This window comes from Rhinopithecus roxellana, chromosome 8 (genome assembly GCF_007565055.1).
Source record: "Rhinopithecus roxellana isolate Shanxi Qingling chromosome 8, ASM756505v1, whole genome shotgun sequence".
Taxonomy (NCBI): Eukaryota; Metazoa; Chordata; class Mammalia; order Primates; family Cercopithecidae; genus Rhinopithecus; species Rhinopithecus roxellana.
This window is the reverse complement of record NC_044556.1, coordinates 95,851,097-95,923,185: the sequence shown is the minus strand read 5'-3', so window position 1 is coordinate 95,923,185 and position 72,089 is coordinate 95,851,097. Positions and strand designations below refer to the sequence as shown.

Below are 72,089 nucleotides of genomic sequence, written 5' to 3'. Positions count from 1 at the left end.
TTAAAAAAATAAAAACTATTAGAATAGGCCAGGTGTGGTGGCTCACTTCTGTAATCCCAGGACTTTGGGAGGCCAAAGCAGGCAGATCACTTGAGGTCAGGAGTTCGAGAGCAGACTTGCCAAAATGGTGAAACTCCGTTTCTACTAAAAATACAAAAATAAGCCAGGTGTGGTGGTGCATGCCTGTAGTCCCAGCTACTTGGTGGGGCTGAGGCACGAGAATTGCTTGAACCAGGGAGGTGGAAGTTGCAGTGAGCCAAGATACTACCACTCCACTTCAGCCTGGGTGACGAAGTGAGACTGTCTCATAAAAACACAAACAACAACAACAACGAAACAAGGCCGGGCATGGTGGCTCATGTCTGTAATCCCAGCACTTTGGGAGGCTGAGGCTGGCAGATCACCTGAGGTTGGGAATTCGAGACCAGCCTGACCAACATGGAGAAACCCCGTCTCTACTAAAAATACACACACAAAAAAAACTAGCTGGGCATGGTGGCGCATGCCTGTAATGCCAGCTACATGGGAGGCTGAGGCAGGAGAATCGCTTGAACCTGGGAGGTGGCGGTTGCGGTGAGCCAAAATCATGCCACTGCACTCCAGCCTGGGCAACAAGAGTGAGATGCCATCTCCAAAACAGACAAACAAACAACACTATTAAAATAAATAAGAACACTGTCCATGAATGTTCATAGCATTGTTCATAAGAGCCAAAAAAGTGGAGACAACCCAAATGTCCATCAACTGATGAATGAATAAATAAAATGTGGTGTATCCATAGGACAGAATATTACTCAGCAATAAAAAGAAATGAAGCACTGATACTTGCTGCAACATGGATGAACCTTGAAAACATGCTAATTGAAGAAGCATGCTAATTGAAACATGCTAATTGAAAGAGTGGAATTTTATGATTCCATTACATGAAACGTCCATAACAGGCAAATATATACATATAGAAGGTAGATTAGTTGTTGCCTAGGGCCACGGGGGTAGGGTAATTGAGAGTGGCAGGTAATGGATATTGGTTTTGGGGGGAGGTAATAAAAATGTGCTGAACTTGATGGTGGAGATGGTTGCACAACTCCGTGAACATACTGAAAACTTTTCTTTTTCAACTTTTGTTTTAGATACAGGGGGTACATGTGCAGTTTGTTACATGGGAATATTGCATGATGCTGAGATTTGGAGTATGGATCCCGTCACCCAGGTAGTGAACATAGTACCCGATAGGTAGTTCTAAAATTATATTTCAATAAAGTTGTTAAAAGAAGACAATAAGTAATCTCAATTTGCTCAGACAGGTAAAAGTATTGGAAATGAATAAACAATTAGATGTTGTGGTTATGCAAATTTTAAAATCCCAAGGAATAATTAAACCAACTATTGGAACAAATAAGAGTTTGGACACATTGTTAGACACAAAAACAATATAGAAAAGTCAACATTGTCCTCATGTGAAAATGTCAATAAGAAAGTAAAGTTTTGAAAAAGATACTATTCTCCCCAATAACAGCACTTATGGGACCAAGGAATAAACGTATCAAAAAGAGCAAGATCTCAAGCCAGACACAATAGCGCGTATCTGTAACTGAGGCGGGAGAATCGCTTGGGCCTAGGAATTCAAGTCCAGCCTGAACAACACAGCAAGACTCTAACTCTTGAAAAAAAAAAAAATGAGCAAGATCTAAAAACAAAATTATAAAGCTTCACTGAAAGACACAAAAGCCACAAAAGAAGACCTAAAGAAAATGAAGAAATATACCATGTCCATAAATGGGAAAGCTTCATACCATAAAGATGGCACTTCTCCAAATGCTAATTCAGTATAATTAAAGTAATAAAATGTTAAAGGCTAACAAGTTGGTTCTAAATTTCAAGGAAGAGAAAAGGAAAGAACCTCAAGACCATTTTGAAGAAAACAAGATGGGAATAGCTGCCCTCTCATTTATTAAAATTCATTATAAATGTATAGTAATTAACAAGTGTTGTATTTGTGCAGGGACACACAAACAGACCAATGGAATAGAAAAGAGAGAGCCTAGAAATAAACCCATGATTCTTATGAGAACTTAATATAATAGAGATGGTGTTGCAAATTGATAGGAAATTTCAAAATAAGCTTCAGATTGATTCCATACCTAAATGGGAAAGAGTAAGCCTTTTAAGACTTCTAAAACTTTTTAGACAAAAACACAAGATAATAAATATATGATTCAGGGTATGGAAGAAGTTCTTAAATAAGACAACAAAAACACAAAAGATGTAAGAAATTTGATGGCATCAAAATTTCTCTATAAAAAGACAACATACTCTCAACCATAGACCAGGAGAAGCTATGTGTAAAGAACTACAAAAAGGAGAGAAGGGGGAATCAGTAGTTTGGGGAAAGACAATTTAACAGAAAAATGTCAAGAATATAAGGGCAAGTAATATATAGACAAAATCTGGGTGGCAAAAGTTTTCATTGTAAAGATATTCACTATTAGATTAAACCTCATCACACTGCCAATACTTGATAGTCTTAGCTCACAAAAATGCGATTTCATATAGGTAAAATTAGTAGCAGTAGGAGATTTAAAAATTAACAGATACCATTGGCCAACTGTGGTGGCTCGTGTCCATAATTCCAACACTTTGCGAGGCCAAGGTAGGAGGGTCACTTGAAGCCATGAGTTCAAGATTAGCCTAGGCAAATGGTGAGACCTCATCTCTACAAAAAATAAGAAAATTAGCCAGGCACAGTGGCCAGTGTCTGCAGTCCCAGCTACTAGGGAGGTAGAGGCAGAAGGATGGCTTGAGCCCAGAAGTCTGAGACTGCAGTGAGCTATGATCATACCACTGCACTCCAGCCTGGGCAAAAGAGAGAGAAACCATTAAAAATCCATTAGATTGACTACCAGGACTCACAAAATTATGTGGAAACATAAACTATTAGACAGTTGTAGAAGAAAGCTTAGATTGGTAAAGCACTTTGGCAATATCTAATAAAGCGGAACATACATATACCCCTAAGACCAAGCAACTTCATAATCTTCCTAGAGAAATTCTTATATAGGCACACAAGGAGATAAGCCAAAGATACTGTATTACCCAGAGTCCTCCAGAGAAACAGAACCAGAACCAACAGAGAGAGAGTGAGAGAGAGAGAGAGAGAGAGAGAGAGTGTGTGTGTGTGTGTGTGTGTGCGCGCGCGTGTTTAATTATAAGGAATTGGCTCACAGGATTACAGAGGTTGAAGTAAGTCCCAAGATAGGCAGGTGGCAGGCTGGAGACCCAGGAGAATCAATGTTCAAGTCCAAAGGCCTGAGGACCAGAAGAGCTGATGTTATTAATACTTGTAAGTTCCAGTCTAAAAGCCAGTAGGCTCCAGACCCAAGAGCTAGTGTTTCAGTCTGACTCTTTTTTTTTTCCAGGCGGAGTTTTGCTCTTGTTGCCCAGGCTGGAGTGCAATGGCGCCATCTCAGCTCACTGCAACCTCTGCCTCCCGGGTTCAGGTGATTCTCCTGCCTCAGCCTCCTGAAGTAGCTGGGATTACAGGTGCCTGCCACCATGCCCAGCTAATTTTTGTATTTGTAGTAGAGACGGGGTTTCACCATGTTGGCCAGGCTGGTCTTGAACTCCTGACCTCAGGTGATACACCCACCTCAGCCTCCCAAAATGTGGGGATTACAGGCGTGAGCCACCGCGCCCAGCCAGTCTGAGTCTTTTTTTTTTTTTTTTTTTTTTTTTTTTTTTTTGAGACGGAGTCTCGCTCTGTCGCCCAGGCTGGAGTGCAGTGGCCGGATCTCAGCTCACTGCAAGCTCCGCCTCCTGGGTTCACGCCATTCTCCTGCCTCAGCCTCCTGAGTAGCTGGGACTACAGGCGCCCGCCAGGTCGCCCGGCTAGATTTTTGTATTTTTAGTAGAGACGGGGTTTCACCATGTTAGCCAGGATGGTCTTGATCTCCTGACCTCGTGATCCGCCCGTCTCGGCCTCCCAAAGTGCTGGGATTACAGGCTTGAGCCACCGCGCCCGGCCTTTTTTTTTTTTTTTTGAGACGGAGTCTTGCTCTGCCGCCCAGGCTGGAGTGCAGTGGCCGGCTCTCAGCTCACTGCAAGCTCCGCCTCCCGGGTTCACGCCATTCTCCTGTCTCAGCCTCCCGAGTAGCTGGGACTACAGGCGCCCGCTTCGTCGCCCGGCTAGTTTTTTTTTGTAGTTTTTAGTAGAGACGGGGTTTCACCGTATTAGCCAGGATGGTCTCGATCTCCTGACCTCGTGATCCGCCCGTCTCGGCCTCCCAAAGTGCTGGGATTACAGGCTTGAGCCACCGCGCCCGGCCCAGTCTGAGTCTTAAGGCCAGAAAAGACCAATGTCTCAAGCAGCCAGGGAAGAGGACTTCCCTCTTACTTAGCTTTTGTGTTCTATTCAGGTCTTCGATTGATGAGCAGAGGCCTACCCACATTAGGACGGGCAATCTGCTACATTCAGTCTGTCAATCCAAATGCTAATCTCATCTGGAAACATCCTCACAGGCACACCCAGAGTAATGTTTGGTCAAAAGCTTGAGTGCCCATGATCCAGTCAAGTGGACACATAAAATTAACCATCACAGATACTCACTTCAGTATTGCTTGTAATATCAAAAACTTGGGCCAGGCATGGTGGCTCACGCCTGTAATCCTAGCAATTTGGAAGGCTAAGGCGGGCGGATTACCTGAGGTCAGGAATTCAAGACCAGCCTGGCCAACATGGTGAAACCCCATCTCTACTAAAAATACAAAAAAAAAAAAAAAAAAAGAAAAAATTAGCCGAGCATGGTGGCAGGTGCCTGTAATCCCAGCTACTTGGGAGGCTGAAGCAGGAGAATCACTTGAACCTAGGGGACAGAGGTTGCAGTGAGTCAAGATCACACCACTTCATTCCAGCCTGGGTGAAAGAGCGAGACTCTGTCTCAAAAAAAAAAAAAAAAAAAAAAAAAAAATCAAAAACTTGGAAATAATCTAATTGTCTATTTATTCTACAAATACGCACTAGGCATTCATTATGTGCCAGGGACCATTCAATATGTTTGGGATACACCAGTGAGTAAAAAAGACAGACATTCTTCTCCTTGGCGAGGTTACATATTAATAAAAGAAGACAAACAATAAGCCTAATACCTATGTAGGGTATACATTACTTACGTAATACAGGAAAGCTACTTTCCATAACTTCAAGGATACCATTCATATTATATTCTATGTCAATGCCACCCTCTGCAAATGTGTAAGGCAATAGTGGGGTGGGGAGTGGGTGGCAAGTGACAATTTAAGTTAGAAGATCAAAGTAGGCATTATTAAGTAGGTGACAGAGCGCAAACTTAGATGAAGGAATTATTGTGCAGATACCTGGAGGAAAGAGCAAACCAGGCGGAAGAACCAGACTGTGTAAAGATCCAAAAGCTCGAGGCTGGTGAGACTGTGAAGAGAGCCATGGGGAGAGGGTTAGAATAAGATGAAGTGGAACAAGGGGTAGGCCACTGTAAGGACTTGAGGGCTTTTTAGTCTGAATGAATGAGTAGCCATTACAGAGGTTTAAACAGTGGAGCAAAGTGATCTGATTCCATGTTGAAGGGACCACTCTGGCTACACTTACAGGGAAGCAAGGATGGAAGCAGGAAGCCACTACAGTAATTCAAGTGAGAAATGGTGATGGCTTGGGCCAGAATGATAACAACAATGTTGGGTTCTAGATATATTTTGAATATAGAGCCTATAAAAATCCTGACAGATTGGATGTGGAATGTGAGTTAAAGAGAAGACTCAAGGATAACTCATATTATGCCTGATCAACTGGAAGGATGAAGTTGCCATCAACTGAGAAGTGTGTAACCCATGGAGCAGAGGTTTTTTAAAATTTTTATTTATTTATTTTTGAGACAGAGTCTTGCTCTGTCACCCACACTGGAGTGCAGTGGTGGGATCTTGGCTCACTGCAACCTCTGCCTCCCGGGTTCAAGCTATTCTCCTGCCTCAGCTTCCTGAGAAGTTGGGATTACAGGCATGCACCACCACGTCCAGATAATTTTTGTATTTTTATTAGAGACAGGGTTTCACCATGTTGGCCAGGTTGGTCTCAAGCTCTCGACATCAGGTGATCCACCCACCTCAGCCTCCCAAAGTGGTGGAATTACAGGTATGAGCCACTGTGCCCAGCCATGGAGCAGGTTGGAGGGGAGAAGACAAGCTGAGTTCTGAACATGTTTACTTTACAGGTATATTACACATTCACATGAAAATGCTGAATTGGGAATTAGGCATCTTGAGTTCCAAATTGGAAATTAGGCATCTTGAAGAGATATCTGAGCTAGAGTTGTTCAGTGTGTAGATAGTATTTTTTTTTTTTTAAATAGAGATGGGGTCTATGTTGCCTAGGCCAGATTACAATGGCTACTTACAAGCAAGATCATAGTGCACTACAGGCTCCAACTCCTGAGCTCAAGGGATCTTCCTGCCTCAACTTCCCAAGTACTGGGACTACAGGTACACCACCACTCCCAACTAGATAGTATTTAAATCCATGAGACTGTAAAGACCACTATAGGGGGTTTGATGTAGCTAGAGATGAGATTCAAGGATTGAGCCTTGTTAGAAGGTTAAGGACATGAGAAGGAACCGGTAAAGGAGACTGAGGAGCAGCCAGTGAGACAGGAGAAAGACCAAGAGTGTGGTGTCTGGAAGCAACTGGAAAAGTGTCGAGGAGGAAGGAAGGGCCACCCATGTCAAATGCTGCTGACAGGTGGAGTAAGATAAGGACAACAGGTTAAACACTGGACTAAACAATAAAAGACATCTTGAGAAGAGCAGTTCTGACAAAATGTAAGAGACAAAAGTCTGAGCAAGTTCAAGAGAGCATGAGAGGGGAATCGGATCTGGAAAGTACATACATCTCCTTCAGGCTTTGTTGCAAAGGGGAGCAAGGAAATAAAAGACAGTTGATGGTGAAAGGGGAAGATAAAAGGGCTTTAAGATAGGCAAAATCAAAGTGTTTATATGCTAGCAGGGAGCTGCAATGGAGAGAAAAAAAATGATCATTCAGGATAGAAGTGAGAATTGCTACAGCAGTCCTTGAATAGATGAGTAGGACCTAATTCACAGTGGAGAGGTTGGCTTTAGAGAAAAGCACGAATACTGGTAGGCAAGAAGGCAGAGTATGTGAGTGCAAGTGAGGTCAGTAGATGCGATGAGATTGTGGAAATTCTCCCCCTTATTACTTGGATTCTCTTAGCCATTAGTCACAAAGAAGGGTGGGGAGGAGGAATGGGAGTTAGATGAAACAGGAGACGATGTGCAATATGTAACAGTCATCAATGAGAGAAGAAGAATGAATGGACTAAGGAAACACAGGATGATTGTCAGGCAGTATTCGAGACCCACAAGAAATTCATGGTCATAAAGTTAAAATGGGACCAGTCAGTATGGCTACTTTTCCTTTATTTTCTTCAGTGTCAAAGGGGCAGGGAGTAGCTGGAGGATGGATTTAATCTGGGCTGTAGTTTTGCCAGTGTGTATGATGAAGTAAGAGGGGAGCAAGGGAGTTGAAGAGGTATGAAAGGAGTGGTAATGACTGTAATGGAACTGAAGCTGGGATATAAAAGAGACTGCAGAGGGGTTAATGAGCAGGTGAAAGATAATAGGATCGACAGAGTTAAGGTCCCAGTGGGGTCTAAGGACTGTTGAAGCTGGGATACTGGAAAGGGGTAAACTTGAAAGATGAGAAGTGATAAACAGAATGGATGCATAAAATTGAGAACATGAATTGGTAATGTCAGGGTAATGGTAAGGTCTTGAGTATAATCATGAGGGTGAGTAGCAGGAGCTACACTCATCAAGAAAGAAGAGTGTGGCCAGGCGCTGTGGCTCATGCCTGTAATCCCAGCACTTTGGGAGGTGGAGGAAGGTGGATCACTTGAGGTCAGGAGTTCGGGATCAGCTTGGCCAACATGGTGAAACCCCATCTCTACTAAAAATACAAAAATTAGTTGGACGTGGTGGCTCATGCCTGTAATCCCAGCTACTTGGGAGGCTGAGGTAGGAGAATTGTTTGAACCAGGGAGGTGGAGGTTGCAGTGGACCGGGATCATGCCACTGCACTCCAGCCTGGGTGACAGAAAGGAGGGAGAGTAGTCTGGGGTACATCAGATTACAGGAGAAGGGAAACTGCTAAACTGGTCTATCAGTTTATGTGAGTAAGTGATAAACCGATAAAATGATTTATCAATTAAATTGAAAAACTGGTTTACCAATAAACCAGTTTATCAATTAAATGAATTAACTAGAATTGTCAGCTAAAATGGATTAACTAGAATTACACACATTGATGCATATAAATCTCAAAAACACTAATATTGAATGAAAAAATCAACTGCAAAAAGATACATACACTGACATTATTTATATGTAAAATTTTAAAACCAAACAAAACATAAACTGTTAATGGGTAGATAGTAAAAACATGAAAATGTGTATCAGAAAAATATATATTTGAATTTCTAGTTGGTAGTTGCCTCTGGAGATGGCAGGGTTGGAGTCAGATTCCGTAACATTTTAACTGTTTAAAAATAGCCTGAAATAAATGTAGTTTTAAGAAGTTTAAAGCAACTAGTTGTGGATACTTAGGAAACAAAGTTTCCTGTGTATTCTCACTGTAAGCTCATGACCATGAAATTCTTGTGGGTCTCTTACAAGGCTTCATATGATCTAACTCAAGATCAGGAAGTGATTCCAGCAGCTATTCTCACTGTTTACTAAAGATAAAGTTTCTGGGCTGGGCGGGGTGGCTCACGCCTGTAATCCCAGCCCTTTGGGAGGCCAAGGGGGTGGCTCACAAAGTCAGGAGATAGAGACCATCCTGGCTAACACGGTGAAACCTCATCTCAACTAAAAATACAAAAAATTGGCCAGGCGTGGTGGCACGTGCCTGAAGTCCCAGCTACTTGGGAGGCTGAGACAGGAGAATTGCTTGAACCCGGGAGGCAGAGGTTGCAGTGAGCAGAGATCCCGCCACTGCACTCCAGCGACACAGCAAGACTCCATCTAAAAAAAAAAAAAAGACAAACTTTCTGGCTTCTCTGGTCTACCTTCCACAAACCTGCATCTTTTTACATCTCAAATCCTCCTCAGAAAAGATTGAAGCAAGATGAATAATAACACCAATATTATCTTTGGTTTTAAGCTCTTTACATCAGAGAAAACCTAACAAATGTGCCACCTCTATTTTCAGGCTTGCTCACTGCTTCCCGTTTGAAAGAAAGGGACCCAACAAACACTATCGTCAATTTGTATGGATTTTTCTAGAGATATTCTGTGTTTTTTAACAACATACATATTTTTAATTTTTTTCACACAGTTGTGACATATACAAAATTTGATTTTTTTTTAGTTAAAATAGCTTGGATATCTTTTCATAACCATACATGTAGAGCTCTTTTTTTTTTTTGAGATGGAGTTTTGCATTTGTTGCCCAGGCTCAAGTGCAATGGCGTGATCTCGGTTCACTGCAACCTCCACCTCCCAGGTTCAAGCGATTCTCCTGCCTCAACCACCCGAGAAGCTGGGATTACAGGCCCGTGCCACCGCACCCTGCTGATTTTTATATTTTTAGTAGAGATGGGGTTTCACTATGTTGGCCAGGCTGGTCTCGAACTCCTGACCTCAGGTGATCCACCCACCTCGGTCTTCCAAAGTGCTGGGATTACAGGCGTGAGCCACCGTGCCCAGCCTGTCTCATTCTTTTTAAACGCTTTACAGTATTTAATTTATAGTTATGCCATAAATTATCTAACTTGTTCTCCATGGAAGGACATTTATATTTCAAACTTTCTGATACTTGAAACAATGCTGTAATGAGTATTTTTTGAATATGTAAATTCACAGATGTATGAATACACTTGGTAGATATTGCCAAAATCCCTCCATATAGGGATCAACATTGATTTCCACTTTTCACAGCAGCATACGAGTGGCCATTTCTCCCAGGTCAACAGAGTGTTCTTGAACTTCAAACTGTACCCCATCTGATAAAGTGGTAAAATAGTTTAAATCTGTAATTATGAGAGAGGTCAGCCATCTTTTCCTATGCTTAAGAACCCTTTGTATTTTATATCTGAAAACTCTCTCTCAATCAGCATTCAGTCAGGAAAACAGAAGGCACTCAAGTATTACACTCAGGAAAGGATTGAACCCAGGTGCTTCCAAAACACTGGAAGGGCTGGAGGAAAGGAAGGTCAGGGAAAGCTGCCAGTGAGTGCAGGAAATCAAGAAGTCACAGGAATGGCAGGAAATCACAGCTGATGATCTCAGCTGCCTGCAGCACTGAGGCAGGTGATTAACAAAATGCACAAGGTCCTGCAGAACCTCACGTATGCGTCCGAACAAGCCTATATACGCCTGCCCGCTGGCTGAAGGAATAAAGGCTTGTTTCTCTTTTGCCTTCCAAATAGTACACGTGCCTCTCATTAGCAGAATGAAAAGAAACCCTCTTAGCAAGAAAATCAAGGAAGTGTGGTTTCCAGGCTTCCAGCTCCTACAATAGAGTTTGGAAAGCAAGTCTGAAGTTGAGTATCAATGGGCAATGCCCAGCACATTAGTTACTTGGTAACTTTTTGGTTACTTGGGATTCATACACATCCTGCTAGCAAGGTTTAAACTTCCAAACATCACCTAATGTGATGCAATCAGGGCATGATAACCTTTTTGCTGAAGGAGACAAAGTCCTGTCAGTTCCTATCTCCATCTCTGATATTCATTCCTTTTAGTGCAATACAACTTGCCTTTGCCATACTATAACTTGAAGGCTAAATTAAAAGGTTAACCAACACTAAACACCCTATATAAAAATAACAGAGTAAAAGGGAGGGAGGAAAAGACACAAATGGCCTATATATATATCAAAGCAAGGAGAAAATAAGCATTGTGACTAATGTCCTTATTGCTGCATCTAGTCCTGAGGTGATAGTTGATATTTATGATTTCCTTCTACTACCCATCCTATGTTCCCTTTCTCTGTATTCAGAACTTCAGTTAATTGAGGTTTTTTTTTTTTTTTTTTTTTTTTTTTTTTTTTTTACCTGGTGGGTGACCCAAATCTTCGTTCCTGAAGAGGCAGTGGCATTAGGATTCTGCCTGTTTGGTGTTGCTAGTCTTTTACCCATTTTACCTCCATACATGGAAGTACTAAGAAGTGTCCCAGAGAAACTCCTGTGTGTGTGCATGTATGTGTGAGATATCAGGTAGACAAAGGCAGCTTTAGAGGCTTTTGTGGGCATTATGGATATGGAAAAAAGTTTTGTATTTTGGGTTCTGTGTTTTTATGTCACCCAGATATTGTTCTGTCATGTTTCATAAGCAACATTTAGGATTTGGAAAATGCAACTGCTTATATTATTCAAAAGATCATTGACAATGGTTACAAACAAGACCTTCCCAGAAAAAAAGTAGACCAGTAAGGATGACTTTTATCTTAAAATCTGAAGATACAACTAAAAATTAACTATAGATATTCCTTTTATTCTGCAAAGGCAAAAAAAAAAAAGATTTTTCTTGAGACACACAAATTATATATACATAGAAAACAATCAGAATCGGTAATCTCTGAATTAAAATCAGTGTGACTCTACAAAAGGAGAACTTTAGGGGAATAGGGTGCACAACTATGGAACACTCATTCAAGAGAACTTCATTTAGTGTCTGCCGAGATGGGCGGATCACGAGGTCAGGAGATCGAGACCATCCTGGCTAACATGGTGAAACCCTGTCTCTACTAAAAAATACAAAAAACTAGCCGGGTGAGGTGGTGGGCGCCTGTAGCCCCAGCTTCTTGGGAGGCTGAGGCTGGAGAATGGGGTAACCCAGGAGGAGGAGCTTGCAGTGAGCTGAGATCTGGCCACTACACTCCAGCCTGGACGACAGAGCAAGACTCCTTCTCAAAAAAAAAAAAAAAACAAAAACAAAAAAAAAAACATACAAAAGAAAATCCAAATGCTACATAAGTCCTGAGAACTGCTTCATCTAGTTAAAATCCTAATAGATTTGGAAAGCCTTTGATGGTGCATGGGACCTTAAGAAAACATCTATGTGATGATGGCTAACACTAAATGTCAACTTGATTGGATCGAAAGTTACAAAGTATTGATCTTGGGTGTGTCTGTGAGGGTGTTGCCAAAGGAGAGTAACATTTGAGTCAGTGGGTTGGGAAAGGCAGATCCACCCTTAATCCGGATGGGCACAATCTAATCAGCGGCTAGCTTGGCTAGAATATAAGCAGGCAGAAAAATGTGAAAAGAGAGACTGGCCTAGCCTCCCAGCCTACATCTTTCTGCCGTACTGGATACTTCCCACCCTCGAAGTACTGGACTCCAAGTTCTTCAGTTTTGGAACTCGGATTGGCTCTCCTTGCTCCTCAGCCTGCAGACGGCCTATTGTGCGACCTTGTGATCATGTGAGTTAATACTTAATAAACTCCTCTCTCTCTCTCTCTCCTCTCTCTCCTCTCTCTCTCCTCTCTCTCTCCTCTCTCTCCTCTCTCTCCTCCCTCTCTCTCTCTCTCTCTCTCTCTCTCTCTCTCTCTCCCTCTCTCTCCTCTCTCCTCTCTCTCTCTCTCTCTCTCTCTCTCTCTCTATATATATATTCCATTAGTTCTGTCCCTCTAGAGAACCCTAATACAATCCATACCAGGTGATTCTTAGTTTTAGGTCAAAAATCCATTTGAGAAAGATATGAAAGCCATGAATGTTTCTCTCTAGAGAAACACTCTTTAATGCCAGGCATGCTTGCTCACGCCTGTAATCCCAGCACTTTGGGAGGCTGAGGTGGGTGGATCACCTGAGGTCGGGAGTTCAAGACCAGCCTGCACAACATGGTGAAACCCCACATCTACTAAAAATATAAAATTAGCTGGGCGTGGTGGCGTATGCCTGCAATCCCAGCTACTTGGGAAGCTGAGGCACGAGAATGGCGTGAACCCGGGAGGCAGAGATTGCAGTGAGCTGAGACAGCGTCATTGTACTCCAGCCTGGGCGATAAGAACGAAACTCCGTCTTAAAAAAAGAAAAAAAAAAGTAAGACACACTAACATAATATCAGAATTTCACTCACATAATTTATACAACACAATTGAGTTCTTCCAAATATCACCATGGAGGTGTCATGATTATCCAAGGGTACAACATGAAACATTTTTGTATTCCTCTTATGACAAGGGTTCTTAATCTGGGTTTCAGCAACATAGTTTTAGAGTATCCATAGATGAATTGCAGAGGATCTATGAATCTCCTTACATTATATGCAAAATATAATTACATATGATTATGCATTTTATATAATTGTGGATATAGTCTATCGAATGAGGTATATTCCTGGGAGGCTGAGGCAAGAGGATAACTTGAGCTTGGGGGTTTGAGACCAGCCTGGGCAAAAGAGTGAGACCTTGTCTCTACAAAAAAGAAAAGAAGGCTGGGTGTCGTGGCTTACACCTGTTACCCCAGCACTTTGGAAGGCCGAGACAGATGGATCAAGTGAGGTCAGGAGCTCGAGACTAGCCTGACCAATATGGTGAAAGCCCAACTCCACTAAAAATACAAAAATTAGGGTGTACTAGTGTGTGCCCGTAGTCCCAGCTACTCAGGAGGCTGAGACAGAAGAACTGCTTGAACCCAGGAGGTGGAGGTTGCAGTGAGCCCAGATCGCACCACTGCACTTTTTACTTCCGTATGGTTGGTAGTAACATTCCCACGTTCACTCCTGATTTTAGTAATTTGAGTCTTTTTTTCTTGATCAGTTTAGCCAAAGGTTAATTTTGTTGATCTTTATGAAGAACCAACTTTTGGTTTTGTTGCTATTCTCAATTATTTATTATTATTTTTGGATGGAGTCTCACTTTGTCACCCAGGTTGGAGTGCAGTGGTTCACTGCAACCTCTGCCTCCTGGGTTCAAGAGATTCTCCTGCCTCAGCCTCCCAAGTAGCTAGGAATACAGGCAAGTGCCACCACACCCAGCTAACTTTTGTATTTTATAGTAGAGACAGGGTTTCGCTATTTTGGCCAGACTGGTCTCGAACTCCTGACCTCAGATGATCCACCTGCCTCAGCCCCCTGAAGTGCTGGGATTACAGGCGTGAGCTGCCACGCCCAGCCCTCAATTGTTTTTCTCTTCTGTATTTCATGTTTCTGCTAACATCTTTATTACCTTTCTTCTGCTTGTTTTGTGGTTTAGTTTGCTCTTTTCTGATTTCTTAAGGTTGAAGTTTAGGTTATTAATTTGAAACCTTCTTTAAATGCAGGCATTTAAAGCTATAAAGTTCCATCTGAGCACAGCTCCACTGCATCCCATATGCTATTGTGTATCAACTTTTTCTTTCCATTCACCTCAAAGTATTTTCTAATTTCCCTGTGACTTTATCTTTGACCCACTGGTTACTTAGGAGTACACTGCTGAAGTTCCACCTATTAGCAAATTATACCACTTTCCTTCTATTGATTTATAGTTTCATTCCATTGTGGTAAAAGAACACGTTTTATATGATTTTAGTATTTTTAAATTGATTGAGACATGTTTTGTGGTCTGAAATTTTGCAAAGAATGTTTCATGTGCACTTGAGAAAAATATGTATTCTGCTGTTCGGTGGAGCATTCTGTATATATGTCTGTTCAATCCAACTGGTCTACGGAGTGGTTCAAGTTCCTTACTGATCTTCTGTCACGGTGTCCTAGCCATTGGAAGTGGGGTACTGAAGTCTAGAATGATTACTGTTGAATTGTCTATTTCTCTCCACTTAAATTTTGCTTTATGTATTCTGGGGCTGTTAGAAATGTGTGTACATGTATACACACACATACATAATTGTTACATATTCTTGATGGGTTGAGTCTTTTATTATATGTTGTTTCTAGCAAAAAAATAATTTTCTTAAAGTCTATTTTGTTGGATATTTTTCATATAGCCACGCTAGCTCTCTTGGTTATTGTTCGCATGGAATATCTTTTTCCATCCTTTTACTTTCAATCTACTTGTGTGTCTGAATCTAAAGTAAGTCTTATGTAGACAATAAAGGGATGGGATTAAATTTTAAAATCTGTTCTGCCAATCTAATTTAAATATCATCTTTGTTTGAGGCACCTTCAGAAAGCCCCATGGCTCTCATTGTATACTTTAAAAATCACTGATGGAGGCTGTGCATGGCGGCTCACACCTGGAATCCCAGCACTCTGGGAGGCTGAAGTGGGAGGATCACTTGAGGTCAGGTGTTTGAGAACAACCTGGCCAACATGATGAAAACCCCATCTTACTAAAAACAGAAAATTAGCCAGGCATGGTGGCACGTGCTTGTAATCCCAGCTACTCAGGAGGCTGAGGAAGGAAAATCGCTCGAATCCAGGAAGCAAGTGGAGGTTGCAGTGAGTCGAGATCACGCCACTGCACTCCAGCCTGGGCAATAGAGAGCGACTCGGTCTAAAAAAAAAAAAAAAAATTTCACGGATGTAATACGTGCCAGAAATTATTTATGAAAGAAATAACCCAATATTCTTTCAGAATTTTGTCAGCAACTTACCATATGACCTAGAACCAGTTTTTCTATTAAAGGTGAAAAATGTTACCACACGATGCCATCATAGAAAGCATTTTAAAAGTGAGACACTCACAGTTGGCGTAACACCCACAGTATTAGTGTGATGGGAACTGTGGAGATGTATCAGTAGCAACGGCACCAACTCACCTGCAGTGAGCTGACTGCCTACCCAAAGTCCCCTTCTCCTCTAATAGCAAAGCCCTGATTCAGTTTATCACGTTTGCCTTTCTCCCCTAGGAAAAATCCACTGGTGTATTATTATTATATACTCTTTTTCCAAGGACTGGTTTAGAGCAATGTAAATGTTATCCAATCCGGTCAATGAAATGTGAAGAGATGTCTTCCCTGAGAGCTTATGGAAAAGATTTTCTCTCTCTTAAAAGCACAAGAAGTCTCTACCCTCTTATGTTAAACAGTGTCAAGTCTTCATGATGCCTGGAAATGCAGCAACTATCCTGCAATCAACAATGGAGTTCATTTGAGAGCATAATGACAGAAGAAAGAATTCTGGGTCCCTGATGACGTCACTAAGCAACTGAGTCAACCTGGTTAGAAAACGTCCCTACCTCTAGCCTTTAAAGAAAGAATCCCCAATATTTAGCTATTCTACATTAGGTTTCTTGTTTTAACCAAAAATTCTACAACAGTTTTATTAAGTATTTCTCAGTATCATCAAACAATAAGCTTAATTGCTATATTGTAATATTTTATTCAAAAGACTTCCATTTTAACCATCTGTAAAACATTTAGCCATCCATTATTATTGGACTTTTAACATTATAAATTTCACTTCAAGTGGTAGAAGGAACAAAAAATATGTGATGGGACTTTCGGCAGTATATCTTAGAATAGATATTCTAATAAATATTTGTATTAAAGATGAAAAATATTACCGCACACAATGCCATCATAGTAAGCATTTTAAAGTGAGACACTTGGAGTATGTTTAGATTGTCTCCCATCCTGTAGTGAGTTGACTACAGGTGAGTTGGGAAACCAAAAAAGCCACCATTACTAACACAAACAAACAGAATTTACTAGGCATGTCTATATTTTATTTTCTTTAGGTGTTTTTCTGGAAAATTACATTTTCAAGGAATCAGCCCTTACAAACAGAGCTAATCTTTCAAAAAATAAAACCCAGTATCTAGATTCTCAAAACTTACAAAACCAACTGAAAATGTCTGGTTGTCATGCTGAAGTCAATTTCACATCACAAGTAATCATCTATAACTAATTTCAGTAGGCAAATTCCAATTCTAAATATTACTAATGATTACCATTGTTATTCTCAACTGTGTTGACAATTGTCTTATTGCTGAATTGTTCATAATACATTTTCTTTGGCAACTTTATTAACACCACGGGACAACTAAAGGTCTGGATTAACTTAGTATTTCAAAACTTCATTATAATTATTTAAATGTAAATGCTAGACTTAAATTATTTAAATTTAAATGCTAGATTTAAATTATTTAATTTTAATAAAATTTAAATTTAAATGCTAGAATAGGAAAGCCTCCAAACATGCCTAATATAACAAAAACAAAAATTGCTAAATAATCACTACTAAAAGCATTTCCATTGTATGTACAAGCATATAATTCAACTTAACTTTACCAACAAAAATATTATAATTCAGCTCCAATTCTCTATCAGGCCTTCTGTGATAAAAAACAAAAAAATAAATGGAGAAAGTAACATCTGGGCACCTGTCAAATTTTTATGGAAGGTTGTTTTGTATAAATTTTAAATGGCTTAAAATCAGATAGAATGTGAATTTTTCACTATAACACTTTATAAACTTGTACTTTATTTATTTTTTTTGGATGGAGTCTTGCTCTGTTGCCCAGGATGGAGTGCAGTGGTGCGATTTCGGCTCACTGCAACCTCTGCCTCTCGGGTTCAAGCGATTCTCCTGCCTCAGCCTGCCAAGTAGCTGGGATTACAGGCACATGCCACCACGCCCAGCTAATTTTTGTATTTTTAGTAGAGACGGGGTTTTGCCATGTTGGTCAGGCTGGTCGTGAAATCCTGACCTCGTGATCTGCCTGCCTTGGCCTCCCAAAGTGCGGGGATTATAGGTGTGAGCCACCACGCCCAGCCTAAACTTGTATTTAAATTATATATTGATAGCTTATTCATTTTTAATTCTTGTTCCATGGAATAAGCCTATTTTTGAGGCTTGGCACAATATTAACAAGAAATTTAAACAGGAAGCTCAAGACCAGAAGTTTAACTAAAAAATCTTTTCTATATATAATAAAATCACCAACTTAAATTACAAATTGCTTCCACTAAAAATTATCACTCCAAACTTCAGAAAAAGTAAATTAAGATAGGTTATGGCAAAAAGTGCACTGTGAAGCATGTTCACATTACAAAGATAAATGATAAAGGTTAACCAGCAAAAATTCAAAAAGGCATATATGCAAACATCTGTATGCAAACTTTCATGAATAAGATATAAGAAATGATTCATTTGGCTGATTTTATGTACAGCTTGTATACAATTTAAAACAAGTACAACTGGATATGTTTCTACGTAAAAGCCACAATAAAGTTAAATGAAATACTAAATAAGTCTTACAAATTGGTCTCTTAGGAGTTCTCAAAAGAATTAGTAACTGAATAATGTTATTCTAAGAAATACCCTCTTCTTGATCTATCATTTCTGTTTTAACTGAAAACACATCTGCCAACATATGTTTTGGAATTTCTGACCCTCTGACTTTCAAGGCATAACAAGCATTCTCCACTTTGGCCAAACTTTGTTTCAAGGTATACAGCTTCTTAGAGACCTCGTAAGGTCCAGTGTTGCCAATGAATGAAAACCCATCATAAACTTGACGTAAAAACTGGCTCACTTCAAAGGGGGTGTCAATGTCCCCATTCCCCACACTGTTAATACACATCCGCATCAATTCTCCAGTTAAGTCAGCCACTCCCAGAAGGTAATCGACAGGTGTGACTCTCAGTCTCCAAGTACCAAACTGCTCATCCTGTGTATCAGAGGAAGGCTGGTTTAAAAAAAAAAAAAACAAAAGACTGTGAAAAAGAGTGAATATAGCATGTATCACATTTATTACAGAAGTACAAAATCAATAGCAAATCAGTCATACTAATTTTTTCTAAATAAAATAAATCTATTTTGCTTAATAACCATTTGGGATGTTACAGGAGGAATCTGTGCCCTGGGTAGTGAATTGAACCACACGACTTCAAGATACTTTTGAAATGTATCATTATGAAACCAACTATTTCCAACTCCACTTGACGTACAAAATAAAAATATTCTTAAATAAGGCTTAATAACTTTATTGCAGGACAATTACTTGCTTAAATGGAAAATCATACGGCCCTCCAAGTGCGTGATCCATTAATGTTTTCCTAAGTTGCTCAGTCTTTTTCTGGCCTCTTATCTTTCCCTACTCAGCACTGACCATCACAATTTATTATTCTCTCACTGCATCCTCAATTCCCTTAGACTGCTGTATTTTCTACTGCACCTACCCAGCAAAAACAGAATCCTCAATCAACACTAAAATCTACTCATTAGTCCTTTATTCAGGTGGGTGAGTACCACTCACCGAGTTAAAAAATGGTAATCACAACTGCAGAGTTTGTACCGCTACAAATTACTCTCCAATCCTTTTACTTATCATTAGATGGCTCTCTCTCCAGCCTCTTCAAACACGATTTCAAACCTTTCACCCTCAGTGCTCTACTCAAATCCCAAACCTCTTCACTTTCAGTAGACAAGCTTGCCCGACTTCACTGACCTGGTCTCATTTGCCAGCTTACCTAGCACAATTTCTCACAACTGCCTTTATCCCTACCAAAAAAAAAAAATTTATATCCACACCCATCTTTACCTTCTATCCTCCAGTCTCAGATGATGAGTTGTCCCTCCTCTTGTTTGAGGTTAACTCTTCCAAATGACCTTGACCCATCTCCTCCCACCTCTTCCAGGACCTTGCTTCATAAGGTGTATGCCCTTGGGCAAGTTATTTCATCTCTCTAAACCTCAGTTTCCTCATCTGTAAAATGGGATAACAGTACCTACCTCAGAGGTTTATTTTAAGGATTAAATGAGATAACATTTACCAAGTTCTTGGCATAATGCCCAACACAAAGTAAATATTCAACAAATGCTAGCTGCTATCATGATTACTATCATCATGAAATCTCTCTCCACATCAATTTCCCTCTATTGAATTCTTTCTGGTAGAGACAATGCCTAAATTGCTATTAAAAGACTGTATGTATAAAAGGGTAGTTGAAGTTGCAGTTACATCAAAGGACATTTTAGGTAGTGGGAACTACAAAGGTGTGCAGGTAAGATTTGTGCATTTGAGGAACTAATAATTCTTTTGATTAAAGTTTAAAGGAAGTTACATAAATGTAAGCTGAGAAGAGGGAGATAGCTTTGTTAAGATCACACTCTTTGCTATGTATCTAATATATGACTCCTAACACTGAACTCTGCAGAGACCATCTGGTGCAACGTCCTCATCGTTTAGCATAAGAAATCAGGCCAGAGAAACATCACAGGTAATATGATGTTGAGCTATGGGAATATGATAGCTAGTTAGTGGCACTATTGTTTCCAATCTATTTTTCTGCACATTTGAAATTTTTCACAAAGTTTTTAAAATAAAAATTAAATAGTTTTGACAACATTCTCAACAGGCAAGTCAGAGCAAAATACCTTTCCCAATCAAATTCCCAAAATTTTCAGCACCACGCATCTTTAGCACTAAAACTTATTTATGAACATAGTCTTAATTTGAAACGTGTGTATGAATATCATAGCCCCATAATCTTAAAATAATCTAGTACCTAAGTCCTGAAAACAGTACTCTGACTCTCAATTTTCTGGCCTTTTCCCCAATATTTTCATTTTGATACAGAGAGAACTTTAAAGGAAAGTGTGGTAACTTCCCTAATATTATGTGAGAAGCAGGGTCAAATAGGCCTACTTTACTTCTTTGTGTAATTCAGTCTACACTATACGAATAAAAAATATGAAGAAATTTTACTTCTCAAAATAAATTTCCTCCTTAATACACTTTATATAATTTAAAAAGTTAATACATGGCTTCCTTAAAGTAAGTTATACCTGTCATGCCAAATTAGTCTCATTTGTTTTAATATTTTAGCTGATATTCAAGAAAATATTATTTCTACAGTGTCTTCCATCTCCTGCCTACCTATCCTGAATATATGGTGTTTTTAAAAGTAATTTTAAAAAGACAAAAAAGAAGAAAATTTAAAAATTTTATTTAATTTGATCTTTAAGTGTACTGGTATCTCTGAAAGTATCAAATAGTCAATACAGCTTACCTTATTGCCTGAATGTTATATCTTGAAACCCAGAAGGAAAAAAATAGTATTTGTTTAAAAGTCAAACTGCAAAGTTTTTTTTCTTAATTCAGAAAAGCTACATAAATCTCAGATAAAAGCATTATTGAGAAAATAATTAACAGCTCTCACTATATAAAAACTACTTTATAACAGGAAACTACTGAGCACTCCCGTGTCAGGTGCTATATACAATGTATATTACGTGTCAGGTGCTGCTGTATATTGCCTAATTAATAACCTTTAAGTCAAATCCTTTAAAACAACCCTTTGAGGTAGGTACCTGATGCAAGGGATCCCTGTAGCACACTGTGAGAGGTGCTGGGAGAGCAGACAAGGGCACAGGCTTGGATTCAAAACCTAACTTCAAATCTTAGCTCTGCTACACTTTTTAGTTGTGTGGCTTCTGGTAAGTTACTTAACCTCTCTAAAAGCCTGTTTCTTTCTGTGTAAAATTAGAGTAATAATGCTTACCACACACGGTTAATACAAGGATTAAATAAGATAGTGCTTATAAAGGGCAGGTGAAAAGTAGTAAAACCAAAAGAGGACTTAGAGTAAGCACTCCATACTGCTTTAGGTAAAGAGCATTACTTTCCCAATATGCCCAGAGTTGTTCTTGTTCTATCCACTAACTGAAATATTTAAAAGAGACCATTTCCTAGTTGAGACTCTACAAAACCACACTTTAGAAAGAACATTCTCATCTCAGTCTTAGCATAAGCCAATAAATCTACTAGAATCATCATACTGTTACACAAATTATATCATAAATGTGAAATAAACTTTAAATTCTCACAGTTTTATTTTCTTTCCCATTGTCGTCAGTCGTAAATATCAATTGTTTATTAATTTCATCCATACTAATTAATGATCGTGTTTTGATGAAGTGTTGAAAAGAGACAGCTTCCACATATTCCTGTAGTCCTGAAAACACGACAAAGAAAATTAACTAAGAATAAGCACTTAATTAGTAAGAATGTCATAATAAAAAACTTCAAATTGATCAGCATCTAGCTCAAAAAAAAAGCTTAATGGATGCCTACTATAATGCCAGTACTAGACTAGATACTTGGAATAGAAAGAATGGCATGGAGGCCGGGCGCGGTGGCTCACGTCCGTAATCCCAGCACTTTGAAAGGCCAAGGTGGGTGGATCACTTCAGGTCAGGAGTTCGAGACCAACCTGACCAACATAGCAAAACCCCATCTCTACTAAAAATACAAAAATTAGCTAGGTGTGGTGACGGGCACCTGTAATCTCAGTACTAGGGAGGCTGAGGCAGGAGAATCACTTGAACCTGGGAGGCGAAGGCTGCAGGCTGCAGTGAGCTGAGATCATGCCACTGCACTCCAGTTTGCAACGAGAGCAAAACTCCATCTCAAAAAAAAAAGAATGGCACAGATGGTGGGAACTGGCACTGAACAGAGCAAACATTCCTGTGACAGCTCATATATAAATGTATTCAGTTTCTTCTTTCTACATCCTAAGTCATTAGTCTTAAAATTCTACTTTTTCCTACAGAGAGAAATATCAAAGATTTTTAGGTTTTTTTTTTTTTTTTTTTTTTTGGAGACAGAGTTTTGCTCTTGTTGCCCAGGCTGGCACGATCTTGGCCTTGGCTGACTGCAACCTCCGCCTCCCGGGTTCAAGCTATTCTCCTGCTTCAGCCTCCGGAGAGTAGCTGGGACTACAGGTGCCCACCCCTACGCTTGGCTAATTTTTGTATTTTTCGTAGAAACGAAATTTCACGATGTAGGCCAGGCTGGTCTCGAACTCCTGACCTCAGGTGATTCGCCCACCTCAGGCCTCCCAAAGTGCTGGGATTACAGGCATGAGCCACTGTGCCCAGCCAGAAAAAAAAATTTTTTAAGAGTTTAAGTAATAAGGATTTAAGAAAAGTCTATTCTTGCTGGGCGCGGTTGGCTCACGCCTATAATTCCAGAACTTTGGGAGGCCGAGGTGGGTGGATCACCTGAGGTCAGGAGTTCGAGACCATCCTGGCCAACATGGCAAAACCTCGTCTCTACTAAAAACACAAAAAAAATTAGCCAGGTGTGGTGGCAGGAGTCTGTAATCCCAGCTACAGCTACTCGGGAGGCTGAGGCAGGAGAATCGCTTGAACCTGGAAGCCGGAGCTTGCAGTGAGCCGAGATCGTGCCACTGCACTCCAGCCTGGGGTACAAGAGCGAGACTTCGTCTCAAAAAAAAAAAAAAAAAAAAGAAAGGCCTATTCCATAAATTTTGATAGACTTTAATAAAAATTATACAAATTAATTTTTGTTGCATTTTGCTGGTTAATGAAGCAATGATTCAAACAAATGAGACACAAAATTAAGAATCATTTGGGATGGGCACGATGGCTCACGCCTGTAATCCCAGCACTTTGGGAGACTGAGGCGGATGGATCACAAGGTCAGGACATTGAGACCATCCTGGCTAACACAGTGAAACCCCCATCGCTACTAAAAATACAAAAAAACTAGTCAGGCATGGTGGCAGGCACCTGTAGTCCCAGCTATTCGGGAGGCTGAGGCAGGAGAATGGCGTGAACCCGGGAGGCGGAGCTTACAGTGAGCCAAGATAGCGCCACTGCACTCCAGCCTGGGCGACAGAGTGAGACTCTGTCTCATAAATAAATAAATAAATAAATAACATTTAAAAAAAAAAAACAATCATTTGGATCTTTCTTAAAGTTTTAATAGGCAAAATCACTTTAAGTAATGTAGGTAGAAGTGTCAAAATACTGTTTATCTCTTAATAGTTCAAAATGGATCTAAGACTGGGTAACTCCTTTCTGCTTTGGTAGTTTAAACAAAAAAGAGCTATGCAATACAGTTTTGTACAAGATAGAAACAACTCTTGAAAAGTAAATTTTGGTAAAGATCAAAATATAACTATAGTTTTAAAATTTTTTATATAAATGTAAAGGCCACACGTGCAATTTTGTTACATGTCTACTGTACTATACTTTTCCAAGTGTTTTAAGACAACTACATTCTATAGCCACAATTTGCAATATTATTTTATTATGTCTTAATCTAAAAGGTGATACAGGGAAAAAACATTTCTTAATTATAATTATTGTTAGGTTAAGAAACTTTGTCTTTTTAAGGGTTTGTTGTAAAAAGAGCAAGAGAATACATTTCTGATTATGCAAAGAAAACTCAGAACTTAACAGGATCATAATACTTAAGTTCTCTAACATTTTTTATGACAGAATCCTGCTACTTACAAATCTCCCCCATCTGACACTACACTTCTGGTCTGCCGGCAACAGTGTTGGGGAGGCTAATAGCTGTAGTATCATCACATCAAACGCCAGGCAAAGGTCAAGGATACCAGGGAAAATGGGTGACCCTGGTTTTGGTAGCACTACGAGGAAACTTAACTAAATGAAAATATCCTGACTCATTCTGAGCTGCAAATGATGCCCAAATATAGGTCAGAAGGGATAATTTGTTTAACAAACCATAATGTTCTGAGCAATTAAACATTAACAAGATTAAGTTTAACAAAAGAGATGATGTCATTTATATTTATAATTTAAAATATTTTTAATTAAATGTTTAATTTTTTGAATTATTAGTTTCATGAATAGGTGACACCATCCAGTTCCCCCCTCAAAGAAAATCGCTCATTTCCTTCTAAAGATACTTCATGCACAAAAAAGCAAACAGCAAAACGTAAAGATCAATAATCACATCTCTATGCTCTAATGTGGCTAGCCTCTTATGAGCTAAACAAGAAGACATGCACAAAGATTTACATATAAGGATGTTCGTCATTGCGACAAAAAAATTTTTTAAAGTTAGAAGACCAGTAATAGGTGTATCGCTTGCCAATTTTTGTCTTAGTTCCATTATTTCAGAAAAAAGAGGTGGATGCTTAAAGCATGTCTCCTATGCCAGCTGGCAATATATTAAGCTTTGTTGGTACAGGGTGCTAGGTCCTCAAAGAAGTGTAAAGGAAAGAGCTCTCTGCCTGGTTCTGCTGTGCCCCTCTTCACAGCCCTCTGAGTGTGGGGCAGCCAGCATTTCAAGGTGGCCAGCAGCAGGTAGTACCTGCCTGGGGACAGCTTCTTTTGTACTCCAGAGAATGCCTTTCCAGTAAACTGCCTCCTTGGGCAGGGAATTCCTTTCCATGGCACTTCCCATGGACAGCTTCCCAGAGGTTCATCAGCACAACAGCCCCAGCAAACGTCTCTGCCATCTGATGGGCCATGCCCACACTCTCCAGCATGGTCTGGACCTCATCCTGTGAAGGGTGAGGGTGGGGTTCTGCCAAATTTACTTCCTTGGGTGCTCTGCCTCCACCCTAGGGGTAGAGGCTGCTCACTCTATATGAGATTCCAGTACTCTTTAGAGTTCTCTTTTATAATCCCCTATACAGTTAATAAGTCTGTATGTTGTATTTAACTTTCCCTGTTCATATTACTAATTTCTGTTTCCTGTGTGGACCCTGATGAATACAATAGGGAATTAGGAAAATAAATAATGGTATTACTTCTTCAGCCCTATTACCTATAGAAGGTGTTCCATTTTCTGTGGCCAGTCACTGTATTAGGTTCAGGATCAAGATTCAGTACCAGCTGGGAGCCTCAGATGAATTTTCCCTTTAACGTACTAGGTGTTCCCACTTTATGTTCTATACTGAATGCTTATAGAAATACTGAAACATACTCAGATCTGTCCTATCCATAGACCCTATCTTTCCTCTCAACTATTGCTCCATCTCTCTCCTCCTCCTCAGAGCTAAGTTTCTTGAAGTAGCTGGCTATATCATTTCCTCAATAACTTCATCTCACACTTCTCAACCTACTTCAGTCTAGCTTGGGTACACCTCTAAACCAAAATAGTTCTTGCTAAGATGACCATAATAAATAAGACTAATGGATATTTTTTCCATCTTAATCTCAGGAGCATTCCCCTCTTTAAACAAGTTTTCCTTTGATTCCTTTGACAGCATCATCTCCCGATTTCCCACTTTTCTATCTCTCTAGCCATGTCTTCTTAAGTCTCTGCCTCTAGTAGTCCTAGGCTCCCTCCAGTTCATCTACACTTGGTTTCAAGTAACCTTGCTGTCCTTAAACTTCACATCTCTGGCCTACAGGCACACATATCCAAACTAATATCTGACACCCTTATCAAAGATACCTCAAAATCAACACTTCCAACAATGAACTCACTATCTTCCTTCCAAAGCTGGTTCTCTCAGTTTTGCCAATTCTAAGAACGTCCTGGTCTCTCCCCATCTATTCTTGACCTCTTCTCATCCATTCTCACACTGCAGACTGTTTGCCTTTTTAATACGTAATGATGACCACATCATTCCCCAGTTTAAAGCCCAAATAGCTTCCCATGGCGCCCAGAATACAGGGCAAAACCATTAAAGTAGCTTATAAGACCCTGCTTAATTTCACCCCCACTTACATTATCAGCCTCAATTCACGCTATAGTTGTCATAACTCACAAAGGCTTACATTTCCAAGATGGGTACATAAACATATGTCTGTATGCATGTTGAGCAAAAAATAGCACTGCTTTGAATGTCAGAATCAAACACAACTGGCAAGGTGCTTGCCTCATACATGGCAATAGGTAGGGAGGCAAACAGTATAAAAACTAAGACGGTGTCCGTTGAAGGCAGTACACACATATTTTCCTGAGCCTTGAATAATATTAAATTCAACAAACGGGATAAACAGCATTACATGGGAAGGGGGCTGTCATTCTCCCCACCCTGCCCAATGTAACACTGTTTATCCTATTTGTTAAATTTAGTATTATTTCATATGTAGCTGTTGATAAGACCACAAACACTTTAGCAACAACATACCACCAATATTCTGTATCATTCAGCAGCGCCTTGTTACAGAAGCAAGTAGCATTTCTGTTTGGCTGCCATATAGTTTAATTTCATTAAAGTACTTTTTTTTCATATTTCACTGGAAGAATAGTTCAAAATATTCCAAATTTTAAAAGTACCATAGAGATCATGGCATCTAGTACTTTTACAACTGAGGCCCAGACCTGGAATTTAGTTGTACCTAGTTGATTTTACTAATTACAAATTATTTTTAAAAATAAATTCACTAAAACCATTTTCCATGCTTTGAATTGACTCATGGACAAAACAACTTTTTACAACTAATGAAGGTGAATAAACTTTTTTTTCCATTGACAAACGCATATTGTACCATATAATTGTCTCCGTAATTGTCATCTTTGTTCAATAACATTCATTCAGAAGCAGCAGTTTTAAAAATACTACTTTGCTTTTTGATTGCCCATTGTTTTTCTTTCCCCTCTTCCGTTGTGGAACTACGAAATTTAAAATTATTCATCTTTTCTTATCCAAGGCTCTTTGGTTCCTCCCCTCAACTTAGCTCCATTTCTACTCTTGCATGGCCAAAAACTCCTTAAGGACTGTATTCAACAAACGGACATCTACCCTGGGACAGTATCCTTAATTATCACAGAGAACCTAGGAAAACAGGGATTTTAGTCTTTCCTTGAGCAGGAGCAAACTCTAAGACATGCTTTTACTCCAATCATCTCTGTAAGCCAAATACTGCAATACAGCAAGCAATATTTGTTCCCAAGAAAATGAATTATGGCATCTTGCTTAAAGAGCTGAAGTGGTTAGAATTTGTTTGATTTTTTAAATTAGCAGTTTCATTTTATTTTTTCTCTGGTTTTTTATTGTGGTAAAATAAACATAACATTTACTAGCTTAGCCATTTTTAAGTATACAGTGTAGTGGTATTAAATACGTTCATAATGTACAAACATTATTATCATTCGTCTCCAGAATTCTTTTATTAATCTTTCCAAAATGAAACTCCGGACCGAGCATTTCTTTTAATTTTTTTTTTTTTTTTTTTTTTGAGACGGAGTCTCGCTCTGTCACCCAGGCTGGAGTGCAGTGACCAGATCTCAGCTCACTACAAGCTCTGCCTCCCAGGTTCACGCCATTCTCCTGCCTCAGCCTCCCGAGTAGCTGGGACTACAGGCGCCGCCACCTCGCCCGGCTAGTTTTTTTGTATTTTTAGTAGAGACGGGGTTTCACCGTGTTAGCCAGGATGGTCTCGATCTCCTGACCTTGTGATCCACCCGTCTCGGCCTCCCAAAGTGCTGGGATTACAGGCTTGAGCCACCGCGCCCGGCTGGACCGAGCATTTCTTAATCTAACTCCCCATCCCTCCTCCCCTCAGCTCCTGCCAACCACCATTCTACTTTCTGGTCTCTACGATTTTGACTAGTCTAGGTACCTCATGTAAATGTAACAAATATGGTATTTGCCCTTTTGTGATTGGCTTATTTCACTTTGCATAATGTCTTCAAGCTTCATCCACGTTGTAACATATGTCAGAATTTCCTTCCTGTTTAAGGCTGAATATATTCTATTGTATGCATATATCACAATTTGTTTATTCACTCATCTATAGATAGACTATTGAGTCACTTCCACCTTTCGGCTTTTGTGAGTAATGCTGCTGTAAACATGACTATTCATACCTGTTCAAGTTCCCGCTTTCAATTATTTACAGGTATCACCCAGAAGCCCTCAACAAAACTTTTTAAAAATAAAATAATAATTTACTAAGTCTTGAATGTCTACCACATGTAAGAGTATGGATCTGGAACTTTACATCCATCTATTTACTGCTCACTAATGCTCACTATTGTGTGACTGTATTACTATCCTTAATGAACAAATTGATGCACAGAGAAGTTAAGAAATTCAGCCAAGTCACACAGTAAATAGTGAGTTTCTAGATTTCAAAAGCTCACACCCTTCCCACCTTACCTACTTCTTTACAGTCATCTCCATATAAAATATACCCATTTTTCTCAACATTTTTCCCCACTAAATTCCTGGTTCAGCTTTTCTCCATGTTTTGCTTAACCTTATTCTGTAGTCTTCCAAACACACTATATACTTTCATGATTCCATGCCCTTCTGTGACTATGAAGCCTTCTCTCACATCTTTCTCTACCTACAACAACAGTTTAAATGTTTTAATACACCCTAATCAAGGCGGCACTTGTCTCTTCATTCTCACAATATAAAACTTATACTTCAATTAAATGTTTCAGTCAGTTTTAGATTACAAACAGCTGTCTGATCACCTATTTTGCACCCTAGAACTCTGACGGTGGGGACAAGGCCCAGATGACTTTGCTCCTTGGCCCTCTCCCAAAGATAGCAACTCATATGTACAAGAGACTCAACTGTTTTCCGTAAATTCCTTCTAATAATCTGTTTCTCCTCACCAAAGTCTATGAAACTGTAAGTGCCTCAACAAAGAAAACTATTTTAAAATTAGGTATTCAATTATTCAGTTGTACTTAATTTATAATACTTACTAACAAGATCAGAGTTCAAACTGATGAAGAGCAGAATCTGAGGTCTTGATTTATTTTTTAATAGGGAAAAGAGAGAATATGGAATAAGAGTCCTCAAACTTAATCTTTGGTGTCAATCTCTATTAAATATGGGTAGGTGTCAGATATTTAATTTTCAAGTATATCTAGTCATTATTTCAAGTATATCTAGTCATTATATAAGTGTCCTTGAAATGTGTTAACAAAAGTTACTTCAGAGATGAGGTGGCCATTTCTGCTCCAAAGAAATTAGGTTTCATGGGCCGGGTGCGGTGGCTCACACCTGTAATCCCAGCACTTTGGGAGGCCAAGGCAGGTGGATCACCTGAGGTCGGGAGTTTGAGACCAGCCTGACCAACATAGAGAAACCCCGTCTCTACTAAAAATACAAAATTAGCCGGGCGCTGTGGTGCGTGCCTGTAAATCCCAGCTACTCGGGAGACTGAGGCAGGAGAAATCGCTTGAAACAGGGAAGGCGGAGGTTGTGGTGAACTCTTGCCATTGCACTCCAGCCTGGGCAACAAGAGCAAAACTCCGTCTCAAAAAATAAAAAATAAAAAAGAAAGAAATTAGGTTTCATGCTATAACGTTGAGAAAGTTCAAGGACATCTGGCCCAAAACACTGAAAAGCATTTTTGGTCACATGTAGGTAAGAGGATGTTTAAACAAGTTATGTTTCAACCTGATAAAAAGGACATCCGCTATTTTCAGTGAATAATCCCCAAGGTGAAAATTTTCAACGTACTGCCGTATTCCATCAAACAATGCCTTCCCCTTCTGTCTTTGCCTTGGATAAAATCCAATTAGAATTATTTACAGAATCAGCTGCCAGTAAGAGAGAAGTCTGTACGTCGCTTTTATGTAAATTGTTATTTTTTTCCTTGTTCTCCTATTAGAATATGTACCAGGGAAACCCAGTTAAAGACTTCTGATTATTTTTACATATTCCTTTAATATTTAAACAATATGCATCCAGTCCCACTCTCCACCAAAAACTATATATAAAGGCAAACAGATATGACACAGGTTTCACTATAAATTTGAACCTCACATGTCTCAACTTTGTTTCTTGGTTTTTAATGCTTTTTCAGAAATTGTTTAACATATGATTTGGCAATTCTGTTCCTAGGTATATACACCCAAAGGAGCTGAAAGCATATATTCACACAAAGACTTGTAGGCAAATACTAACAGCAGTTATTATTCACAAAGGCCAAAAAGTGGAAACAACCCAAAAGTCCACCAACTGATGACAGATTAACAAAATACAGTATATCCATAAAACAGACTAAAACTCAGTTATTAAAAAGGAATGAAATACAGATACATGCTATGACATAGATGAACTCGGAAAACATGCTCAAAGAAACCAGACACAAGAGGCCGTATATGGTTTGATTCAATTCATATGAGATATCCAGAATAGACAAATCCATAGAGACAGAAAGTAGATTAGTGGTGACCGGGGGCTAACCCTGGTATTAGAAGGGGGAATGGGGAATGACTGCCAATAGGTAAGAGGTTTCTTTTGAGTGTGATGAAAATGTTCTGGTATTAGACAGTGATAAGTACATAACCTTGTGAAAATAGTAAAAACAACTGAATTATTCAATTTAAAAGGTTAATTATGTGGTATGTAATGTCTCAATTTTTAAAAATTACACTTGGAACTATTTCTCTGAGTACCACATGAATTTTTAAAACAAGTTAGCATCACCAAATCAATCACTGAAATGTTAAAATGAAATCAGATTTATAATGGATTCACAGTCCACTCTGCTAAAAATCTACTTTCAAATACATGAAGTGTACATTGAAAATAAATATATCTATATGCCTCAGCTTTGTAAAGTATGTGTGCTTTTACTACCAACAGTAAACTCTAAATAGAATTCCACTAATTTGAATTTTGTCTGAGTAGGGTTTGTTTTGTTTTGTTTGAGACAATCAGGCTCTGTTGCCCAGGCTGGAGTGCAGTGGCACGACCTCAGCTCACTGCAACCTCCGCCACCTGGGTTCAAGCGATTCTCCTGCCTCAGCCTCCTGAGAAGCTGGGACTACAAGTGCCTGTTGCTGCACCCAGATAATCTTTGTAGACAGAGTTTCACCATGTTGTCTACGCTTGTCTCGAACTCACGACCTCAGGTGATTTGCCCACCTCGGCCTCCCAAAGTGCTGGGATTACAGGCGTGGGCCACCATGCCCAGAATGGGTCTTTTTTAAAAAAGAGACATGGTCTTGCTCTGTCACACAGGCTGGAGTGCAGTGACACAATTGTGGCTCACTGCAGCTTCAAACTCCTTGGCTCAAGCGATCCTCATGCCTTAGCCTCCCCAGTAACTAGGACTGCAGAGCAAGCAACTATGCCTAGCTAATGGCTTTTTTTTTTTTTTTTTTTTTTTTTTTTTTTTTTTTTTTTTTTACTTTTTTGCAGTGACAGGATTTTGCCAAGTTGCACAGACTAGTCGCAAGTGATCCTCCCACCATGACCTCCCAAAGTGCTGGGATTACAGGTATGAGCTACCACTTCCAGCCCTAAGCAGGGTTTTTACATTAGCACTGAAGAACGGGTATTGAGCAAATTGGTGCCACTGAGTTTTTATCCAAAATGAAAATAAATGTTAAAATTTAGTACAATATTACAGATTAATTTTGCTAAATTCAAGAAGGGTTAGGAACAAATATTTGTTAATGGTTATATGTCAAACAAAGTAAGAAATGCTTTCCATAAATGTATTTTATTAAATTTCCAAAAAATCCAGGAGGTAGCTATTAATGTTCTCATGCTAAAGAAAGAAAGCTGAAATTCAAATAGGTTGTACACTTTGTTCCAAGATTACAGAGCTATGGAATATTAAAACATAAAAGCCCAGGTCTGTCTGATGGCAATGTCTCTCTCTTTCTACTTCACCTCACTGAGCAAGTCTTTATCTCTTATAAGAAGACCTCACAGACTAGAAAAGTTAATACCAATCTGAGGATCTTCTAAAATTGACTTTCCTAATACCAAAGGACCACATTCTCTCCTATCTTGCTTAATTCTTATAATAATCATTTAAATAACTCATCTGCACTTTCAACTACTTTGTCCCTTGGAGTCATATTCCAGGTATTTTAATAGGAATATAAAGTGCTATACAAATAAATACAAACCCCAAACTTTAAATATATTTTTATTTTCTTAATATACTAAACTATATTTATTATAGAACTGCTTACCAATTATTCCTCAAATCATTCTGATAATTCTCAAATCATTTCTTAATTTTTAGATGCTGTTGGAAAGGGCTTTTGATTTGACTTCCCTTTTCTGAGCCATGATTTGATATGGAGAGTATCATCAAACTCGTCCTATGACCTCCTCCATTAAAATGACGGTTATCAGGTAACTAGGTTCCTGCCAATGTAGGGGATTCACACAGGCCTGCCCCCATTCTCAGCTTCCAATTCCCCCGACCGTTCCTTCAGTTTCTGTTCCTCTCTCATCACCCTCTCTCCCCCAACCAATGGGGGATGAAGGGAGTAGAAGAGGAAAACGAAGGAAGGAAGAAGAAAACAAAGGAAAGCTGTGCTCTCACTTGCCGGGATGCCTGCAGTCCTGTGATGGTTGTCAATAAGGCTCCCTTCCCCCAGACTTCTTCCCTTCTGTGCAGAGACAGCCACTTCTCTTTCCACCAGGGGGCCATGCCTCAGATAAAGCAATGCTTCCGAACCCACCTGAGATTATAAATGCAGCCTGAGAGAATATGGTCTGCATGAAATATCTGTTTATATCCCTGGTTCCCAGAAGAGTTATCAGACACTATTTGCTTTTCCCCTTAAGGCACCTCTTCTTGGGGGTTTACAAAGGAAGTCCACAGCTCAAATGCACAACACAAAACCACCCACCCCCGGCCTTAAAAGCAACTCCCCAGTCCCTCCACTCCAAAGTAACATTTGTAGCTCATCCTCTAGCTGCAGTGCACAAACCAAAAAGTATCTGTTATGGACTGAACTGAGCTGCCCCAAATACGCAGAGCATATGTTGAAGCCCTAACCTCTAGTACCTGAGAATGTGAGTGTATTTAGAGACAGGGTCTTTAAAGGGGTGATTAAGTTAAAATGAGGCCGCTGAGGTGTACCTTAATCGAACATGACTGGAGATATAAGGAAAGATTAGGACACACAGAGACAACAGAGATGTGTGTGCATGTGTGCACAAGGCCATGTGAAGACCCAGGGAAAAGACAGCCATCTGCATGTCACGGAAAGAGGCCTCAGGGGAAATCAAACTTGCCAACACCTTAATCTCAGACTTTAGGCCTCCAGAACTGCAAGACAATAAATTTCTATTTAAGCCACCAGTCTGTGGTATTTTATTACGGCAGGCCTAGTAAACTAATATAGTATCTTGGATTCAGTGCACCTTTGGCTTCTGAGATAAACCACATGCGCTGAAATTTGTATTATTAATTTTACTACTCATATCATAACAGTTGACAATATACTACTTACCAACAAGCACAGAAGTATGTATTTCTATTTTAACAACAAACATGGCCACAATAATGCATCAGGCTGCTTATCTTTTCCTACTTCTCCCATTGTCATCCTGCTGCCAAATAATGAGCACAACCCAAACGATGAATTAATCTAACTTTCTGCCTCATTCATTCCTATTGCTATACAGAAAGGATTATATTTACTGCTCAGGTAAATCTTCAAAAATGATTAACAATAACTATTAAATATTCCTGGTTAAGTACCCATCCCCATTACACTCAGAGTCATTCTTTTTTTTTTTTTTTTTTTGGCTGGGGGCGGGGACGGAGTCTTGCTCTGTCTCCCAGGCTGGAGCGCAGTGGCGCAATCTCGGCTCACTGCAACTTCCGCCTCCTGGGTTCAAGTGATTCTCCTGCCTCAGATGCACGCCACCATGCCCAGCTAATTTTTGTATTTTTAGTAGACACGGGGTTTCACCACGTTGGTCAGGCTGGTCTTGAACTCCTGACCTCATGATCCGCCTGCCTCAGCCTCCCAAAGTGCTGGGATTACAGGCGTGAGCCATCAGAGTCATTCTTAAATCTCCAGTCTCCATCAATTCCATACCATTTCCCCACCACATCCCCTTTTCTCAGCACATGACATGAAAATGGAAGTGACTGAGCAAGAATTTTCTCAATTCCCTACCTCTATACCCATCGTAACTGCCCATTTGGAAAGAGGGAGCTGTCCTGTCACATAAGGCTTAAGCTCTGGATCCCATCCTCAGGTCTTGATTACTCAGGGATATTACTCCCTTAAATATTATATTGTATTTTCTTTAGTTAAGGTTCCAAGTCTTTGGTTTTATTCTCACTCTACACTCTCCTTAGACAATCTTATCCATGTCTTTAAAATTAACTACAATTTATGAGCTCGTAACTCCAAGGCTGTAACTACAGATGCATCCTGAGTTCCCTAGACCTACAGATCAAATTGCCTCCTAGGCAGCAATCTGTACATCCTAAGATTTCCAATTAATTTTATCCAAAACCCATTCCACCTTCCTGTTTTCTCCGCTTAATAACATTCCTATTCATCCAGTTGGCCAAACCAGAAACCTAAAGTCATCCGCAGGACTATTCCCTTTCTTTATGCTTTTTAAAAATAAACTGTCTTCTAAAAACATGCCCGTTCCTCTCTATTCCCACTGCTAACACTAAACTTGAGGCCCTATTCATTTCACACCAAGAAGGACCACTACAGCTGCCTCACCTCTCTGCCTCTAGCTTCCCACTGAATAAAATATGATAATGGCAAAACAGAAAGCAGAGACTTGAAGTGAGGATGTCCTAGGTTTTTTTTTTTTAATTTTTTTTTATTATACTTTAAGTTCCAGGGTACATGTGCATAACGTGCAGGTTTGTTACATATGTATACTTGTGCCATGTTGGTGTGCTACACCCATCAACTCGTCAGCACCCATCCATTCATCATTTATATCAGGTATAACTCCCCAGTGCAATCCCTCCCCCCTCCCCCCTCCCCATGATAGGCCCCGGTGTGTGATGTTCCCCTTCCCCAGTCCAAGTGATCTCATTGTTCAGTTCCCACCTATGAGTGAGAACATGCGGTGTTTGGTTTTCTGTTCTTATGATAGTTTGCTAAGAATGATGGTTTCCAGCTGCATCCATGTCCCTACAAAGGACGCAAACTCAGAGGATGTCCTAGGTTCTGAAGCTAATTCAGTTTCTTGTGAGCAGTGTGAACTAAGTTTACTCATTTTACTGTGCTCCAATTTTCTCATCTGTCAAGTGCATGCATCTGTTTACATAGCAGGGTTTATATAGAATAATGTATCAGTGTCTGGTATAAGGGCGCTGTGTATCTGTTTACTAAACTATGAGAAGAATAAAATAAGAATTACTGCCATTAATTTTTGTTAGATAATATTTTATAATGTCTTTTTGTTCCTTCGTTTTGTTTTCCCTTTTATTACCTTACAATTAAAAGAGGATGCTATTCTTCTAAAATGTTATCCTAAGTCAATATGTACTACGATTCTCAAATACTTTTTGGTTTGCTAAGAAGTAATAGCAAATCGGCTGGGCACGGTGGCTCACGCCTGTAATCCCAACACTTTGGGAGGCCAATGTGGGTGGATCAGTTGAAGACGGGAGTTTGAGACCAGCCTGGTGAACATGGTGAAACCCCATGTCTACTAAAAATATAAAAATTAGCTGGGCATGGTGGCGTCTGCCTGTAATCCCAGCTACCTGGGAGTCTGAGACACAAGAATCACTTGAACCTGGGAGATGGAGGTTGCAGTGAGCCCAGATCACGCCTCTGCACTCCAGCCTGGGTGACAGAGAGAGACTTAAAAAAAAAAGAAGTACTAGCAAACTATATTAGCAGAACATTATTTGTATCCTACCAAGCCATGATAAATTAAGATAAAGTATGTCAAGGAATAAGGATCTCTCTGACTTGGTGCAGTATGTCCAAAACTGAGTAAAACTGAGTAAGACACTGTTTCTTCTTCTCCATGTTGCCTATTTAGCCCTATCCTTATCAACTGGCAGACAGACCTCAGGTCAAAAGATTAACCTTCTGAAACAAGATTTCAGAAAAGGAATGGGAATGCTCAGAGATGAAAAGAGAAATTAGACTAAAAGACCATCATATATTTGGACAGTCCAAGTAGTGTGTACCAGACATTTATCTAGAAAGAGTATTTACAAACGAAGTTGTCGTAACCCGGAAAATGCCTATACACAGATTTTCTCGTGGTCATAGTAGTCATCACAAAAGCTCACAGTGTGAAATATACACTTACTAAATTGTGATTGATACAAGTCACCAAAAAATGCCTAACATCTGACATTTACATGCAACCCTAAACTGTTTCTATTTTACATAATTACATTACATAAATTAGGTAATTTGGCTCAGTGCAGTGGCTCACGCCTGTAATCCCAGCACTTTGGGAGGTCAAGGTGGGTGTATTATAAGGTCAGCAGTTCAAGACCAGCCTGGCCAAGATGGTGAAACCCCATTTCTCCTAAAAATACAAAAATGAGCAGGGCATGGTGGTGTGTGCCTGTAATCCCAGCTACTCGGGAAGCTGAAGCAGAGAATTGCTTGAACCCGGGAGGCGGAGGTTGCAGTGAGCCTAGATTGCACCACTGCACTCTAGCCTGGACAACAGAGCCAGACTCTGTCTCAAAAAAAAAAAAAAAAATGCATAATTGATGTAATTACATGTATAGGTAAAATTAAGGATGATGAGAGTCTTTAACAAGATGCAGAATCTTCAAGAAAAAGCCTTTGACTTTAGATAAACAGTTTAAAGCACTAGATACTAGCTATCAGAGATAGATGATAGTCTAGCAGAAAGTCTATCAGAGTAGATAAAACAAGTCAGATTCCAATTTCAATACTATCACTCACCTTATTTACAAAATTAGGTAGTACAACTAGAAGTCTTCTCACCAGTTATAATATCACTTTCAAACAGACAAATGAATGCTTTCAAACAAAAGAAAAATCTATTCAGAAAAAAGTTTTAAATCAATCAACAGGCATATACCTGAATTTTCTATTACACCAAAAGAACATCAAATTACCGTATCAGGCAGAGAAAAAGTAACTATTCATCAAACATATTTTGTTTTCCTTGGCTTGCACAGAGACCATATTTCCCATTCTTCCTTAAAGCTGGTGTGGCCATGTGACTAGCCAACAAAATGTAGGCAGAAGTGCTCTATGCCACTTCCAGGGCTGGTGCATAAAATCCTCAGGCACCATCCCCAACTCCTCCCTTTTCCACAATCTGTCAGCTATATGTTGATGCCCTGGCTGATCTTGGAAATCATGTACTGGTAACAGCAGAGCCCCACAGAGCACGGATCTGTGAATAACTAAGTGGGCAGAGCACACTCATACCACCATCATAAAGCCTGGTCTTCAAGAGAGAAAGATACAATTTCTATTTTGTTAAGCCACTGCAACGTCACAGTTTATTAATCTGCTTCTGCACTTAGCTTTACCCTAACTAACCAACATCTCTGGTACTTCTCTCTTAATCTCACTCATTAACAGACAAATTCAATTTTTAGCTATATTATTCCATCCACTACACTCTTCCTACTGCTACTCCAAAAGCTTACAGAGATTTGTATCATAGTTCATTTTTCCAGTGAGCACTCACCATTTTGCAATATGCTGAACCTACATCTAATTTCTCTATACCGCTATAGCTTTGGAACTTCCCTAAACATTAATATTGATCCTATTCCTGCTAGTATATCTAAGAAATAGCTCCTGGAAACATGCTTTCTTTTGGAAGAAACAAAAAACAGTAAAAATATAAACTCATGAAAGCAAATCATCAGATAAAGCATATGGCTGGGGAAAAAAAGCCTTTTAAAATTGGTTTTGTTCTTCATTCTTTCAACATTTATATTTACGGATACTTGTTAGGTATCTGGGATATATAAAGTGAAAAACAGGAATGAAATCTTTGTAGAGATTTACAGAGTCTACATTCTAGTAAGGGAAAGAGAGAGAATGAAGAAATATATAAAGAGATTACACGTTGGAAGTTGAGAAGCGCTATGAAAAAAAGGGCCACAGTGTGTGCTGGGTGTATGAGGAAAACCTCAGTATTTGGGGTAACCAAAGTAAAGCCTTTACTAGGAGTTAGGTTGTAAAGTCAAGAGATAAATGAAATCCATGTAGGAAGAAACCAATGGTACTACCACAGGCTAGCTTATGACCCTGAGCGTAACTTGTGAGCCTCAATCTCCCCACTTGTGAAGCGGTAAAAATATCTATGATTTAGAGGTATTGCAAAAACCTATGAGATTGTGAATATAAAGAATAGTGGCTAAAAACATATCTTAACTGGCCCTAAACATCCACTTTACCCATCACTCACATTCTTGGATAAAAGAATTAAAATATTAATTAGGATATAAACTTAGTTTGGTGTAACGAAATGTCTCAAAAAATGACAATTCTTACCATTATCAGTGATATAAACTAAAGAAAAAAAACAGTATTTTTTCTCTGAAATGGAGGACATTTCCCCCACAACTGTTAATTTTTCAACAAGAGGGGAAAAAAAAATGGCAGGACACAAATTTTTTTTAAGTGACTTATTTCAAGCAACTAATTATTTGTTCATTTGTTTAACCATCCCTTGGGACAATCTGTAATCTACTCTGATAAGAAATGTGTAGAAAACAGACCTGACGTTGTGTTGTTGTTCAATTATTAAGATACTCAAAGTTTGAGCTCACACAAGTATCCCTTAGGGAAATGCTCTGCGTGCCATTAGCACTATTCTTAATGAGGAAAAGCACAGAACTCCTTTAGTTCATTGCCAGAATTGTTTTATCTTCAAGTCAAAAGAACAACTATTTGGAGTAATACCAAAACAAGCATTTAACAATTACAAGCAGCAAGCTATTCATAAGCATCATATTGTTAATGCTAATCCAATTATAAATAACCTTATTTTATCAAAAAAAAATCTGTCGGCAAAATTTTCAGTCCTAGACACCTCTTTACTTGACCGCTTTATTTCTTAACTTTAAGAAAAAACATCTTTATTGCTTCAATTCAAAGAACCTTATTTTAAAGACTTTTTACAGAAAACATAAAGAAAATCCTTCATTATTTTAATCCATGAGTAAGTTATCTTCAAAGAAAACTTACAAATCATAAACGAAGGCCTAAAAGAGATCACTGGGCTTATAATAATCCTCAATGATACAGTGAAGTAGGAAAATTTGAAGATGGATCATTCCCATTTTATTAATGTCCTATCTTTCCAAGAGTACAGCACTTCCTTCCTGAATTAGGAAATACTCTACTGAGTATTTCCCTCTCCGCTTTTTCTCTCCATTTCTCTGTTCTGTAAGACAATGTATAGCTTTCTAGGTTGCTTCTGGTATCATTATGTATATGGTCTTCGCCCTTATTTAAACTCTTTATCTTTATACTTCACTGATGCATGAGGATATACAAAATAGAACTATGGGCCAAATACAGCAAATCTGCAATGTCCAATATGTCCCACAGGTATTTGGGGAACTTGATGTTGTCACAATTAGTAGAGCCTAATCACGCACTAATAAGGAACTGAGAAGTTTAAACATGAAAAACATCATTTTCACACGAGGACCAACATTGTGGGGAAAATATATGAATTTTTATTAAAATACAAGTTTTACGCAGATTGAAGTCCAAAGTGAGAACAACGGTGATCAGCTTTTACTATATTTATTAACTGTCATGAATTTTTGCAAGATAGGCATACTACATGATGATGTGATAGAAAAAATGATAAAGATTATGGAAGTTATTCAAACTCTTGCCTTCAGTCAAGCAGGTTAATAAGATACTTAGGAAAAGCTGTAGAATTGGATTTCTGTTTAATACAGACATTTAGACTGTACTGCTGCTTTAGTTCAAGCACTTTCCAGAAACTAAGAGACCTAACTTGGTCCCCCACCACCACCAACACTGCCACTCAGTAGCCCTCAAGATTACACATGCATACCTAACTTATGTATAGCAGAACTACTCTGTCTGAAATATTTTCCTGCTATGAATCTATCTGTAGTATCGTCACAGCTACTATTATAAAGATATTCTCGTGTTTTCTGCTAAGCTTGATTTACCTTTTACTTCACCCTTCTTCCCACCAATACTTCTGATCTTCTCTCCCACTGCAGCCAAACCTGTCACACTTTACAGGTTGTGTCACTTTACAACAAACTAAATTCATGAAGTCATCTTTATTATGTGTGCTGTTATTAAAAAAATCAAATAAACTCCTAATATTAATAAATTATGATGGCAGACTGTATTTCACTTGGTAATGTTATAATGACTCCTCACAGACTGTTTTACACTTCAGTTTCCAAATGCACCCACGGTTTTAACTAATGTATGCTGGTACTTTCTCTTACCCATATTAGAAGACATTTCAACATTTCTGAAAAAACAAGTGCTGAAATTATAAACGTTTAGGCTAAAACTGGATATACATATTAAGCACATACCAAATAAACTCATTTCCCAGTCTTCCTGCAAATCTTAGGGTACTGATACTGAGCATTCCTAATCCAAAAATCCTAAATCCGAAATGATCCAAAATCCAAAACGTTTCGAGTGCTGCCACGATGCTCAGAAGAAATGCTCATTGGAGCATTTCAGATTTCTGGATTAGAGATGCTCAAGCAATAAACTGTGAATATTTCAACACTCGAAATCTGAAACACTTCTGTTCCCAAGCATTTTGGATAAGGGATACTCAACCTGTATCTGAATTATCTAGTATCTGTCCTATCAATGAACCCACATCAGAAAAAGAAGGAAGAGGAAAGAACCAAGCACTTTATACATTTATTCAATTTATTTGAAAATAATGATAACTACCAAGATCTAGTATACCTTCAAATTTTTTTCTTTTTTGAGATGGAGTCTTGTGCTGACATCCAGGCTGCAGTGCAGTGGTGCAATCTCAGTTCACTGCAACCTCCACCTCCCGAGTTCAAGCAACTCTCCTGCCTCAGCCTCCTGAGTAGCTGGGATTATAGGCGCCCGCCACTGCACCTGGCTAAGTTTTGTATTTTTAGTTGAGTTGGGGTTTCACCATCTTGGCCAAGATGGTCTTGAACTCCCGACCTCGTGATCCATCGCCTTGGCCTCCCAAAGTGCTGGGATTATAGGCGTGAGCCACCATGCCCGGCCTACCCTCAAATTTTTTTTAATGAATAAAACACCCAGATATGGAGTCACATTATGAGATATTTGGGTACATTTTCTTTCGAGAACCTATTTGAAATGGAAACTTAGAGCCACCAGTGAGATTTACTTGTACTTGGAAATGAGATGTGCCCTGTCTGAACACATCCTACATGCTCAAGAATAGAGTTCATCCTATTAAATCTGTGTTCTTAAATACTTTATTAAAATCAATCAATGACTATTACTACACTGTTAAAAAAAAATAAAGCCAACTTGCCTTTGGATTACTTCTATATTACTACAAAGTTGCAGTTCTTTAAAACCAGTATTATTATTTCATCAGGTGTCACTTAAAATTCATTCAACTCACATGTTAATCATGTAGCACACTATTTAAAATATTTATTACCCCTGAAACAAACCTAGACTTACCTGTAGTAATGGCTCGATGGAATTGATGCATATCTTCCCCTGATAGTTCTTGGGCTACCTGGAATATCTTTTGTCTGACACCATCCAATTTAATTTCTGATTCAGTCAATATATCTTCCATATCAGGAGCACTATGATCAAGATATTGGGAACTTTTAGAACATCAGACGCTTTAATAGTGAAAAACTAAAATAATCTAATTATCAACATAGGGCTAAATATTGTATGCATTCAGATACGTCTAACTCAAAACTATTAATAGTATGGAAAACATAAAAGCACTATTAACACACTGTTAACTGAAAAAAGAATACAAAAAATTATACGTGTAATATAATTAAGAAAAATTTTGTTCATAAAAATATGACATATGGATAGACATCTGCTTTCAGTAAAGGGCAGAGTAACATGGACTGGATTTATCCTCCCACCTTAAACAACTAAAAAGAAAAAATAAATACAGAAAACAATGGTTACAGACACTGGACTACAGGCAGCCTGGAGCAGTGATCCCTGGGGAAAGGGAGGAGCACAACATATACCCTCGGACTGCCTCATCTTATTGCCTGGAAAGCTTCCAAGTGACAGTACAGAGACAGGAAACTTAGGTGGAGCCTGGGAGTCAGTCTGAGTAGAAAAGGAGTTGGGAGTTGTGGGGGATCAAGACAGCTAAAATTTGCAGAGCAGAGTAACAATGAGGAGAAAGCTGTATAAACAGAGAGCTTCAGAGATTTATAGAAGCAACCTTCTCAAATCTTCAGTTGAGTACTGATCAGTGCAGGCATGCGAGGAAACTACCTAAGGCTGGAAAAAGAATTGCCCAAAGTGAGCAGGCAGAACAATCCCCTTAGTTCACAGAGCCAGAAAGAATTTATTCATCATCAGCAGACTGACACTACAAAAAATATTAAAGGAAGTTCTTTAGGCGAAAGGAAAATGATACCAGATAAAAATCTGAATCTATACACAAAGGAATGAACATTTACCAAAAATGGTAAATGTGGATAAACATAAATATTTTTCTTATTTTTAAATCATGCTGTTTAAAGTAAAAATCAGTGGAAACAACAAAAGTAGAAATAACATGAATCATAACAGTAGCATAAAAGGCCAAGCTAGTAGAGGGGAAATGGAAAAGGAAGTATAAGACTCTTATACCATATGCGAAGTGATAAGTAAATAGTCCTTACTTTGCATGGTACTGTGTTGACTGAAACTCAGGCACATCAACACTGTGACCTTTATCGGCAAAGTAACTGTTACCAAAAAATCATGCAAAGTGAAAAGATTCTTATATGCATAAATTTTAGTAAACACAGTATTGTACAAAGTGAGAATGGTTGAAAATAAGATGTATATTATAAACCATAAAACAATCACTACAAAAATTTTTTAAAAGGCATACCTAATAAGCCTACAAATAAGATAAAATGGGATCATAAAAAATTATCCAAAATAAGGCAGGAAGCAGAGAATAGATGGTAGATTTAATTATAACCATACCAATAACTACATTAAATGTAAACAATCTAAACACCTGCACTAACAAGCAGAGATTTTCAGAATGGATTTTTAAAAAGCAAGAAACAAGAAATCCATGTTAAATATAAACACAAATAGATTAAAAATAAAAGGATGAAAAAATACACATTCTGATAACAATCAAAAGAAAACAGGAGTAGCTATATTAACATCAAACTTTGGGCAAAGCCTATTTCCAGAGATACCATCATAATGATAATGGGTCAATTCATTAAATGCATAACAATCCTAAATATTAATGTACCAAATAAAAGAGCTTCAAGATACTTCAAGGAAAAACTGATAGGACTTCAAGGAGAAAGCCAAATCTACAATTATCGTCAAGAGATGCCACCCTCTTTCTCTCTCTCACTAACTGACAGAGCAAGTATACAGAAAATCGAAAGGAAATAAGTGACGCAAACAACACTATCAACCAATCTGACTTAATACACCTAACAATAGCAGAATACACACTTTTCAAGTGTACACACAACATTTACCAGACAGACCATATCCTGGGTCAAAATTAAGGCTCCATAAATTTAAAAGGATTCAAATTATAGAAAGCATGTTCTCTAACCATATGAAATTAAATTAGAAATCAGTATCAGAAAGTTGTCTGGAAAACTCCCAAAATATTTGGACACAAAATAAGATACTTAAATTACTCTTGGGTCAAAGGTGAAATCAAAATGAAAATTAGCACCAATAAATTTCAAAACTTAAGAGGAAATGGCAAATTCCTTTAAAGACACAAACTACTGAAGCTCACTGAAGAAGAGTTATGTCTATCAAAGTAGTTTTGTAGTTAAAATACATGAGGTCTTCTCATTAACAGTTTTTCAGATATACTGTGACTGGCTCATTTCTTTCATAAAGTTTTTTTTTTTTTTGAGATAGAGTCCCATTCTGTCACCCAGGCTGCAGTGTCATGGCACAATTCTGAGTTCAAGCAACCTCCACCTCCTGAGTTCGAGAAATTCTCCTGCCTCAGCCTCCCAAGTAGCTGGGATGCCACCACACCTGGCTAATTTTTATATTTTTACTAGAGATGGGGTTTCACCATGTTGGCCAGGCTGGTCTCAAACTCCTGACCTCAACTGATCCGCTGCCTTGGCCTCCCAAAGTGCTGGGATTACAGCCGTGAACCTCCACACCCAGCCTCTTTCATAAAGTATTTTTACTTTCCTCAAGTTTCTAATGTTTCTAAAGTTTCTCATTTTTCTGAAGTTTCTTATTTTTCTGAAGTCTATTATTTTCTCAGTTTACTAGTCAAAACTGTATGAACAGTATGATCTCAACTATGGTAAAAAATAGTGCACAAAATAAGAAATCTGCTAGCTGATAGAGGCTAACTTTGGGTATTACAGACTGATTTGTCTCATTAAGTATCTTTTCTGTCATTTGTAATTTTTCTAAAGCCTACCACTTTCTAAGTTTACTATAATGAGCATTTATTATTTTTTGGTGGAAAAATATTTAAAAGTGGACCTCACACAGTAATGTAGATTTTTCTAAAATATTAAGGTCTCCTGTCATATTCCTATTACAGGTTGAGCATCCCTAATCTGAAAACCCAAAATCCAAAATGCTCCAAAATCCAAAACTTTCTTAGCAACAACAAGACACTCAAAGGAAATGCTCACAACAGCACTTCAGATTTCAGATGTCCAGATTAGGGATGTTCAGCCCATACATTATCTGCAAATATTCCAAAATCCGAAATCCAAAACACTTCTAGTCCCAAGTATTTAGGATACTCAATCTGTATGTTTTTCTTTATATTATTGCTTTTATTATTTATATTACTGCTGAATATTGATGGCAATTGTTTTAGAATTGCAATAGGTACAAAAAAAAAAGTGTCTATAATTAATCAGAACAGCATTGCTTCTTTCGATAATACAAGCCTTACTATGTACAAGCTATCTAAGAACGATATAAGAAAACAAGCAAAAACTAATTTTACAGAGTCAGGTAAGAAAAAGAAAATGTTAACAGTGCCATATTTCAATAAATCTACGTATGGCAAATTAGATTCCATTTAATGAAATAAAAACTAAAACGTGAGAATTATCTTAAAAGTTTCATGTCACTGAATGGAATACTTCAGTATCTTTTTTTTTTTTTTTTGAGACAGGGTCTCATTCTGTTGCGCACGCTGGGGTACAGTGGCACAATCATGACTCACTGCGCCTTGACCACCTGGGCTCAATCAATCCTCCTGCCTTAGCCTCGTGGGCAGCTGGGACTACAGGTGCATACCACCTTCCCCAGATAGTTTTTTGTATTTTTTGTAGAGATGGGGTTTCATCATGTTGCCCATACAGGCGTGAGCCACCATGCCCAGCCAATAATATCTTCAATAATGAAAAGCTAATAAATTCTATTTGGTCTTCCCTACATTCTCTCTATGATATATAGTATAAAGCCAACCACAGCTACCCTTCTGGAGACATCTGGAATTTGTAACAACAATCCATCTTCAGAAGCTGGGGAGTTGTAGGGTAGATACTCTTCTACCTCTAGTGAAAGAGAAAGGCAAAGGAATCAGGTCAAATGAATTATGAAGCAAACAAAGCAGCAAAGATGGAAGATGGAGATACTCAGCTGCTCATAAAATAGTGCCGAATCTTGAGAAGTTCTAATTTTTCTGAAGGCTACTATTTTCTCAGTTTACTAGTCAAAACTGTATGAACAATATGATCACAACTATAATAAAAAATACTGCATAAAATAAAAAATCTGCTAGTTGATAATGGCTTTTTGTAATTTCCCTGCTCTGCTTAGACTAGTTTTAGTTTCTTTTACTTGCAATCATGAAGTCTATCAAATATACAAAGCCTGCGTAGAAAAATAAAGTCCTAGAGAAAAAAAATTTACACAAAAGTCACAAAACTGAAAGAAGAGGAACTTTCAAAAAAGGATTTAGTAGTCAACAGTATCACATGCTACAAAAATGTAAAATAAGAAAACAGAGACTTAATCATATGAAGGTAACAAGGGCGTTTCAATAATTGAGGCAGAAAGCCAGATTGCAATGAGTTCAAAAATGAATGAGAAAATACGTTATGCAGATTTTAACATTTATGTAATATTAAAATTTTCATGCATATCATCCAAATAAAGTTTAATGTGACAGGTTCTAACAATCAAAATATTTAATATATTTTCACAGATAATAGTTATATCTTAAAGAATAATCTTAACAGAACACAAAATTCTTAGCTGCTCTGAAAGTAAGAATTTTTCTTTCCTATTTTTAAGTCCACCCAACCTCTACAGACTTTTTTTTCTTTCAGACAGGGTCTGGCTCAGTCGTCCAGGCTGGAGTGCGGTGGTGCCATCTCAGCATACTGCAGCCTCTGCCTCCCAAGCTCAAGTAAGCCTCCCACCTCAGCCTCCCAAGCAGCTGGGACCATAGGTATGCATCACCAATCCTGCCTAATTTTTTTATTTTTAGTAGAGACAAGGTTTCACCATGTCGCCCAGGCTGGTTTCAACCTCCTGAGCTCAAGTGATCTGCCCATCTTGGCCTCCCAAGGTGCTGAGATTACAGGCGTGAGCCACCACACCCAGCTGAGACCTATTTTTATTAAAATATTAACTCTTAAGTTGTACCTGCTGCTGATGTCTTCTAATCCTCACATTCAAAGTCACAGAATCCTCTAATAGCTAGTATCAAACTGTAATAAATTTTAAAGATGCTTACTCACCTTGTAATCCTATGGAGGAGAAAAATTGTCCTTTTACTTTCAACAGTTATATCCCGACTAAGTTTCACAAGTCTCTCATATTTGTCATGCCTTGCATCAAGTTCCTGCTGAAATACTAAAAACACATTATTATGATCATAAGTATGTATATTCTATACTCAAAGCCTACCAAACAATATTTTTAAGATGTATGTTACATAGGCTGGGCATGGTGGCTCACGCCTGTAATCCCAGCACTTTGGGGAGCCGCAGTGGGTGGATCACGAGGTCAAGAGATCAAGACCATCCTGGCCTATGCAGTGAAACCCTGTCTCTACTAAAAATAAAACAATTAGCTGGGCATGGTGGCACGTGCCTGTAGTCCCAGCTACTCAGGAGGCTGAGGCAGGAGAATCGCTTGAACCCCGGAGACAGAGGTTGCAGTGAGCGGAGATCGAGTCACTGCACTCCAGCCTGGCAACAGAGAAAGATTCCATCTCAAAAAAAGAAAAAAGAAAAAAAAAAAAAGATGTCACAATGTAAATGCAGATGACTGCAGTCACCTGACTTCATTCAGAAGTAGAACACGATGGTAATGACACTAATTCTCAAAACACAAAAAGGTGAACATTATAAACAATCTCTAGCACCTACTTACTCCAGTGTTAATTGTCAAATATCCTAGATATACATCACTAACAGTGCTATAAAGTACCTCAAGAGGTCCACATAATGTTCACAGATTTCTAAACCTGTAAAACTATCTACTAATTATTTCTGTAAATGCCAACAACACAGAGCAGCTCACATACTCCTGAATCCTTGAAGATTTTCTAAAAATCTGTCAATTGTAATAAGGTAGCACATGTATATTAAAATGAACATGAAACCAATTTCTTAAAAGTGAATGCCACAGTATGTGAATTATATCTTAATTTTTTAAAAAGCTACCAAATTATGAATATCATATTTAAATATTAAGTAAAAATCTAGTTAGCCCATTTATTTTAGAAAGTACATAGTCTCAAATTCACTTTGTTTTACCACATAGTAATATTGCATACATAAGCATAATATACTTGAGAAATATTTTCAGAAAGATTAGTAAAGAGGAAAAATGACTAAAAATAGACAATCACTGAGTTAGTTTTGTTATAACTAGAGAACTAGATCATAAAGTAGTTCTGCAATCAACAGAAAGCTGTGGCAGAGTTCATCTGAAAATGATCAGTAAGAAACATCGAAATGTAATTAGGCTGGAAAAAAGTCAGCTGAAAATTGAGTTAGGATGTTAGAAATCTAGGAAAAGAACTGAAACTAGGAGAAAATGAAGAAGAGTTCCTGAGATCAATGAAAGGCTGAATACAGGCTGTGGTGTCCAATTCTTATATACTACCTTTGAAGACTCAACACTTCCACATAGAAATTAATCTTCAACCTGTCAAATTGTTATGGACACAAATCTCTCATAACATAATATTACATGAAAAAAAGATTTCCTCCCTACTTTTATACATCCTTTTCCTTACAGAACAAAACATTTTCACAATTCTAACATGTCTTGCCTTCAGGAAATTTTTCACACGTTTGCCTCCTTAAATGTCAGCACTTTGATTCCTTATACCGATTTCTCCTTACCCGTATTCTATCAGCACTTAATGCTGAATGGAATACTTTTATCTATATCTATTACATATAATTGCCAATCTGCTTACTTTTATGCTAACTTAAGTTTCATCTATTCTGCTTAATTTTAGTCTTGAATACTGAGACTCAAATAATTTTACCTCGGTAAACTTTTTACAGAAAGCCTAACTTGAGACTGCCAAACAAAAACAGTGTTTTAAGTTTTTTAAAATAACAAAAAGCTTTCATCATAACACTATCAGATGTTTCAGCCTCAAAATTTTTTCCTTACTAAAATTCTTAACAATTAACAAAATAATTACTTTATTATTGTTTAAAAGACTACACCTAAAGTTTTGTGAATAATATACTTAGAGCAAAAGGTATTAAATAAATTTAACTGAAGGAAAACTGTTCACCTTTTCTAGAACACAAAGCTATATGTACAGAACATTTTATATACCTAACATTTAATAAAACAGTACAACAACTTGGAGTCTACATAAAGATTACATTACCTATGGGAAAAATAACCTGCAGAATCTAGAATCTTTTCATAAATTCATGCCTCTTAACACACTAAACTGCCTCATGTCCTGCCCTTAGCTCGTGAGCCAGCCAGACTATGTCTTCTTGCTGGTCCCGATTCTAAGCTTGCACCTTTCTTGATGCCTCTATTTTTGCTACTGCCTCTCTAGAACACTATTCCCTCTCATCATCTCACATTTCACTTTCATCATTCAGATAGCATTCTGCTCAAGGACTGCTTAAGAATCACCTGTCTCCCTCCTCCCTTACTCTCCATTCCTTACCACGCTTCACTGATTTACATTTATCCTTTGCTAGCTAAAATTATATTGTTATTTATTTGTAAATGTGCTTGTTTCACCACTGTATCAGAGCACAGATCCATTGTCTAGCAGCATATGTTCATAAAACATTTCCTGATTGAACTGCTTGTTGAAGTCATAAGCAGTATAACATACTGGGTAAGAGCATGTGTTGTAGTTTGAGATAAACATACCAAGGGTATGCAATCTCCTGGGAACTAAGAAATTGTTGAAAAGGAACTGCAAATCCATGTGCCCAATAAGCACTGCCCCTAACATGGAATAATGCCTTATTATTTTGCTGCTTAGCTATTACTTTTTCAAATGTATGCTAATGCAGTTGGAATATAAATTACTCATAATAGTAATATAATTTTATAAAGCACTGTTGAATCTGTCTTATTAGCTTCATTACTGTCATCCAAATCTAAGTCACCTTACTATTACCTCTAAGTTACCTTACAAACACCTTACTGTACCCGAACTACAAAATAGTCTCTTGTCTGGTCTGCCTCTGCCCACCTTGCCTTTCTATAGCTGCCAGAGTGACATTTCCCAAAAATTTAGTTTTTAAGACTCTCTAATGACTCTGCATTATATTTTACAAACTCCAAACTCCTTATGAAGCCTTACATTACTTGGTCCCTTGCAATACCCCCCAAAAGAACAAATCATCATTTATGTAGTATTCCAGCCAGGGATGCATAATCTGAATCTAATCATAAGAAAATATTAATCAAATCCAAGTTGAGGAATGTTCTATTAAATGAGACCTATATTCTTCAATCAATATCATTGTCATGAAAGACAAAGACTGAGAAAATGTTCCAGATCACAGAAAACTAAAAAGAGACATTACAGTGTAACGTGATCCTGTTCTAGATTATTGGACTAGAGAGAAAAAAAGCTAGAAGGAACCTTATTGAGACAATTGCCAAAATAAGCACTGTAGATTAAAGTACTGTGACAGTGTTAAATCTCCTGAAATTAGTAACAATACTATAGTTATACATGAGAATAGTCTTCCTAGGAAACATTCTGAAGTATTCACAGGTAAAGGGGTACGATGAATGCAACTTGTTCTTAAATACTTCAGAATAAATGTATGTTTAGACATATAAATTTACATATAGAGAGAGAATAATAAAGCGAAAGTGGCAAAATGTTAAAAATTGGTCAATCTAAGTCAAGGCTATATAGAAGTTCTTTGTAGTATTTTTCCAACTGTATAAGTCTTCCAATTTTTTAAATAAATTTGAGGTTACTTCAAAATAAATTTAAAAAGAGACAGTATTTCTTTACTCAGATGATTCAACAACAGAATATTCATCTGATAACTCCTTTTAATGCAATTAGCTCAAACTTTGAGAGCAAAGTGGTTGCTCGGACATTAAAGATCCTGGGTTTAAGTTTGAGCTGAACAAACTATACTATCTCATGAAATTTTGTCTGGAAGCTAGTGATTCTCTAAGACTTTTTGGGCTGAGTGCAATGGCTCACGCCTATAATCCCAGCACTTTGGGAGGCTGAGGTGGGTGGATCACTTGAGGTCAAGAGCTCGAGAACAGCCTAGCCAATATATAGTGAAACCCCATGTGTACTAAAAATACAAAAATTAGCCAGGCATGGTGGCACAGGCCTGTAGTCCCAGCTACTTGGGAGGCTGAGGCAGGAGAATCACTTGAACCTGGGAGGCGGAGGCTGCAGTGAGCTGAGACTGCACCACCGCACGCCAGCCTGGGCGACGGAGTGAGAGTCCATTTAAAATCTCCTCTGACAGACCTGGAGGCTTTTATGTTAAACTTTTCCAAAACATTTGGTAAATCTTATGAAAGGAAAAAAAAGGGAAATGATTTTAATTTTCTTAGAATACAAATGGCTAGAAAGCAAAAACAGTCTGTACCTAAAAGTACTGTCTCTATATGTAAGAAAGCAACTATTATTCAGTTTATAAAAACGAAGAGAATAAAATCATCTTATTTATTTCTGAATTACGTAAAAATCAAAAAGACTCTAATAATTAAAATATTTGCTCCTTTAAATATAGGTATGCCTTAACTTGGTTTTACCACTCAGTCTCACAATGGGAATACTATACAAGTTGTAAAAAATGAACTGAGTAAACAAAAGATTATCACAAAATGACATTTTATGTCATTATTAATATATTAATAATATATTAATAATATAAACATCTCCAAAAAAAGAAACTTGGACTTTTTTTTCAAGTTTATTAAAATTTTTTTTCCTTGTTCTTTGTCTTCCTGCTTTTCCACCTTTACTGGGGTATAACTGACAATTAAAAATTATAGGGCCAGGCATGGCTGATTATGCCCGTAATCCCAACACTTTGGGAGGCCAAGGGGGTGAGATCACTTGAGCCCAGGAGTTCGAGACCAGCAGGGGCAACATAGTGAGACCCTGCCTCAACAAAAAAAATCTAAAAACTAGCCACACGTGGTGGCACATGCCTGTAGTCCCAGCTACTTGGGAGGCTGAGGTGGGAGGATCACTTGAGCCCAAGAGGCTATGCTTGCAGTGAGCGAAGATCACACCACTGCACTTCAGCCTGGGCCAGGGTGAGGCGTCATCTCCGAAAAAAAAAAAAACAACTGCGTGTGGAGAGCGATATACAGATATATATATGTAGTATGTGACACTTTGATATAAACTGTGAAATGATTACCACTATCAAGCTAATTAAAATAGCTATCACATCACACAGTTAGCTTTTTTTTCCTTTTGAGTCAGGGTCTCCATTGCCCAGGCTAGAGTACAGTGGCCCTAATCACAGCTCATCGCAGCCTCAAACTTCTGAGTTCAAGCAGTCCTCCTGCCCCAGCCCCTCCAGAGTAGCTAGGACTAAAAGCATACTACAGGTGCATGCCATCATGCCCAGTGAATTGTGGTAAAAACATTTAATCTACTTACTTGGCAAATTTCAAGTATAAACTTTCTGAATTTATCAAGCTCTATATATTGAAATACCCTTAAACCACTTAACTCTCTTAATAACGCCTTTATTTCCAAAGTCTTTTCACTGCACTGCCCCACATGTTGCCTGGCCTATAGGAAACACTCAATCATGTATACTGCATGAACTGAAAAAAAGAGAACTTAAACTATTAACTAAATTAGTAGCTGACAAGGACTTAAATATATCTAGTCTTTTATTACTAAGGTAATAATTAGGCCAGAATTAAGATAATCAATATGTATTATTTATTATGGCTACATTAATGACCACTGTAAGTCAGATACTATGAACATAAAGTTAGATAAGGTACAGTTCCTATCCTCAAGGAGCTCAGTCCTATATAAGGGACAGAGATGTAAACAAATAAAATGTAATCATGCTATTAACAAATATATGTAAAAAATGTAGGAAAGCAGAAACCACGTTTCTTGTTCACTACTAATACATGCTAGAACATAGCAGATACTCAATATTTCATGTTGGTCACCAAGTCGGCTTCAGAGAAAAATCAGAACGGGTTCACAGGAAAGAAGCTACTTGACCTAGGTCTTAAAGAAAACTGTAGTTCAGGCCAGGCGCGGTGGCTCATGCCTGTAATCCCAGCACTTTGGGAGGCCTGAGGCAGGCAGACTGCTTGAGATCAGGAGTTCAAGACCAGCCTAAGCAACGTGGCAAAACCTTGTCTCTACAAAAAAATTTTTTTTAATTAGCCAGGCATGAGACAGAGTGAGGCTCTGTCTCAAAAAAAAAAAAAAAGAAAAGAAAATTGTAGTTCAGCAGACAGGTAATGAGGACACCACCTTAGAAGCAACTCCACCTTCTTTTTCTTTTTTTTGAGATGGAGTCTCACTCTGTCGCCGGGTCTGTAGTGCAATGGCGCGATCTCGGCTCACTGCAACCTTGGTGTTTCCAGTTCAAGCGACTCTACTGCCTCAGCCTCCCAAGTAGCTGGGACTACAGGCGCCCGCCACCACGCCCGGCTAATTTTTTGTATTTTTAGTAGAGACATGGTTTCACCATGTTGGCCAGGCTGGTCTCAAACTCATGACCTCGTGATTCACCTGCCTCGGCCTCCCAAAGTGCTGGGATTACAGGCGTGAGCCACCACGCCCAGCCGCAACTCCACCTTCTGTATCCGTATGCTCTTTATTCAATTACAGCCAGCTGTCTTAAACTTCTGAAGATCACAGTAGATACTGTGGTGGTTTTAAAATATATCCACAAAACACCTGAGACTCCTTCCTCCAAAGGGTAGGACATAATTTCCTTCCCCTTCAACGTGAGACAGTTTTTAAAACTGCCTCCCTTCTAATAAATAAAATGTGACAAAAATGACAGTGTCTGATGTTTAAGATTAGGACATAAGGAAATTGTGGTTTCCTCCTTGTACTCTCTCTGAAGGAGACCAGATGCCACACCAAAGGACACCCAAGCAGCACAAGTTCATGTGGACAGGAAAAGAGAGCTGGTTGCAGGCAAAAGGCCTGAACTATCAACAGCTGTGGATCCTTCAGCCCCAGTCAAGGTTTCAGGTGATTGCAAATTGGAATCAACCAGCTAAGCCCTTCCCAGATTCCTTAATCACAGAAATGTAAGGTACAGGATAGTGGATAAGAGGGGGACAAAAGGAAGAGAACTTTGTTTTACGTTTGTTTTGAAATGAGGAATAACTTGTCCAAGTTAATATGCTGAGAAAAGGGGACTGTGAAAATTTGTGTATATAGATACACAAGATTTACTAATAGATACAAGCTCCCATTCTGTGCAAAGTGTTACAGTTAAAACAAAGACACCATCCTTGTCTTCAAGCCTAGCAGAGGATACACACTAAATGAAAATATATTTTAGCATATAACAGATAAATAAATATTATCAGGTACACAACTCGAGTATGTGACATGTCTAATATTAATTAGCTAATGTTCACTGTTTCTTGTGTTTAAGTCATGTTTACCTGATTACTAATATTAACATTTCTCTTAATGGGACATAAAAGTAAAGGCCTTTGTAATCCAGACTTTCAGGGTAGTTCTAGCACCATCACAAAACTTTCAGCTAAAGTTTCACATCTAAATTCTTAGGGACTGTTTTCTTGCGCATAACCATGGCTAAATAATTTTGTTCTCTCCCCTTCATCAACTTACATTGCAGAGAACTTACATTTAAAGGCCAACATCACGGGTGAAGATGAATTAACATCCTTCCCTTCTCTTCTTTGGTTATGTGGGAAATTGTCATGCTTCCTTTTCCTGAACCCTCCTGATCCTTATATAGAGAAGAAAAAAAGTTAGAGAGGGATCTTCCATCCCCAAGAGTTTGCAAAACAGAACATAGGCAAACCTCCTCCTTGCTTTAAAACCAGACACGCACAGGGCCCTCGCCTTAGAGGCTTTCTCTGCAGACTGACAGAGACGCTGCCCAGGCCTTTCCATGCAAACCATCCAAGCTTCCACCAACTGGTGCTATGATCTGACATTACAGTAATTACTCAACTAGAATAAAATCACACCTCAAAGATTTAATAAAAAAGGAGGTGTAAACAGGGCCAGTCTGGCCGGGGAGAGAACCAGAGCTGCCGCCTCCGAGTCTGCAAGGCACGAAGGCATCCTTCAAGAGTGAAAAGGGGAAAACTGCATAGAAAGACTGGAGAACCTCCCCCTCTGAATACATAACGCCCCGTGTTGTTGAGGATGCCACCTTCTTTGTTGCTCATGTCGTCACAGCCTACGGTGAGACGAGCGGAGACTGAAGGACCAGGAGCCAGAGGAGTGCGCGAGGTACAGGCCAAGCGAGCCTGGGAAAACAGCCGGCGGAAGAACGCTCCGCAGCCGGGCGACTACAAGGCAGTGGCCGGAAGTCTCCCGTCGCGTACTTCCGGCCTGCGTCCGGTAGGAGCGGAGGGAGACCGCTGCTGCTGGCTCCGCGCCCCGCGTGGTCCAGGGACGCCCTCGACTGTGTATTATCGCGGCCGCCCTCTGCTATGCCTGAAGACAAAAACTACTCTACACGACACAGAGCATGTACTGTTAATAAAAAGACGATGCGTCCTACTGGAACTGAGATCTGTGTGATCGTGGGAAAGCGACGTAAAAAAAGTACGTAATTTTTTAATGAAGGCACCTTCGGGACACCTTACCCTTCCCTCAGCGGGGGCCCAGCTTTTCGCGCGGTGCATCGTGGGGGTTGTAGTTCGTCCGCGGGAGCAGGCCCTCTAGTGCCCCGGGCCAGGGTTGGAGAAAGAAGGGAGGCCTCCCTGGAGCTCCCTCGGAGCACGTGGGAAGGTTTTTTTCAGGATCCAGGCAAAACCTTACACAGCTAGGAGTTTTTTAACTTTCCATTCCTGGCAGTGAGGCCAGGAGCTTTAAGTGATGGAAATATGAGAATCGATCAGTGGATGGTGTTGGTACTGTTTTCATGAAGATCAAGCCTGCCCTTCGGGTCTCCCTCCTCCCCATTGGCTCTCAGGAGCCAGACAGCCTGTGTTCAGTTTGCCTCCCAGAGTGGTTGTGTGACCTTGATGAAGCATGCAATTTCTCTGCCTCAGTTTCCTTATCTGTAACATAGGGATAGAATACCTGCCTTGTAGCGTTATTTGAGGATGAAAGGAGTTAAGGCTCACGAAGATGCTCTTTCACATATAACTGCTCAATTAAATATTAAATATCATACTCCTCTCCCACACAAACAAAATGAAAAGATAATAGCAGGTGTATTCCACTAAACTGTGGGCCTCCCATTATGGGCAGGTACTGCCATATCTAGATTTTGTTCCCCAGCTAGCCCCAGTGCTTTTCAGCGCTGTGGTCCGGCCCCATGTAAGCCTCCGTCAACGTTTGTTGAAGAATCACGTTCCTGGTGTGTCCAGAATTGGTGGGTTCTCGGTCTCACTGACTTCAAGAATGAAGCCGCAGACCCTTGCGGTGAGGGTTATAGTTCTTAAAGATGGTGTGTCTCAAGTTTGTTCCTTCAGACATTCAGATGTGTCTGGAGCTTCTTCCTTCTGGTGAGTTCCTGGTCTCACTGACTTCAGGAGTGAAGCTGCAGACCTTCGTTTGCCGTGGGTGTTACAGCTCATGAGGCAGCATGAATCCAAAAAGCAACAACAAGATTTCATTGCAAAGAGAGAAAAAAACAAAGCTTCCACAAGACAGAAGAGAACCTCACCTCGGGCAGCCTGCTTTTATTCCCTTATCTGACCCCACCCACATCCTGCTGATTGGTCCATTTTACAGAGAGCTGATTGGTCCATTTTGACAGAGTGCTGATTGGTGCATTTACAATCCTGCATTTACAATCCTCTAGCTAGACAGAAAAGTTCTCCAAGTCCCCTCTAGGTTAGTTAGATACAGAGTACCAATTGGTGTATTTACAAACCTTGAGCTAGAGGCAGAGTGCTGATTGGTGTGTTTTCGATCCCTCAGCTAGACATAAAAGTTCCCCAAGTCCCCACCAGCCCAGCTGACTTCACCCAGTGGATCCTGCACCAGGGCTGCAGGCAGAGCTGCCCGCCAGTCATGAGCAACACCTGCTCTCCTCAGCCCTTGGGCAGTCCATGGGGCTGGGCGCCATGGAGCAGGGGGTGGCGCCCATCCGGGAGGCTGGGGCCGCAGGGGAGACCGCGGCGGAGGGGGAGCCTGGGCATGGCGGGCTGCAGGTCCTGAGCCCTGCCCCGCAGGGAGGCAGCTGAGGCCCGTTGAGAATTTGAGCGCAGCGCCCGGGGTGCTGGGAAACCAGGCACAACCTCCGCAGCTGCTGTTCTGGGTGCTGAGCCCCTCACTGCCCTAAGCTCGCGCCCACCAGAACTTCCGCTGGCCTGTGAGCAGCCCCAGTTCCTGCCCGCGCCTCTCCACATCTCCCGGCAAGCAGAGGGAGCCGGCTCCCGCCTCTGCCAGCCCAGAGAGGGGTTCCCACAGTGCAGTGGCAGGTTGAAAGGCTTTTCAAGCACCACCAGAGTGGATGCCCAGACCGAGAAGGTGCCAAGAGCGAGGGCTGCTAGCATGTTGTCACCTTTCACTGGCGTCAGGACGGGTAACTAGGTGGCAATTCAGCACCGTCTAGAGAGAAACTTAGCCCAAGGCTTGGTAAGTGGGATACCCTAGGCCTAGTAGAGAAAACACAAGTACGTTTTAAGCTTTCTCTAAATAACCTCTATATTGTAGTCATGTGTTGTATACAGTCTTTTCTCCTTGTTAATTTAGGAACAAAGGAACAGTAAATGAAATAACTTGGCTAGAATATGGCAGTAACTACAAGGCACGTTCTGCTCTGGCACGAAGGTAACCACCACTCATACCTCTGCAGCTTTGGGAATACGTGAATTAACTAAGCAGATTCCTTGAGGATAAAGTAGGCTCCTGGGGACCTTGCTTGTTGGGCTACTTGCTTTGTGGATGTTGAACAAATAATTGTCATGAATTTGAGTGACGTCTCATCTACCAGTGGTCCCCCTACTCTGATTAGAAATGACTTGATCATGCCAAAAAGAAAAAAGACAGCTCTGATACAAATCTAGCCATTTTAATAGGACTCCCTCTAGATCCAAGGAAGCCAGTACTTATGAACATTTTCAGAGTCAATACTTACTTTACCGTACCATAGTTGAGGAAAAGGGTATTTTTCCTAACTCTCCTGGAGTAGCACATCCCAAGATCTCAACTTTCCAAAGCCTGGATCAACTATATTTCTTTTCTTTCTCCAGCCACTACTGCCCTAGCCTGTTCAACTACAGCTATGTTACCTGAACTGCTTTCCACTCTTTCCCATAAATATGATGATTAGAACACTACGTTTCATAACCTATAATGACTTCTGAAAGTATTTAAAGGAGGTGAATCCCAGGAGCACTTTCCCAACACTTATTTGCATATGCATTTACCCCAGGCTTCCCCAGGTGTCCCAACTTGTAGCTACTCATTTGTCAGGAAATAGATTTCAATGTCCGTAACAACCTGCATCCCTACTCTGTCTCCTTGTTTTATTGCTTCAGATGAAAACACATAGTTTTGGTACTTGGCAAAACAGTTTTTTGTTTGTTTTTTAAAGGAAGACTACCACCCCAAGTCAGGGAGAGGAAGGTAAAGATTTTTAGTAAGATCTTATCTCTGATGTTGATTTTACTTGCCTTTTTTTTTTTTTTTTTTTTTAAACACAGTTTCACTCTGTCATCCAGGCTGCAGTCCACGGCTCACTCACTACAACCTCGACCTCCTCGGGCTCCAGTGATCCTCCCACCTCAGCCTCGCAGGTTGTTGGGACTACAGGCGCATGCTACTATGCATGGCTAATTTTTTTTTCTCTATTTTGTGGAGACAGGGTTTCGCCATGTTGCCCAGGCTGGTCTCAAACTCCTGGGCTCAAGTGATCCACCTGCCTAGGCCTCCCAAAGTGCTGGGATTACAGTGAGCCCCTGTGCCTGCCCTCCAGTTGCATTCTAATTGCCTATATTTGACTCTGAATGAAGCTCTAAGCCTTTCAATTGCATGGTTGTTATTCAGTTCATAAATCCTCTCATTGGTCACCGTTAGATTAAGAGAAAAATTGCATATCAAAACTGGTTTGGGAGGCCAAGGCAGGTGGATCATTTGAGGCCAGGAGTTTGAGACCAGCCTGGCCAACATGGTGAAACACTCTCCTAAAAAATACAAAAATTATCTGGGTGTGGTGGCATGTGCCTGTAATCCCCAGAGGCTGAGGCAGGAGAATCACTAGAACCCAGAGGGTGGAGGTTGCAGTAAACCCAGATAGCGCCACTGACCTCCAGCCTGGGCCACGGAGCAAGACTTCACCGCAAAAAAAAAAAAAAAAAAAAAAAAAAAAAAAACTGGTTTTGGATATTGAAAGAAAATCATATAATCGAGTAAAGAGAAGAAGATAATTAAGAGATTATCTGTTTCAGCATTTCCCTTATTTAGTTATTACATAAATAACTAAATCCTGGGGTAGAAGAGATCATGGGGAATTGTAAGAAGCTGGAGTTTCTGTTTTTTAAAAGATAACCATAATATTTTAAAGATATCTATGGGATCCAGAGTGGTATTGTGAAGTGTACACATTACCTTTATGGTGAATAAATTCAAAGATTTATTTTTCAAGCAATGCTAGGATATAGTAGGAGAAAATGATGTTCCGGTTTTATAACACAAGAGAGAGAAGCAGATATTAAAGAAGAGTGATGGGTAAAACCACAATGAGATATCACTTCAAATCCACTAGGATGACTATATTTAAAAAGAAGAGAGAAAATAATAATTGGTGAATATATGAAGAATTGGAACCCTGATCAATTGCTGGTAGGAATGTAAAATGGTACAGTCACTATAGAAGACAATTTGGCAGTTCCTCAAAGAGTTGGACGTAGAATTACCATATGACCCAGCAATTCCACTGTTAACTATTTACCTTGAACACAAATGTTCATAGCAGCACTACTCACAATAACCAAAAAGTAGAAATAACCCAAATGTCTATCAGTAGATAAATGGATAAATAAAATGATATATCATTTGGCAATAAAAAGGAATGAAATACTATTTATGCTGCAACGTGGATGAAACTTGAAAACATTATGCAGAGTGAAAGGAGACAGTCACAAAAGACCGCTTATTATATGATTCCATTTAATACAAAGTGTCCAAAATAGGCAAATCTATAGATAGAAAGTAGATTCAACTAGTAGTTGCCTAGGGCTAGGGGTCATGGAACAGTGAGGTAGAGGGGTGACAGCTAAAGGATGTGGGGTTTCTTTGTGAGGAGATGGAAATGTTCTAAAATTGACTAGGGTGATGGTTTCACCTATTTGTGAATATACTAAAAAGTATTGAATCAGTTAGTTTAAATGATGAGTTACATGTGAATTATATTTCAGTGAAGCTATTAGAATAAATTTTTTAAAGTGTTGGGAAACATTCCTTTCAAGTCTTGTAAATATATTGTAAATATATGTAAAGTTACTATATACATGTAAATATATAGATAATTCAGTGTTATTAAGGAAAAGCATTAAACAATATAGCTTAAGTTTATTTTTATTTTTATTTTTGTATTTATTTTGAGATGGAGTCTCACTCTGTTGCCCAGGCTGGAGTGCAATGGCACCATCTTGGCTCACTGCAACCTCTGCTCCCCGGGTTCAAGCAATTCTTCTGCCTCAGCCTCCTGAGTAGCTGGGATTACAGGCATGTGCCACCATGCCCAGCTACTTTTTTGTGTGTGTGTATTTTTAGTAGAGACGGCGTTTCACCATGTTGGTCAGGCTGGTCTCGAACTCCTGACCTTGTGATCCACCCACCTTGGCCTCCCAAAGTGCTGGGATTACAGGCATGAGCTACTGCGCCTGGCCAGCTTGTTTATTTTTAATACTCCATAATAAAAAAGTATATAAGTACTTTATAGGTTTAACAATATTTCAACAAATATTTCTGTGCCTGGTTTATGACTGACAATGTGATTGGTGCCATACAGGATGCAAACATTGACTATCTCTACTTCTCCCATTCTTCTTGATCTATCTCTAATCAGGCTTTCACCCCATCGCTTCTCAGAAACTGCTCTTGTCAAAATCTAGGGATTTTGCAATGACTTCCGCATTGCTAAATCTGATCGTCAATTCTTACTCCTCATCTCACTTGACCCTGAAGCAGCATTTAAAACAACTGTCATTCCCTGTGTCTAGAAACCACATTCTCTTGACTCTCCTTCTATAATACCTCAGTAGCCACTTCTTCCCAGTCTTTTATGGTTTCTCTTCACCTCCCCAAACACTGAATTGCTCCAGAAGTCCTCCTCTCTTCTCTGTTACACTTATACTGCCTTGTTGATCCCATTCTTATGGTTTTAAATGCCATCTATAATCTGACAATTCCCCCACTTTATATCTTCAGTTCAGAGAACTCATATATCCAGTCCAAACTCATATCAAATTACCTATTTACTATATTCTCTCTTTTTTTTTTTTTGAGACGGAGTCTCACTCTGTCGCCCAGGCTGGAGTGCAGTGGCGTGATCTCGGCTCACCTCCCAAGTTCACACCATTCTCCTGCCTCAGCCTCCTGAGTAGCTGGGACTACAGGTGCCCACCATGATGCCGGGCTAATTTTTTTGTATTTTTTAGTAGAGACAGGGTTTCACCGTGTTAGTCAGGATGGTCTCGATCTCCTCACCTCGTGATCCACCCACCTTGGCCTCCCAAAGTGCTGGGATTACAGGTGTGTGCCACCGCGCCTGGCCTATATTCTCTTGAGTGTCTAACATGCTTCTCAAAATTAACATGTCTAAAACTGAACCTAACCATCTTCCAATACCTACTTCTTCAGCAGTGTTCCCTATTTCAGTTAATTTATATTCTTCCAGCAAATCAGACTAAACACTAGAGTCATCTTTGACTCCTCTCTTTCCTATTCCATATCCTATTTTCTATGGACTGAATTGTGACCACCCTCCCGCACAAATTCATGTTGAAGCCTAACCCTTAGTGTGACTATATTTGGAGACAGGGGTTTTAGGAGATAAGTAAGGTTAAATGAGGTCATAAGAGTGGTGTTTTGATCTATTAGGATTGGATTGGTGGCCTTATAAGAAAAGATCTCTTTCTCTGTCCGTGCACCAAGGAAAGGTTTGATCCATTAGGATTGGTGGCCTCATAAGAAAAGATCTCTTTCTCTTTCCATACACCAAGGAAAGGCTATTTGAAGACAGAGCAAGAAGGTGGTTATCTACAAGCCAGGAAGAGAGTCCTCACCAAAACACAACCATGCTGGTACCCTGATCTTCAACTTCCAGTCTTGAGCTGTTGAGAAAATAAACTTTTATTGTTTAAGCCACCCAGCCTATGGTATTTTGTTATGGCAGCCTGAGCAGACTAAGATACTTTTTATTACCAAAATCCTTTTGGATCTACCTTAAAAACATATTCATATTACAACCAGTCTCCCCAAATTCTGTTAGTCCTTTAACTCAAGTTACTATCATCTCTCACTTGAAATAGAGCAATAGCCTCCTAACTATATACAGATGTCAATCCTCCTCATTGAGATGCAGTCCATTTCCTCCCTTGAAACTGGGCTGGCCTTTTGACTTGCTTTGACCAATAGAATTTGAAGAAATGATTCTGAGCCAGTTCCAGGCCTAGCCCTTAAGGAGACTTGACACTTTCTACTTTAGCTCTCTTGGATCTTTGAGCCACCACATGAGGAGTCTGATTACCCATTCACAAGTGAAGCCTAAACAGCCCCTGTTCCTTCCAGACAACCCACCTGAGGCACCAGACACATGAGTGAAGCCATCTTGGACATCCCAGTCACAGCCAAACTCACTCCTGAGTGCATCTGCATGATGAACCCAGCAATCCCCACCATGGAGCAAAGGATCCATCTAGCCAACCCAAAGAATCATGAAAAATAATAAATTGTTTTAAAGTTCTTCAGTTTTGGGATGGCTTGTTATGCAATAATACATAATTGATACACTGGTCTCCCACTTTCAAGTTTGATTAACTTTCAGCTATTTTTCCACATAGCAGGCAGAGTGATTCCATTAAAACATACATCAGATAATGTCACTGCACTAAGTAAACTCTACAAGGACTCTCATCTCCCTCAGAGTAAAGGTCACAGTTGTTACAAGGCCCTACGTAATGTGGCCCTCACCACCACTCCATTACCTTTTTCTTATCTACTATTTGCTAACTTCGCTTTGTCGTCTTTTCTGTTCTGAAACAGGCTAGGCATGGTCCTGCCTCAAGGCCTTTGCACCATCTACTCTGTCTGCGTGGATTGTTCTTCCCACAGATTTCTTGCTCCCTTCTTCCTTCATGAAGAAATGTCATGAAATGTCCTTCCTTCATGAAATGTCACTTTCTCATTGAGGCCTTCTGTAGTACCCCAAATAATGGCCCCCAAAGATGTCCACATCCTTATCCCCAGAACCTGTGAATGTGTTATCTTAATGGCAAAAGTGACTTTGCAAATGTGATTATATTTAAGGATCTTAAGGTGGAGATTATCCTGGATTATCCAGGAGGGCCCAATGTAATCACAAGGCTCCTTACAAGTGAAAGGGAGAGACAAGAGAGAGAAGGAGATGTCATAATGAAAACAGATCCAAGTGATGAGATTGCTGGCTGGGGTGGAGGTGGAGGGGGTACAATCCAAGGAATGCAAGAAGCCTCTAAAAGCTAGGAAATGTCAGGACACAGATCCTCCCCTAGAACCTCAGGAAGAAACCCAGGTTTACGGACACCGATTTAAACCCAATAAGTCCCTTTTCTGACTGCTGACCTCCAAAATTCTAAGATAATAAATTTGTGTTACTTTAAGCCAACTGAGTTTGTGATAATTTGTTATGGCAGCAATAGAAAACTAGCACACCTTCCTAGCCATCCTATCTAAAATGGCAACCCATGTCCTTCCTGGCACTTCCTATCTGCCTTCCATATTTTCTTTTAAATCATATATACAGTATATTTTATTATTTTACTTACTGCCTTTTCCACCAGAAAGTAAGCTCCATGTAAATAGGGATTTGTCGGTTTTTTTCTTTGCAATATCTCCACTGCCTAGGATAGCATCTGTACATACTGCACACTCAGTACACATTTGTCGAATGAGGACGGGCGTGGTGGTTCACACCTGTAATCCCAGCACTTTGGGAGGTCAAGGCAGGTAGATCACCTGAGGTTAGGAGTTCGAGACCATCCTGGCCAACATGGTGAGACCACATCTCTACTAAAAATACAAAAATTAGTTGGGCATGGTGGAACGTGCCTGTAATCCTAGCTACCTGGGAGACTGTGGCAGGTAAATCACTTGAACCTGGGAGGCGGAGGTTGCAGTGAGCCAAGATTGTGCCACTCCACTCCAGCCTAGGCAACAGAGTGAGACTGGTTCAAAAAAAAAAAAGAAAAAGAAAAAAAACCACATATTTGTTGAAAGAATAAATGAATAAATAAATGATATGCAAATATATTATCCCTATCTGTTCCTTGCCTTTTAATTTTATTATAGTAACTTTGGTTGAAAGGAAGTTTTAAAATTTTTAATATAATCAAATGTATCAATCTTTTCAACTTGTATATTTTATGCCTTGTTTTTTTTTTTGTTTTTTGTTTTTTTTTGAGACAGAGTCTCACTGTTGCCCAAGGTGGAGTGCAGTGGCATGATCCTGGCTCACTGCAAGCTTCGCCTCCAGGGTTCACGCCATTCTCCTGCCTCAGCCTCCCGAGTAGCTGGGACTACAGGCACCTGCCACCACACCTGGCTAATTTTTGTATTTTTAGTAGAGATGGGCTTTCACTGTGTTAGACAGGATGGTCTCAATCTCCTGACCTCATGATCCGCCCGCCTCAGCCTCCCAAAGTGCTGGGATTACAGGCATGAGCCACCACACCCGGCCAATTTTATGCCTTATTTAATCAACTCTGTCTTATATCAAAATTATAATAGTATTACCCTGTATTTTCTCATAAAACTCTTAAATCTTTTCTTTTTCCACTTAGATCATGAATCCACTTGGAATTGGTGTTATATACTGGTAAATGATTGTCCCAGGACCACATATTGAATATTTTATCATTTCTCCACTGATTTGTAACAACAGAGTGGTTATATATCCCGTTTATACATGGGTCTGTCTCTAGGTTTCCTGTTCTGTTCCAGTGGTCTGTTTGCTTACCCTTCTACGAACAACACATTGGCCTAATTACTATAACTTTATAATATGGCTCAATCTCTGGAAAGTCACATACCCCTCCCCTCCTCTTTCTACAATATTCTTATATTTTGCAACTGGCCTTTACTGTTTTATATTAGTTTTAACAATAACTTATATGCCCACATATATTAGATGCTCTTAGCATCACTATTTACAGCATCTAAAAATTGGAAATTATTTAAATGTCCACCAATACGTTAAGTAAATTTGGTTATACTCACACAGTGGAATACAATACTGGTGTTCAAAAGAATGAGGTGAATTTATGTATTTACATTAAAAGGTATTCAAGATATCTCATCAGAAAAAAGGGCAAGTTGCAACAGAATATTTAGAATAAGGAGTTATTCATGAATTTTTTAAATTGTAATTTGGGTTACATGTAGAAAAAAATATGGGCAAGAATACACCAAAATGTTAACAGTGGTTTTATCTGGGGATCAGGAATAGGAAGAACATTCACTTTCTAAGGTATGTGTTCCTATAATTCTTGGATATGACAGTAACCAAGTATTACTTTTACAACAGAATATAGAGGTTTTAACTTTAGTTAAAGCAAATATATCTTTTTTTTTTTTTTTTTTTTTTTTGAGACGGAGTCTCGCTCTGTCACCCAGGCTGGAGTGCAGTGGCTGATCTCAGCTCACTGCAAGCTCTGCCTCTCGGGTTCACGCCATTCTCCTGCCTCAGCCTCCTGAGTAGCTGGGACTACAGGCACCCACCACCACGCCCGGCTAATTTTTTGTAGTTTTTAGTAGAGACGGGGTTTCACCGTGTTAACCAGGATGGTCTTGATCTCCTGACCTTGTGATCCACCTGCCTCGGCCTCCCAAAGTGCTGGGATTACAGGCATGAGCCACTGCGCCTGGCCGCAATATACCTTAATGTTAAATGTGTATTTTTCTGATGATAAAATTATGAGAAATGTTATTTTCATTTTTGTTTTCCAAATTGTTTACAATAAGTATACATTATAAAGGTGGAAGCATTATTTAGAAAAATATTAACAATGTTTTTTAATATTAGGGTATGGTGATTTTTTTCCTTCCTCTCTCTAGAGCTCGAGTTTTCCACGACAAGTGTATTGCTTAATATGCAATTCTGCTTAGCATCCCTTCCTTGAATGAATCACCCCTTCATACTCTCCTGGTAAATTGCCCTTCAGTAGTCCTGGTATGACTGCAATTTGAAGGATCTTCACCATTCCAAGCATAGGCTTTCCTGGTGAAGAAGTGATAGAACAGGGAAGAAGAGCATTCATGAAGTAACACTGACTTGAGACCCTCATTTGTCCCTTTAGGGCTCTTCAAACCACTAACCCAGTGGTTCTCAGCAAAAGGTGATTTTTCCTCTCAGATGATGTTTGGCAACGTCTGGGGACCTTTTAAATGTCACAACTGGCGAGTGGGAATAGGGTCGCTACTAATATCTGGTGAATAAAAGCCAAGGATACATTTTACAATGCACAGGACAACCTCCCACACACAAGAAAGAATTTTTCAATCCAAACTGTCAATAGTGTAGCAGCTATGAAACTAAGAAACCCTGTGCAGGGCAGTGGGGTCTTCACAGCAGGCAGACACCTGCTAACTGACCTTGGCTACCAAAAGGAAAGGAAACAGGATCACTGTTTCACAATAGAAGCTGGGAGAAGTACAGCTGGATCACAAGAGATCCCCAGGGGTCCTTTGTTGTATACGTGGTGAAAATTATCAGCTGACTATAGCAACCCATCACAGGCAGAACCGCTAAGGATTCAAGCCCCCAAGAAATAAAGGTGTGCATTGCCCCAACAAGCAAAGAACTTCAACCAGCTTTAGTGTGAGCCAAAGATAGGCAAAACATGGAATAGGTGGTAGGAGAGGAAAATACCAGTTATAGCCTCAAGATCAGCTGTACAAAGAAGAACTATAGGCTCTACCTCTATTTCTTTGCCTGCTGCATCTTACATTAACATTTTTTTCCTTTTCTTTACCGTGCAATTGTATCTGTGGTATAATGGTGGTTGTTGTATTTGCTGTTTGTCCATAACTATGGAGAAAATATTGACTGTGAACTAGGGTAGAAATAAACTCAAAGGATCTTGAACTCAGGGAACAGCGGTTTGTGGTATCATTTGTGATATTTTTATTTCTGTTTCCATTGAGTGGTATAAAAGTTCCTTTCAAAAGAGGAATTTTCCAAGAAATTGAACCTCTCCAGGTGCCCAAGAATAGATATCACAAGCTTTGGATTGAAAAGATGACAAAAAGAAAAAGATACCTGCATGTAGGTAACTGATAGACACAGAGAATTAAGGACCTCACTGATGACTTTCGTACAATTTTTTAAATGCTAAGGTAGGAGGATGTTAGCCTTTAAGGAAATTAGCAATGAGGAATGGACTTTACTTCATAAATTTGTTTTGCCATTTTTGGGGGAGAGGGGAAGCTAACAACTGCATTTTCAGAATATTCTCTATGTATAAAGTCACATGAATAGATTTCAAGAGTTGTAGTTGGGTAAACAGCATTTTCCTCTTATCAAAATTACTTTTTCCATTTAGATCAGTTCAAATCCCTGAATAAATTCCTTTTCTGATAAACTAGTTAAAAGGAGTGCATAGTTGCAATGAAAAACTGTTAATTGGTATAGAAAGTGTTATGAAGAAGTTTCAGGGCACAGATCCTCAAGGAAGTGATTATTGAGCTTAGTTGGACCTGAAGACACTGAGGATTCAAAGAGAGTGTTTCTCAGGTAGATTATAGCATATAGAGGCAGAAGAGTTATTTCCTATGCCAACTGTAATGAAGTCCCCATTGAAGGAAGGTTTTGGGGGACACGTGGCATGGTTCCTTAAGTGCTGCTGAACTTTAAAGAAAGATAATGACAAGCTTAAGATAAAAATTGTTGGCTCCAAACAGAAAACTAAGGGCTGGCTCTAACTGCTAAGAGATCATTTAGGTAACTAGCCTCAGAACTGAAGTGACAAAATCAAACTCAAAATTTGAACCTATGGACTATAATATTGCAGAGTAAGTTGTATTTACAGCATTACCAGATCTCGTGCAAAATTAGTGCAGTGATTGGGATAGAGTGGAAGACCCTGATAATTGAAATGAGGAAAGAGGATAATTTGGGTGACTTAGGTTACTCCAAACTCCACTGCCCATTCCTTGCAAGCTGGAATTTGCCAACCCACACATCTAGTGAGGCTATTCTTGTTTTGCTTGAAGATCTTATCACGACCTTGCTTCAGACACGTACCTTGTAGGGGGTGGCCAAATTGTCTCATGCCCCATTTCTATCGCTACTAATTTGCCTTTGTATCTACAATTAGGGCCAATTGCATCAGGCATATGAAGGCCAATTATAAAGTGAAACTCTAAAGAAGAAGACTCATAAAACAAAACAATTTTGTTTATTTATATGGCAAGAACCTGAAGAATATCAATGATAATGCATTCTTAGAGTGTTAGACGAGGCAAAGGGGAATAATTTTACTGAAAGGTGTTCAAGCAGATGTGAGTGACTCTAGTAGTTTATGTATTCGATTATCTAAAAACAGGACTCAATAGTAGCCAAAAACAAAATGCAATAATGTTGCAAGAATTTTTTTTCTACTAAACACAGGAGAGAATATGGGAATGTTAGAATGGATTTATCAAATCTGTCTACTCAGCCATCATTAACTATGTCCAATAAGAAGACTCTTTTTAGTAGTCTGGGGATACAGATAGTTGATTCTGCCATTGAAATGGGCTTTTTGGTTTCAGTGAGGTTTATGGGATAATAATTTAAAAAGCAAGGTGGGCATGGTTATTATAATAGACAACAGGGTAAGAGTAATAATCAGAATGGTTCTAGATTACATAGACCCTAGGACCAAACTGCCCACTAAGTTCCTAGCAGATAGAGCCTCGTGTGAGCCTCCTTGGTTGAACAACACTGTCTCTCATCTAATTCTCCTCCTGAATAAATTCAGGACTTAGAGATCTTTGAAGAAAAGCATGGTAAGATATTCTTGAAGAAGACACCAGCAATAATATCACTAGTGCATTCTTTAAATTATCCTCCTAGGCTTCCACTTAGGGATTTGTGTTCATTTACCAAGGTTATTATGGCACAGACTAACTGGGATCCAGGAAGCTACTATGGTCAACTGGTGAGTGTGGGAGTTTATTGGGATTAGGTGATGAACAAGGTTGTTGTTTTGTTTTTTGTATGCCTCATGGTGCACTCAATGGGACTCTTAGCCCATTCTATTGTCACTTCCTAAATAAATAAATATATAGTTGGAATACAAGTCCTCAACAATTGGCAGAATTTTCACTTTGACCTTCTGATCTGTGAAATATATACTATAATTGTAGGAAGGACCAAGTGGAAATCTTTGAAGCTCTTCCTATCAAAAGGCAAAGCCAAAGCAATACTACATTCCTAGAGAAATCTGAGGCTATTACTATCATCAAAGACTTGCAAGAAACAGGAACGACTATTCTTAGCACATCCCTGTTTAACTTCCTTCTTTGGCCAGTGCAAAATGAGTCTTGGACGGTGAGAGTGTTAATTAGGCAGTGATTCCAATTGCAGGTGTTCTAGTAGAGTCTCTTTTCTCAAGTAAATCAACACAGCCCCCAGCATCTGAAATTATAGCCATTGATCTGACTGGTTCATTTTTCTTTCCACAAATAAGAAAAGAACATCAGAAGTAGTTTACTTTTACCTCACAGGGACACCAGAACATACTTCTTAAGTCAAGGCTGTCAGCTCAACAGCTTTGTGCAAGAATTCAGTCTGCAGAGATGCTGTTCATAATCACTATCCTCTAGGACATTGCTTTGGTCCACTTATCAAGAGAATCATGCTAACTTTAACATTTTTAAATGTCTTCAGATGTTCAGACTTCCATCATTTGTAACAACAAATCAAGAAATTGTCTAAATATCACTAAGAGCATGAACAAAATCATGGTCTACCTATGTGGTATAATATGAAAAAAAATTACCAACAACTTGAAACATATTGGCAAATTTTTATATTACTATACTAAGTGAATAAATGAGACAGTATAATCATACTTATGTTTTTCGCTATGCACAGAAAATGATATTAACAGTATAATCTGCTGAGTGCAGTAGCTCACACCTGTTATTTCAGCACTTTGGGAGGCTGATGCAGGAGGCTAGCTTGAGCCCAGGAGTTCAAGACCAGCCTGAGCAACATACTGAGACCCTGTCTCTACAAATAATTTAAAAATGGGTGGGGTGGTTGAGCTACTGGGGAGGCTGAGGTGAGAGGATTGCTTGAGCATTGGAGGTTGAGGCTGCAGTGAGCCGAGATCGCGCCACTGCACTCCAGCCTGGGTGACTATCTCAAAAAAAAGAAAAAGAAAAAGAAAAAGAAAACAGTAAAATCAATGCTAAGGGTTCAAGCAATACATGCACATATATTGGTGAATGGAATCCAAATTCTACAACCATTTTGCAAAGTAATTTATAGATATATGTCAAGAGCCTTAAAAAATTCCTATATAGAACTACCATTTGACCTAGCAATCCCACTACCGAGCATCTACCCAAAGGAAAAGAAATCGTTACATTAAAAAAGACCTGCACTCGTATGTTTATTGCGGCACTATTCATGATAGCAAAGTCACAGAATCAACTTAAGTGTCCATCAATGGTTGATTGGATAAATGAAGTGTGGTACATATACACCATGGAATACTATACAGCCATAAAAAAGAATAAAATCATATCCTTTTTAGCAACATGGATGCAGCTGAAGGCCATCATCTTAAGTGAAATAACTCAGAAACAGAAAATCAAATACTGTATGTTCTTATAAGTGGGAGCTACACAATGGGTACACATGGTCATAATGATGGAAGTAATAGAAACTGGGGACCCCAAAGGTAGAAGGGTAGAAGGAGAGTGAGAGTTAAAAAAATTACCTATTAGATACAATGTTCTCTGTTTGGGTGATGGGTACACTAGAAGCCCAAACTTCACCATTACCCAATATATCCATGTGACAAATCTGCACATATACCCCTGAATCTAAAAGTTTTTAAAGTTTGTTTTAATGTAATAAACCTACACATTCTGCACATGTACCCCAAAACTTAAAGTATTAAAAAAAAAAGTTTGTTTTAATGTTCTTATTATTTGTTCCAACCATTTCACTCCCAGGAATCTCCCCTAAAATTATTAAGAGATGCAAATAAAGCTTTAGATACAGAAATATTCAATGCAGGATTACTTCTATTAATCATACTTGAGAATAACTTAAAACTCTCAAATGTGGGAATAATTATATTAACTCATGACACCTGTATGAAATGAAATATTAATACATGGTTCATGAGTTAATATAATTATTCAGATTTTGATAACATTTGAAAAGCTTGTGATATGCAAGCTTATAAAGCAAGATGTAAGTTCACATATGCTATGATATCAATTAAATATGTGCATTTTTATGGAAATACTGATTCGGAAACACAAGTCAGCATAATATATGGCCAAGGATTTTTTACTGAAATAGGAATAGTGAAAAACCTGAAACAAATGTCCATCAGTAGGATTAGTTCAGCAAATGATGGTGTATTCATTCAGTAGGATAATACAGGGCTGTTAAAAGAATGAGGTTAGAACTATATGTACTAACATGGAGATGTTTTCAAGATAAGAGAGTTCAGTGGCATAAAAGTAAGATAGTATTTAATGTAAGAAAAATAGAGTCCAATTTTCATT

General features: G+C 39.2%; 1 protein-coding gene and 1 long non-coding RNA gene across 2 annotated transcripts; one reads left to right on the top strand and one right to left on the bottom strand.

The window, feature by feature from the left end:
* Positions 1–16,620: 16,620 nt before the first annotated feature.
* On the bottom strand, positions 16,621–55,614 carry TSNAX (translin associated factor X). Its single transcript, XM_010374058.2, has 6 exons — positions 55,345–55,614; positions 54,808–54,912; positions 47,236–47,350; positions 41,996–42,126; positions 21,751–21,878; positions 16,621–18,607 (listed from the first exon to the last, which is right to left on the bottom strand). Exons 1-6 carry the CDS (start codon positions 55,358–55,360, stop codon positions 18,230–18,232), a joined length of 873 nt encoding a protein of 290 aa, XP_010372360.1. The 5' UTR covers positions 55,361–55,614; the 3' UTR covers positions 16,621–18,229.
* Positions 55,608–62,459, top strand: LOC115899098. The gene is made up of 3 exons (XR_004058728.1): positions 55,608–55,742; positions 57,846–57,923; positions 62,321–62,459. It is a non-coding gene; the product is annotated as an uncharacterized LOC115899098 (long non-coding RNA).
* The last annotated feature ends 9,630 nt before the right edge of the window (positions 62,460–72,089 follow it).

Excerpts from the sequence above, each read along its gene's own strand:
- TSNAX (XM_010374058.2), bottom strand. Across the intron at positions 47,351-54,807 it reads CGTGATGTTGGCCTTTAAAT|TATTTCAGCAGGAACTTGAT; the intron begins GTAAGTTCTCTG and ends ATGTGTTTTTAG. Across the intron at positions 21,879-41,995 it reads CCATCGAGCCATTACTACAG|GACTACAGGAATATGTGGAA; the intron begins GTAAGTCTAGGT and ends TCGTGTTTTCAG.